At 36.8% G+C, this 60,948-nt stretch overlaps 2 protein-coding genes across 2 annotated transcripts; both read left to right on the top strand.

The window, feature by feature from the left end:
• Window positions 1-1,931: 1,931 nt before the first annotated feature.
• On the top strand, window positions 1,932-12,158 carry gjc4b (gap junction protein gamma 4b). Its single transcript, XM_084122523.1, has 3 exons — window positions 1,932-2,154; window positions 9,565-10,723; window positions 10,933-12,158. The coding sequence occupies exons 2-3, from the start codon at window positions 9,595-9,597 to the stop codon at window positions 10,944-10,946; spliced, it is 1,143 nt and encodes a 380-aa protein (XP_083978649.1). The 5' UTR covers window positions 1,932-2,154; window positions 9,565-9,594; the 3' UTR covers window positions 10,947-12,158.
• Window positions 12,159-13,262: 1,104 nt separating this feature from the next.
• Window positions 13,263-22,607, top strand: LOC311088880 (lactase/phlorizin hydrolase-like; the record flags this gene model as incomplete). Its single annotated transcript, XM_084123257.1, has 17 exons — window positions 13,263-13,848; window positions 14,397-14,467; window positions 14,560-14,643; window positions 14,828-14,927; window positions 15,012-15,096; window positions 15,180-15,870; window positions 15,954-16,599; window positions 17,009-18,562; window positions 19,156-19,424; window positions 19,538-19,828; window positions 19,926-20,124; window positions 20,243-20,445; window positions 20,531-20,637; window positions 20,727-20,858; window positions 21,470-21,693; window positions 21,790-22,038; window positions 22,107-22,607. 17 exons carry the CDS (start codon window positions 13,263-13,265, stop codon window positions 22,319-22,321), a joined length of 5,706 nt encoding a protein of 1,901 aa, XP_083979383.1. The 3' UTR covers window positions 22,322-22,607.
• Window positions 22,608-60,948: the final 38,341 nt, after the last annotated feature.

Genomic DNA, 60,948 nt, shown 5'->3' with positions numbered 1-60,948 from the left:
ACAGGGATTCACTGACAATGAAATGTATTAAATAAATATAAAAAAATCAACCAAAAATGGATTAAATAGCTCTTAGAATAGGACTTTAGTCCCTTCCCAATCCAAACTTGTTTGTAAGGATTGACAGTAAATGTCTTGCTTGTACATAACATGCATTGAGAAAATGAATAGTGGGATGAGTAAGTTGTTCCATAATCATTGTCATCACATAACAAACTGACGGAAAAAGTATCACATTGAAACAGGAATGATTGATTGTCTAGATTTATCTTTTCAGTTTTGTTTATTGTCAGTGCCAAAGTGAAGAAGGAAGCAAAAATGTAAAATTACATCAACGGTAAAACTTAAGAGGAAAAAGGAAGAATGACATAAAATACTGCATGCAATCTCGTAAAAAAAAAAAAAAAAATAAAAAAAAAACACTTATTAACAATGGTTCATTGAAATAAACATACCAAGCAACAGAAAATTTGTCAAACAATTTGGGTTTTTCAATGACTAATTTTTAAACACTGACACAGTTAAGACCTGTAAAATATATAGTCATACTGGCTATGTTGACACACCCTTGTAATGTGATTAAGACAGTACTGCGATTGATGGGATAAAATAAAAATTTTGTATTCATTAACTCACCCTTGCATCATTCCAAACCTGTTTGACTTCCTTTCTTCTATGAAACACAAAAAAAGATATTTGCCCAAGTCATGTAAACATTTTAATCAAGGTAGTTCCTTAATTTGATTATCAAAAATAATCTGAATACTCAACACACTCTTATGGCAATTTGTAACTATTTTACGTTTCGGCAAATTCGTGGCTAATTCGCACAATGTTATTTGTACGATCTGTTAAAAATACAAAACTGCCACCTCATAAAAGTCAAGTTTTGTCACTTTACGTTTTATGATATAGGCCTACATACATTTTCATGCTAAATAAATAGGCTAATAAAATCGTTAGTTTAAACAAACAAAACACTTATAACTGATATTAGCATAATGATCAATCTTACAACATTAATATTGAAAGTATCAATACTTCAGTATCAATTCATGGATATGACTTTATGATTAGAATAAAATTCCCTCATGAACCAGGAACTGAAAAAAAAAGAAAAATTATATTGCCAAACAAATTTCTGTCACTGTAATGTACGGAGCCCCTAAAGGGAAACTTTCCATTTACTTGCAAAACATTTGCGTTCTCCCGAGAAACTTTGCGTTCGCTTTTGAGCTCTTTCCGAGCAAACGCAGTTTCTCTGCAGAACGCAAAGTTTTGCGGTGGAACGCAAAACGCAATAAGTGAGAACACAAAAGCATCGACAGAAGCTGCGTCCGAAATAAGTAGGTACTTACTTATAAGTAATTACTTCATGACCGCTAAAAAAAGTATGTTCTATTCTACACTCCTTTATAGTGTGTAAATGTTATCTAGACGTAGGCTACTGCATTCACCGTGTTGTCATTATCATGTGACCAACCAGCGTTAGTTACATTGCGTCACTGCCATTCATAAATCCTCTCCCATGGCCCCATGGGATAGTAAAATGTCCATTGTATGCACACTTCAGAATCTCTGCGGAAGAAGTAGGTCATGCGTATTTTTTGCCTACTCTTTTATTATACTGTTTTTCACTTACTATATAGTAGGGAAGTATGTGATTTCGGATGCAGCCAAATATTTTTTCCTCCATCTCATATTTTTTTTTCCTTCACCATACCCAGTTAGGGGCTCTGCAGTAATTGTGGAATTTGTTAATTGTATTTATTTATTTTTTTACATTTATCCAAATATGTGATGGGATGCAAATCAAGGATGTGATAGTGGGTGTGAGATATAAAAAATCAAAAAAAAAAAATCGTGGAAAGCATAATCAGACAAATTTCATACTCAAATCTTGAAAGGGGGTGGGGTGCCCAGACGAAGGCGGGACCAGCGCATTTTTTCGGGGGCCTTTGTCCTACTCTATATGAACCCCGACGACGGCGTGAGGGGAGGACTCACATCCAGCCATACTCCGAATGGGTTAATAAAGAGTGTGGCTTTTTCGTCAAAGATAGCTGAGATGTGGTGATATTTCATGCTCTCCTACAAACTCTTTCGAAGGACGTAACATTAGCTGAGGAAAAGTGTGGAAATCTACTCAACGAGGTATGTTTTTTCCCCCGCTTTTCAATTGACTGAAATTCGACAGTGGCTCGGCCAACGGATTTTTGGTGACATCTTGCCCACACACAGCAAAATAACTAGTTATCTGATTTATCGGTTGCTTTGTGAGAAGTTTATACGCGTATTTTTCAAATAACAAGACAATTAGTGTTTAACTAGTGCCTTTAAGTTGTTTTATAAGGAACTGTCGCGTCTTTCTTGCGTCAGGCGGAGAACAATAGTAAACTTAAGCACAGCTGGATGGGATTTTTCTTGGAAATGTGGATGGATAACAAACAAACCTTTCGTAACTGTACGATGAAATATCTCTGTGGTCGATATTAAGTCGGCATCACGTTCTTCTGTAAGTGGCGTTGAACCGCCACGCTGTTTTTTTAGGGATGTTGGATTTTTTTGTACTTGCTTCGAGAGGAGAAAAAGATTCACCTCAGGTAAAGCGCGCCACCATTCGCGCGTTCACATCGACACGTTGCGTTGGACGAGATACAAATATTTCGAACAATTTTCTCAGTAGAATCCTCAAAACAATATGCTAAGTATTTAATGATGTCTTATCGGTCGATTTTTATCAAATAAAAGACAAGATACAGATTATTTTGCATCTTGCTCTTGCCCCTTAACCGATAGGCTACACTGAAATAGTTGTAACTCAATAGTTGTTGTAGCCTACTACTTTTTCATGGCATAAATTAAACTACAAACTTTAAAAACTATCTTTAGACTATATTTTTTATGCAAATGTATTTGCTTAAATCATTTCTTTCCTGAAAGTGAATGGTTATTTAAAGTTTAAATGCAATTTATGACGTAGGCTAATTGTTTAATAAGTTAGCCTACTTTTATGTTGTTAGGTTTAAATCTACTCATTTGTTGATCTTAAAGGTTAAATTACTGATTAGAAAAAAAATTAAAATATTGGTTTTATATATCAAACCGTTTATGGACCGATCTTTTTATGGACATAGGTTTACACTGGCCTTTAATTATATACTTCTCTGCTAACCCTATCATATAAGGACAGTTAAAGTGTTTGTTTTAAAACTTTGTTTATTTGATCAAGAATATTACACTAAAAGCCACGGTTTAAAAGCCAAAGTTACCCTTCATCCTGCCACATTGCTTTATAAGCTCATGTTCTGTGAATTTCTTTTGGTGTTGGGGAAGTGATGTGATTTATTTTGAAACTGAAAAAGACAAGCATGGGAGAAATTCATTTTACACCGAATGCATGTTTGTGGCTATCATTTGATCATTTCATTTTCAAGGGCCAGGTAAGTCTGGCTGCTTCAAAGTGCTTTTAAGTGTCTTTGAAACTGAGATGTTGTTTTTAAGTACCAGCCTCCTGTCCTTCCACCAGAGCTGAAGGAATCTGGATGGGAACGATAACTTCTTTCTCAGATGTCTCCACAAAGCCACTCTGTTCTCTCTCGAAGTTAATGTCTGACGTGGTAATGGTTGCTCTGTGTGGAGTTGCTTGACTGAAGAGGAGGTCAGGGTTAGGTTTGAGGTATTGCTGAGGGTCTCCCAATCTTTTAACAACTTAAAGGGATGGTTCTCCCATTAACGTCATTCCAAAGATATAGCTATGGGACTTGGGACACAGAAGTTTTTTTTTTTTTTTTTTTTTCTAAGTTCAGTGTGAAATGACTAAAATCAGTGTGGGCCAATGTTGTTAATTCTTCAAAATAATATCTTTTGTTCCAAAGAAGTACAGATTTGGAATGACTTAAGTTAATTACTAGGGCTGCCCACTAATGGTCGACTAAATGTTAGTCGATGAGAGTAGGCTTAAGGCAGGCTCACACTACTAGTGGTGGAACATATCACAAAAATCATGGTACGGATCATTTATGATTTTTGAGCCACGGATTGGATCATTTATCAGACCAGCAAAATTGTATATATATATAAATATAAATATGGATGGGTATCGATTCAGATGTTACAATTCAATTTCGATTCGCAAGCTCTCAATTCGATTCGATTTGACTTTCAATGAATATATATTTAAAGGGGGGGTGAAACACTCAGTTTCAGTCAATCTCATGTTAATCTTGAGTACCTATAGAGTAGTATTGCATCCTTCATATCTCCAAAAAGTCTTTAGTTTTATTATATTTATAAAAGAAAGATAGGCTGTACCGAGTCTTTCCGGAAAAAAACGAGCGGCTGGAGGCGTGCCGTGTGCTTACGCGCCGATAGCTAACAACACACAGACATTTGAAGGAGTTTTACTCACCGCCTGCGGTTCCAACGCACGACCGTGAACCTTTATCGTTGGGACTGCTCCATCATCCTTAAGCATTATATCTGCAAATCCGGCAAATACTTCCTTAAAGCCGAGCACAGCGCTTTGATGTGCGTACTGCTTTCGCTCTCTCGCTCTGGTCTACAGGTGCACGCGCGCCCTTCCGGGAGAAGTGCCCTTAGGACCCGTATAAGGAAATTCCGCCCCATCTGACGTCACACATGCCCATACTCGAAAAAAACTTTCCGAAACTTGTGACAAACCGGAAGGAGTATTTTTGGCACGGAAATACTCCATCAAACGTACAACTTAATTTTTGAAACTTTGTCCATGTTTAGCATGGGAATCCAACTCTTTAACAGTGTAAAAAACTCAGTATGCATGAAATAGCAACTTGCATATCATTTTTACCTGTGCCCTTCCTGTCTAACAGGTAGGACATATACAGAAATTGAATAAAGTTATCAAACAGTCTGTGCTGCATTAATTAATAATCTGTGCTGGGTAACTTTCAGCCTAACTGATAAAGTTCACACATTATTTAAAACAAGTGAACGGTCAGTAATAAAATAAGAACAAATACACACATTACAAGCAGAGATGAATACTAAATAACAAAGTTACAAAGTCTATAGTATTCAGGTACAGAAATCAATAATTAAGCCCAAGTGTAAAATAACACTATTTGTTCACTATAGAAATTAACTATAGTTTCATATGTCAAAGCTGTCTGAAGCGTGCCTCTCAAGCTCTCTCTCTGCGCGCGCAGCGAGTGTGTGCGACTGTGCGCACAGATCACGTGCGAGTACCGATTTTCGACGCTTCTACATTTAAAATAGTTTGAATGTGTAAATTGGCAAGACATAACATGTCCAAATTATAAACTTTCACTCTATGATGGTCAAATTTAGCAGTTAATCCGCGAATCACATGCGTGCAGAACCGTGGGGCCTGGTCCGTACGGATCAACTGCGATCCTTTCCACCCCTACACACTACACATCTTTCGGCTGGATTTTGCTGTCACAGACAGATTTCCAAGGTCTGTGACAAAACCCTTGAATCGTGGCCAAATCAGTATGAGACAATATGATAAACTGCTCTAATGATATCATGCACCTTCATGTACATGAATGCAAGGCAACAATTTGATCATAATTATTTTATACTAAATGGCACCATCGGGATTGTGTTGTGTAGTATGAGCGTTGTTAAGACAAGACGACGACAGATGACAAGAAATCCTGTTGTGTAGTTTTGAGCACCGTTTCATGTAGATCCTTTCTGCTGCTTCTTTGCCTGTTTTGATCTGGAGATGCTGTACTCATTCAGGAGATCAGTAATAGCGCCCCCTACTTTATAACAGTGATAACACAGAGAGCTGTAAAATCTCGTCAATGGCAGGGAAGCGTTTTCTCATAAGACACACTATCTTGTCAATGGCTGATCTGTACTGCGACTCTTGTTCGGCTCACGTTGAATTGAGAAGACGCCATCAGTTTTTAACTGGAGTGTCTGTTCTCTAACTGAAGTAAATTATTTTTATTACTATAAAAAATCTAAATGACGGAGAGCGTTGCCGCCGCAGTGGGCATGTGATGTGACCAGTGTTTCGGCTGAACACCGATGACACAGACTATCACAGCAAGCCTATCCCACACTTACTGCATGACATTAACTTAATGTGCATTTCTCTCTAAATGCACGTCCATCTGTGGAGATGACAAGCCAGCATCATCAACTTCATCTTTGCAGCCGGCACTTACTCAGAAATCACTAGTTTATTAATGAATTGTTAATGTTCAGACAGTTGTTGTTTTTTTCAACATTCATAATCATTAGTTTTGCTGCAAGCTTTTTGCGTGCGCTTGAGCTTAATTTACATTTTAAATGCTCATTATCATGGTTTAGTATTTCTTACAATGTTACATATAATATTTTTTCTCAGCCATTTTTATGAAACCATTTTCCGATGTCACTCCCTAAGTATATATTTAAGTAATTAAATGAATAATATAAACGCCCAACTAATGGCTTAAATGAGCAGTAGTCATCTAGAAAAGTTGAGTCAGGGACTGCCTGAATACAGTTTTTTTTTTTTTTTTTTTTTTTTTTTTACTACTTGTACAGCCTTTTAAGTTCTGCTAGTCTTTAGAAAAACCTTACCATACCGATTGTGTACTTTTGTTTCAAAATTATATACACATTTTTATATCAGATATATTAAAGTCATTGTCTAATGTTTATGTGGCATGTAAAATTGCATGCACTCTGTTGTAAGATCACACCTTTATAAGATCTCAAAACTAGGTGTGTTATGAGTGTAGTGTGTAGAGCCTTTTTGGGGCCCTGCTAAAGTGTAATTTGAGGGCCAACTGAGCACCAGCTGTGGAATGTTCAAAACGACAACCACACGGTTGTTGTTCTGCTGGCAATTGGATATGACCCCTTTGTACTTAGTACAAATTACAGTGATTTGATGCCTTTAAATGGCACTCTTAATCTCTGTTCTCTACCACAACAGCGTGGCCCTCACTTATGCAACTGTCTCTAATAAACCCTTGGAAAGAAGTTGTGGCTATTGGCAACATGTGGTTATTGGCCACCAGTTCCTATAAATTGTTAGTATTTTTTTATTTTTTTTTATGTTTTTGAGGTGGGGTGGGGTCGTCTTGGAGACATTTCTATAGTGCAGCATTGTAAAGTATAACAAGTAAAATCTATAAATGTATAAACTTATAAATTATGTAGTGCTTAATTTTTAAAATCCACATCCAGTAATCAAGAACAATGTTGTAGAAAATCAATGACCAATAATGGTGAGAACCCCAGAGTGTCTTAACAGATGTTTTGGTAAATTCACAAACAAGTGGAAAAATCAAGTCACCGCCATGCCTGAAGCGTCTTTTGTTTACTTGATGTAGCCGGTGAGGATTGCACAGTTTGATTAGACCTGTGGATGACCCCATCCTCTCTTAAAGTAGCTCTACTCCAGTTTGTGACCAAACCATTTTCAACTGGTTGCCTGTTTCGAATTTACATTGTTAGAGCTGCCAATTCCACAGGCCTTTGGTTGTCCAAAATGGGAAAAGCAATTTCTTTCTGAGTCTGAGGTCTACATAAGACCCATGCTTTATTTCAGTGGTTCCCAAACAGGGGTACACATACCCCTGGGGAAACATGAGGTGACAAACAAAATGCTGAGTTTTGGCATTCATTTAATTCTACCCCAGCCTAAAATAACATTAACACCAAAGCATGTATTTCTAACAGAAAAAATGCAGCATCTAGTGTAAAAACGGGAAAATTGTAAAAATTGCCTCATCTTTTGCAGTCGACACTGACTGCATCCATCCAAGCAGCGTGCATTTGGTAGGTTGCGTGCAAAGTTTAGTTTAATTTAAAAGTATCACTTTGTTTTTACCATTATTTTTTATTTCAAATATCTCATAACAGTATGCCATTGTAATTGCGTTCAGGGCACCTCTGAGGCAGCATTATACTGTGTAAATGAGTCTAAATGCAGCTTGTGCCAGTGCAAAGATGGCTTTTGTTGATACTGATTGAAATTTGATTCAATTTATTGCTTTATTATATTAATAATTTAGTGGAATTTTCAGAATTTGACAAAACATGACATGCATTTACTAGGGTCTTTTATAAAGGTTAAAAATGTACCTCAAAATCAATTTAAGGGGGCAAATATCGTCTCTTAATGGAAAAGGTGTGACTGCAGTCTAAAGCCCCTTTCACACAGCGCGTTGATCCCGGGAAATTGCTGTAAAATTGCTAGTGCCTTCTGTGTGAATGCAAACACGTCCCGGGATTGATTGCCAGGATGTGGACCTAGTAACATTGCCGGGAACAGTCCTGGAACGCGCCCTGTGTGAACAAAAGCCAGGACCAATGCCGTAAGAGGTGTCGTAGCGATGACGCGCGTGCCATCGCGCGACTCTGTTGTTCTTTGAAGAAAGTTTGTGTTCGTCATTAACAAAGAACAAACAAAAAAATGTCTGCAAACTGGAATGAAGCAGAGACCAGGGAGCTCCTTACTATCCGCGCTGAAGCTAAGATGGTTCGCCAGCTTTGTGGAACGGTACGCGATGCGTTAATGTACATGTTTTCGACGCGTAAGTTACACGTCACATCCCAACATCACATGTCTTTACGGTATGTGTGTGAACGCACTCACAGATTCAGGAAAATCACTGGCATTATGAATGAACCAAAATCAAACGATCCCGGGACAAATCCCGGGACACATTATCCGTGTATTTTCCGGAATCTCTGTGTGAGAGGGGCTCAAGTGGAAATGCCTCAGAGGGTTTGCCAATCTAAAAAGTTTGGGAACCACCGCTGTATTTGCTGACAAGTAGGTGTTACACACTAGAGGTCAGTTAACACTAAGGTGGTAAATACCTCCTTCAAATGATATATTTAAAGTATGTTTTACTTTACTTTAGTTTTTTTGCCTTTTTTAAATCCATGTTATTCAAATTTAATTAAGGTTAATTTGTTTTATTTTGGAGTTAATTGAAGGCCTGTATACAAAGTGAGGTGAATTTTAGCATCAAACTTTAAATGTTTTATCACATTTAATCTTAAATGTTTCTTCATTTAAGAGCAAAAGTTCATTGTTATAATTATAGTTATTAAAATGCCTCTTTTTTTATTAAATGGTTTAAATGTAGTTATTAAATTATTTAATGTTAAGTGAGTTTTTTGTATTTTTTAATTTACTTAGTCTTAGTGGACTTGGTGTTTCTGTGAAAGAGCTTGTTAGAAAAGTAACATTTTAGCTCCATCTAGAGGATCTAGCTGGTTAATCCAGGCTCATGTGCTCACGTGAACTTTCAACTTTTCCTGATGGAGGAAGGCACCTTTAACAGACTTCATTGTCTCTAGAATCCTTGGGAAATTATACATTTGCTTTGTTCCTGATGTTTACCATTTAATTCATTCTTACTATTGAATTAGCACTTAATTTCCTCTCATTAGTGATACAGCTTTTGTCAGTCATGTTATAGGAAGGTATGCTATTTTCATGACATGTTTATCATTGGATGTAATGTATAATTTTTTTTTAAAGTTCTAGTTTTGATGCTGTTTTCAATTACTAAGAGTTAATGTCTTGTTCTCATGCAGGACTGAGACAGCCGTTCTTCTCGGAGCACCATGAGCTGGAGCTTTCTTACACGGCTGTTGGATGAAATCTCCAACCACTCCACCTTTGTGGGCAAGATCTGGCTTACGTTATTCATCATCTTCCGCATTGTGTTGACTGTTGTGGGCGGCGAATCAATATACTACGATGAACAGAGCAAATTCACGTGTAACACCCAGCAACCTGGTTGCGAGAACGTCTGCTATGATGCATTTGCACCGCTCTCTCATGTCCGGTTCTGGATTTTTCAGATCATTCTAATCACAACTCCTACTATTATGTACCTGGGCTTTGCTATGCACAAGATCGCTCGCATGCATGATGACGAGTACAGGCCGAGGAACAGGAAACGCATGCCCATGATCAACCGCGGAGCCAACCGTGATTATGAGGAGGCTGAGGACAATGGCGAGGAAGACCCCATGATGACGGAGGAGATCCTGCCAGAGAAAGAGAAAGCGGCAGAGAAACCATCCCCTAAACACGATGGACGACGGAGAATAAAGCGCGATGGGCTCATGAAGGTGTACATCCTGCAGCTTTTGGCACGGATTGTTTTTGAGATGGGCTTTCTCTTCGGCCAGTATATCCTGTATGGTTTTGAGGTCGCCCCCTCGTACGTGTGCACTCGCAGCCCCTGTCCGCACACGGTGGACTGCTTTGTGTCACGTCCCACGGAAAAAACGATCTTCCTGCTGATCATGTATGCCGTGAGCTGTCTCTGCTTGTCTCTCACGGTGCTGGAGATTCTTCATTTGGGCCTCAGTGGAATCCGTGATGCTTTCCGGCGACGCGCGCGCCAACAAAGCGTTTCACGCCAACGTGGTGCCATATGCAGACAGGTGCCCACTGCCCCACCAGGGTACCACACTGCCCTGAAAAAAGACAAGCTGTCCATGGGAATCAAACCGGAGTATAACTTGGACTCTTGTCGAGAGTCTTTTGGTGATGAGTCGTCATCGCGAGAAATGGACCGCCTGCGTAAACACCTGAAACTGGCCCAGCAGCATCTAGATATGGCCTATCAGAACGGTGAGAACAGTCCTTTACGCAGCAGCAGCCCAGAGTCCAACGGCACCGCTGTCGAGCAAAACAGACTCAACTTCGCTCAGGAGAAGCAAGGGAGCACATGTGAAAAAGGTAAGACAGAAAAGTGAATTTTATTTTTTCACAATAGCTTACTGTTATAGTTTGTATTTTTAATTTGTTGAAAAGAAATATAATTTATATATAATTTTTTTTTTTTTTTAAGAAAAGTCTGCAAATGGAGATTAATGTTGTTATATACTTAGAATTAAGATGTGTACGTGTTTTAATTCTATTTTGTCTTATATCTCTCTCTCTCATAGGGATCCGTGCTTGATTGAGACTCAGAGACTATCAACTGCTTTCCTGTTCAACGAAGCGGCCCAACTGGGGTTGGAATTGCTCATCTTGGAAAGTGAAAAGAGTCTGTATGTGTGTATTGTGTATTTTTTTGTTTGGCTGCTGAACATTGTGTGAAGCATCGTGAGACTGAGTGGAACCTGTGTCTGTATGCACACTGGTGAATCTGTGATAATGTGTTGTGCAGTATTATGGCAAGTGAACGTCGAGTCAAAAATCTCAGAAGCAGCATCTCACCAGCCAGTTATACTTGACATCAGCCAGTCTGCCTGATACTCTTATCTCTCCCTCTTTTCTTCTTTTTTTTTTTTTCATAGGAAAAAGAAATCAGTGGTTCTTCCATTTGTTTACCACACTTCTAATGAAGTGCCAAGGGTTACATCTCAAAAATGCCTTAAACTGGAGTTTACATATTACCTTTGCCATTCCAAAAAGAGATGGATGAGCCAGTATAAAGCCACGTCAGAAATGTAGTGTAGTTATTTAGAATAGTGCTGTGTTTTGAGTAGTGGACCACAATTAGTGTATGTCTGTAATGAACAAAATGGAAACCTGGAAAATGCTTGAATACTTGTGAATCAATTATTGATCTACAAAGATGCTTTTGATATTTTATTTGCATATTGTGTGCTTTAGATGTAAATGAATAGTATTTTGATAGCCCTCTTATCTTGAGGAAGCTTCTCCGTAGACTATCATTTCAGTTTTTCACATTTTGTAAGGCTTTAAGTTAATTTGGTTTTCTTTGGCTTTTGTTTAATTTGACCAACTGTTAGAGAGGCAAACTCAGTTTTCAGAGATTATCTTTACACATTTGAAAGCACTAATAAAGAGCGTTTCATTTCATTGGTTTTCACTTTCATCCTTTCTCTGAATAGTTTCTGTTCAGATTAGTGTATCTCTTTGCCTCCTTTTATGCAAATGCAAACCGTAAGTTGGTCCAAATGCAGTTTACAGTGAATAGCAATAAGGAAAGCCATAAAGCCTAAAGTTTTATACATGGTACCAATGCAATGTCATCTTGAATCTTGGAGTATAATCGACCCATGTCTGTTAACAGCCAGGTTTTCCATCTTTTGATACTTTTTCCCAGCATCTCAATTTTTTACATTTTTCTAATGTTTTTGTAAGGTTTTGTAAAAATGTATTTTGTAATATGCCAAAATAAACCTTTGGTCTAAAAACTGCATTCATGTGTCATTGTTAATTTTTTCTGTGCTTCTTATATAGTTAGATATAGATATAGATTAGGGGTGTAACGATACCCTAATTTCACGATTCGATACATATCACGATACTGAACTCACGATACGGTATTATTGCGATACTCCAAGACACATAATAAAAGGTTAAGAAAAAATGTACTGTTGATTAAATGCTAAATTTGATATAACATTGTGGGTGTAAATGAATAGGCTTGGACAATGGTGACACCAGAATAAATATATGCATGATTCTGAACCTGAAAATACAGAATTATTTTATTTTAGACGAATATGCTTGATCTCTGTCACTGGCTAGATATATTTAAAATAATGTAGGCCATTTTTTACTGGTAACATAAGACTTAACATAAGCATTATCAGGACCCACTAATATTCCCCCATTATTATACATTATATTCAACATAATATATTGTAGTTTAATGTAGTACTGACTCTGAAAACTACTTTTTTTTTTCTCACAGGGTAATTTTTATTTTGTGTGAACTATCCACGATACATGTTGCATTTTTGTATTGTGATATATTGTGACAATATATTGTTACACCCCTAATATAGATAGATAAACATATATAGATACAGATAGATACAGATATATATGTGTGTGTATATGTCCCATTAATCCGTCCACTAGCCATCTGTAAACCTCTTCATGTCACTCTAGTACAAAGTACTTGGACATCGATTTTGCCAGATAAGAATTGGTATGTCTTTGCCCACACTGAATATATTGCTCTTTTTTTTGTGATTACCCTAATGTTTTGATAGGCATTGTCACAATTACTCACAGTTTTGCACGAATGGAAAGGAGAAATTTATTTTAAAGATTGATGTAGAAGTGAGGGTTTTCAAGACTTATTTTAAATGTTCTTAGTACCCCAGTGTTTCTTTAGAAATAACCTTACAGTATTATCACACCTATCTTAGTCCAGAGTCTATGTGATAACTTAATGACTGCCATAAGTTGGATTAGGGTTGAATTGCATGATTATAATACTGAATGCCTCACTATTAGATTAGCAGAGGTGGTTATAAAGAACTCTTCTCCACTTGTAATGCTGTCTGTCACGATGAAGGTCCTGGTAGGATTTCTTTCTCTAGGTTGGTTGGCTGTTTTTTGGAGCTGCAGCAATGCAGAGCAACAGGAATTCATGTTGCTCGCAGGCCCTCTGACCACCGGACAAACTTTGGGGTCTTCAGATGAAGACAATACGTTTAACTGCGGAGGTCCACTTCCACAACAATCCAGAGACTATTTTCTGTATCTTCAGAGCAGAGGGGTGACCCACTTTAAAGTTCCCCTTTCCTGGTCACACATCCTTCCCACAGGAGACTCCAACCAGCCACATGAGGACACTGTGACATGCTACAAGACACTAGTGCAGCAGCTGACTGAACTGGGCATCAAACCTCTGCTGGTTCTCCACCACTCTGCGGTACCAGAAGTCTTCAGAGCCAGATATGGAGGCTGGGAGAATCCACTACTGGTGCAGATGTTTGAGCAGTATGCAGGATTTGTGTTCAAAACATTTAGGGATCTTGTGGACACATTTGTCACGTTCAGTCACCTGCATGAGGTACATAATGAAGTGCAACTTGAAAATGCTCTCCAGTCCCATGCAAACGTTTACAATGTCTATCATCAAATGTCTAAAGGTAAGATTTGAGTTTATTAATTTGTTTAACATGTAGGCCTATTAAAAGTCCAATTTACACAACTCAATAAAACCACACTATTATGAAAGCTTGAAAAGTTACTTAGGGCAAGTTTTTTCCTCAAGTCTCCAATCAGGTTGTCACATTCATCTTGAATGTAGTTTTATACAAATTATTACTGATGATTTCTGTAAAACAATATAATATTTGTTATTTTTGTACGGTGCATACAAAAGTAGCATAGCATGCATATATAGCAAGTGCAAAATTGTTTTATAGTTTAATGTAGCTGAAAACCACTAAATAGCTCATTTTATGGTCCATTGTGACAGCTTACCCTGCAGCATGTGCATGGTCAGTGGAAATATGTTGGAAATGTTCAAAAGCTTTTTGTAGGCAAGACTTTCAAAATAAGCTTTATATTATTTTAATCATATTCACTGGAACAAAAGTGTAACAACTAACCTCTGTCTCCATATTACATAGTTCTTTCTAATAGTGCAATGATGGTCACTCATAGTGATGTGTTTTTTGTTTTTGTTTTTTAGCACTTCATTTGTCTCTTGGGATCAGAGCCAATGATGCTAACTTGATTTCTCAAGCGGGGTCAAAAATCATGGTAAAAGTTCAAGGCAGATTATCATATATATAGTTACATGTAATAGTTAATATCATGTAATTTATCACATACTTCTCTTATCTCACCATAAGGCATATGTGGATTTCCTCACTGTACACGTGCAGTACAACTGCAAATATCAGACAGCTCTTACCGAGGAATTGAGGAAGTTACAGGTATGTGATTTATATGGCTCTTGAAGGATTATATAATCATCTTAGCAATAGATCAGCCCAGTAAATAGCCATCAGATTTCATTAGACTTCATAACTCAACTGGTTTTTAATATTCAAATACCACTTAAATTGCCTGACGTGACAGAAAACATTTCAGGTCACCAAAATGACACTCTTGTTTCAGATTGGCAGTGGTCAAAAGTCCATTCTTATGTATCAGTTGACAGTCAAGGACTGTGATGGAAATGAAAATAATTTCCAGCCACTTACTACAATTCTTGGAGGTAAATGTTAGCTTATTTCTTTAAGTTATGTGTCCAAAGTCTAAAAATACCATGTGGTAACCTAGTATTATTTATTGATGTCAGTTTTTCAGAACAAAGATCTTCACATCATAGGCTGTGACATCACACAGCTTTTTGAGAAGCTAGATCAGGAAGAAACACTCAAAAGGTAAAGCTGAGACCAAAAAGGTACATATATGCAGTATATAATGACTATTTTTTTTAAGTGAAAATAAGAATGTTCTCATCCAGTTTGCAGGAGGAAAATACTAAAACTGTTGTCCATCAGAAATCAGCTTCTGCATTCTCATACCAGAAGGTCTGGGAGAAATTCAGAAGTCAAACCGAAGCTGAGCGCGATCAGTTCCTGAGTGGCTCATTCCAGGCTGATTTTGAATGGTCCGTCTCCAGTGAGAGTTTCAAAGTGGAGGGTGGATGGGCTGAACACGGAAAGGGTGAGACCATATGGGACCGTTTTAGCCAAGAGGGTCACGTCTTTGGCAACCAGACCACTGATTTGGCCTGTGATAGTTATCACAAGGTGGACTATGATGTGTATCTGCTTAGGGGCATGATGGCACCTAATTATCAGTTCTCAATTTCCTGGGCTCGCATTTTCCCCACTGGACGCAGAGAAAGTTTGGTTGAAAAGGGGGCTGCTTATTATGACAAGATGATTAACACCCTTCTACAATCAGGCATCAAGCCCACTGTTACCCTGCATCATTGGGACCTTCCTCAAACTCTGCAGGACTCAGGAGGCTGGATTAATGACTCTATTGTGGAAGCTTTCAAAGAATTTTCTGACTTTTGCTTCTCTCGTTATGGAGACAGAGTCAAAACATGGATCACATTCGGCAGCCCCTGGGTAGTGAGCAACCTGGGGTATGGAACAGGGCAACATCCCCCAAGTATGAATGACCCAATAATAGCCTCTTACAAGGTGTGTCTGTCAATCTGAGAAAGAACCATCTATTTCATGGTTTTAGAAAGTGTATATTGACAATGCTTTGCTTGTTTTCACAGGTGACGCATAACATTCTGAAATCTCATGCTGAAGCCTGGCATATTTATAATGATAAATACAGGAAACTGCATGGTGGAAAAGTGGGCATTGCTCTTCACTCTGATTGGGCAGAGCCGTTGTATCCCTCAAGTGATCAGGATATAGCAGCAGCTGAGCGTTATCTAAACTTCATGCTGGGCTGGTTTGCTCATCCCATATTTGTAGATGGAGACTATCCAGCCGTGCTAAAGGAACAAATTGAGAAAAAGAAAAATGTCTGTGGTAAAGAGCTGGCAAGACTCCCTGTCTTCACTGAGGCTGAGAAACAAAGAATCCGAGGCACAGCTGATTTCTTCGGACTTAACCACCACACTTCCCGACTGATTAGTGAGAGCTTGAATAGCTGTGATGCTGGACCAAATCATGTTGGGGACTTTCAGGCTCATATTGACCCCACATGGCCCTCCACAGCTTCTGACCAGATCCAGTCAGTTCCGTGGGGGCTTCGGCGGTTATTGAACTACATCTTTTTAGAGTACACATCCATAACAAAGGTGCCCATCTATATCACAGGAAATGGAATGCCAACTGATTATAATGGTGATGTGTTCAATGACACTCAGCGTGTCGACTATCTCAAAGCTTATATAAATGAAGCTATGAAAGGTCAGTATTTTGAGAGAACTGGTCAGTGTTTAAAATGAAGACCATGTTAGTCTTTTTAGAGATAACAAGTCAGTCTGTGTGAAATCAGAGGTTAGTGCATGGCCTAAAACCAAGGTCTGTAAGATATTTATTGAAGAAGAAGATTTTGATCTGGAAATAATGAATTCTTCAGGGGGCTGAAAATATGGAAATGTTTGAATCTGCAATAATTTTACCAACAACAAAGCAGCAAGCTATGAACAAACATGGGGGGATTTGTTCATAGCCTTTTCGGATTTGACACAGACTGACCTTAAAGCAATCCTCTACCAATTTAACAAAACCTTTGCCAAACCTTAACATCAGACTATATACAGTATTACAAGATCACTATCTAAAGCCCATTAACTACTTCTTTCTGTCTAAACAGTTGTGCATTTGGATGATGTTGTCGTCCAGAGGTTTACAGTCCAGTCTCTTATGGATGGTTTTGAGGGTCCTCAAGGCTACAGTCAACGATTTGGATTGCACTATGTGAACTTTGATGATCCTGACAGGCCAAGAACCCCCAAAGAATCAGCATATTACTATTCAAAGGTGATTGAGAGTAACGGATTTGCTGAGACTGCAGCAAGCCCTAAGATGCAAATCTATGGAACTAAAATTGAGAGCACAAGACTCCCTAGTCAGCCGCCATCTGAAGTTCCTTCAAAATCCAAGGTCATTTGGGGAAAGTTCTCCCCTCAGACCAAGTTTGAGAGACAGCTTTATCACTATGGAACATTTTCAGAGGGATTCCATTGGGGTGTCTCATCTTCAGCATACCAGGTTGAAGGTGGCTGGAATGCAGATGGAAAAGGACCAAGTGTTTGGGATAATTTTACTCAAACTGGTAATATCCCAAACAATGACAATGGTAATGTTGCATGTGACAGCTACAATAAAATAGACGAGGATCTACACATGTTGAGAGCCCTAAAAGTGAAGACTTATAGATTCTCCTTGTCATGGTCTCGAATTTTTCCCAGTGGTTATAAATCTTCTCTTAACCAGAAGGGGGTGGACTACTATAACAGGCTCATAGACCGTCTTATAGCAAACAATATCACACCCATGGTGACTCTCTACCATTGGGACCTGCCACAGGCTTTACAGAACATCAACGGTTGGGACAACCCTGAATTGATTAACATATTCAATGAATATTGTGACTTCTGTTATGCGACATTTGGAAACAGGGTGAAGTTTTGGATCACATTTAATGAACCCCAGACAATTGCATGGTCGGGATATGGACTAGGTCAGATTCCACCTAACGTGAGGCAACCCGGAGATGCTCCATACAGGGTTGCACACAACCTCCTAAAAGCTCATGCACAAGCGTATCATACCTATGATGAGAAATACAGGGCATCTCAAGGAGGTCTGGTATCAATTAGTCTAAATGCTGAATGGGCAGAACCCCAAGATGTCAACATTCCTCGAGAGGTGGTGGCAGCTGATCGAGCCCTTCAGTTCCAACTAGGCTGGTTTGCACATCCTATATATAAAAATGGTGACTACCCTGACGCCATGAAGTGGCAGGTTGGCAACAAGAGTGAACTTCAAGGCTTGACAGAATCCCGCTTGCCTTCTTTCTCTGACAAAGACAAAGCCTTTATCCAAGGAACAGCTGATGTATTATGCATTAACACATACACAACCAAAGTCGTGCGCCATGTGACCAGCAGACTTAATATTGTGTCTTATGAGACTGATCAGGATGTTGAGAAGGACAATGCAGATGGCTCTGAAAATACAGCTGTTGATGAGCAGAAGGCGGTTGCTTGGGGACTCAGGAGACTTCTTAACTGGTTAAAGGAAGAGTATGGAGACCCTGAGATTTATGTAACGGAAAATGGTGTGGCTACAGGCACTGCCATCACGGTTGATGATACTGATCGAATATTCTTCCTGAAGACCTATGTTGATGAGGCTCTTAAAGGTATGTTAACAATGGTTATCTTTCTCTAACAGTGCATACATATGTATTTTTTTGCATGTAAAGTAATCTACTTACAAAACTTTTGAAATGTATTCTAAATTTTGAACCAAATACATATGGGAAAATAAAATGAATGTAAAAAAAAAATATATTGTAAGAATATTTTATATTCTATTTATATTCTAACTTTATTGTATATTTTTTGTTCTTATAAAAAATATTTGTTATTAGAAGTATAAATGGAATAACTGTACAAAAGTATGAATTATGTGCTTGCTTTGTGCAAACATCATGCTTGTTCTAAGGCGAGGTGGTATGAAAAGCCCTTACCTGGGCATATTTTATGCAAATTACTAGATGTGTGAACACACTCTCACATTTAGAATAATCCAGATTCAGCAACATATTAACGAACGAGGGTAAAAACAAAGTTATGTGCATTTGTACCTGTTAATCCTGTGGGAATTTTGCATAAACATTTTCTGCGCTCATAAATATACAAATTGTACAAAATTAATAATGAATGAGGCTTAATGTTTGTAATAGTGATAAATTGTTAATTTGACGCACATTTACATGTATTCACTTTTTAGCGCACAACTTGGATGGAGTACGCATTAAGGGTTACATTGCTAGCTCTCTAATGGACTCCTTTGAGTGGCTGAATGGCTACACTGTTGGGTATGGACTTCACCATGTGAACTTTAAACTTTCAAATCGGCCGAGAACTCCAAAACGCTCAGCTCACCTCTACTTTGATATAATGAGAAATAATGGCTTTCCACTGCCAGTGGAGGAAGAAATGTTATATGGACATTTCCCAGAGGGATTTATATGGAGCACAGCAACAGCTGCATATCAGGTACAATTCAACATTTTTTTTTACATTTTTAAATTCATTACATTTGTATTTTTTTTTATCATATTTTATCAAATGAGGACATTTTTGTTTCATCTTATGCTCTAACACCACAGATAGAGGGTGCCTGGAGAGCAGATGGAAAGGGTCTCAGCATTTGGGACATGTTTGCACACACTGCTTTAAAGATATCGCTGGATGAAAATGGTGACATTGCCTGTGACAGCTACAACAAGATCACTGAGGATATCAATAATCTCAAAACACTGAGGGTCAACCACTACCGGTTTTCTATTTCATGGCCCAGAATTATGCCGGATGGAACAAACAGGAAAATTAATGAAGCTGGACTTAACTACTATCATAGACTAGTAGATGCTCTATTGGCAGCCAATATCAAGCCACAGGTAGACTGTTTTGAAATTATTTGCATGCAAGAAATTGCCTTGGTAACCTAAAAGAATTGAACTCGTTTCTGACAGTCTTATAATCATTTTGATCTAGGTGACTTTGTACCACTGGGATCTCCCACAAGCACTCCAGGATGTTGGTGGCTGGGAGAATGACACTATTGTCGACAGGTTCAGAGACTATGCTGATGTTGTATTTAACAGTCTGGGGGACAAAGTAAAGTTCTGGATCACTATAAATGAACCCTACAATGTTGCAATGGTCGGCCATGGCTATGGAAGTGCAGCACCAGGTATCGTTCGCTTTAAGAACTACACTTTTACTCTTTGCACTATATGACTTATCTTATCAGTTTCAGTGTTAACAGTTAATATGCAACATAAGCTTCTTGATGATCTATTTGTGTCCAGGTATAAGTTTCAGACCGGGCACTGCACCATATATTGTGGCACACAACCTCATCAAGGCTCATGCTGAGGCCTGGCATCTGTATAATGACAAGTATCGTGCAAAACATGGTGGCATTATTGGCATCACCATAAACTCTGACTGGGCTGAACCAAGAAACCCATACAAACAGGAAGATGTGGATGCTGCCGTGCGTGTAATTCAGGTACAGATTTGTAGTTCGACCACATAAACATGTCTGTAGCCATGTGCATTAAATAAACAATAGGCCATTTCTCTTCTCGAAACAGTTCCAGATTGGTTGGTTTGCTCATCCAGTGTTCAATGGAGATTACAGTGATTTAATGAAAGACATAATTCGAGAGAGAAGTTTAGCAGCTGGCCGGCCTCAGTCGAGGTAAGATGTTATCTTGTTTGTGAGTAATTTGAAGCTTTGCATTTAAAAGATTATGTGTTTATAAATGCTTTTACATTTGCATTCAACAGGCTTCCAGAATTTACCCCTGCGGAAGTAGCGAGGATTAAGGGAACTCATGATTATTTTGGATTCAACCACTACACCACTGTCTTAGCCTATAACATGGACTACAAAAACCTCCAGCACTATGATGCAGACAGGTAGCCTTTTAGTTTTAATCCACATTGTCAAACTCTTTCAGGGCCAATTTGTTTAAAACAATCAATCAAAGCAGCTTTACAGAAAATCATGATGTTAATGTTTATAATATCTTAATATCTTCATGCCTTACAGTCACATTTAGCAAAGTAGAGCTGGGCGATACAAGTAATCGAATTTTGTAACGATACAAGCAATCACACTGTTGAGATTTCCTATATACGTATAGCAGTGGTTCTCAATGTGGGGTTCTCAACAAACTTCTAAGGGAGCCTCAAGATGACTAAAAATTATTCAAAATAAGCAAAAACAAGCATGAAAATGATCTAAAACAAGGTGACACATGTACTTCTTATTATTTGGGTTTTTTTATAATCTTTCTTGTTATCCCAAACTTTAAAATATTTCATCGGGTAGAAATTGTGAGTGGGGGTGGGGGGCTTTTAAGTAAAAAAGGTGGAGATCCACTGCTATATAATATATATCAACTAACATGAGTACACTGTATGTATGCAAATAAAGTTGGACATACTTATACATCCAACAAGTTGAGAGAGATAATATAGTTACATTGTGCAATGAAATGAAAATATGTATTTGTCATCTATTCCAGGGGAGCAGGAACTGAAACGGATCGTACATGGCTGGATTCTGGATCCTTCTGGTTGAAAGTAACTCCTGTGGGATTTCGAAAAATTCTGAATTTTATTAAGGAGGAATATGGAAACCCTACAATTTACATTACAGAGAATGGCGTATCAGAACGAGGACCAGTGAATCTGAACGACATCCACCGTATCCACTATTATGATAACTATATCAATCAGGCCCTGAAAGGTAGAGATTTACACAGGACAGTATTAAACAATAGATTTATGTGGTGCTTTTCCATGCATTTTTAATATTATTGTTTGTTTTCATTTCATTCTTTAGCATATTTGCTGGATGGCGTGGACATCCGTGGCTACTCTGCTTGGACACTAATGGACAATCTAGAATGGGCGACGGGTTTTGATGATAAATTTGGCTTTTTCTATGTAAATCGATCAGATCCCACTTTACCACGTATTCCTAAGAAATCTGTCTGGAACTATGCTACAATAATCAACTGCAATGGCTTCATAAGTCCAGGAGAAAGTCCCCATGAATGCCAGGTCCATGAACCTGAAGGTGAGGTCCCAGGTACTATCCATCTGTCTGTCTGTCTCTCTGTCTGTTTATCTATTAACTGAGTCTTTTCTTGTTTACAGAGACTATTCCTCCTGGTGGGGAACTGTCAGTCAGTTTCTTGGGTATAGAAGTGTCAGGTCCTAATGCTGAACTGGCTCTCAATGTCCTCTTCAGTCTCACCATTATTGCCGCAGTCGCTGTTGTCCTCTTGGTTTTCGGACTTGTCAAGGCATCCAAGAAACAAAAACGTCCAGTAGAGGAACACATTGACCTTGTAAAAGAAAATAAGTTCTGAACATAATATCTGCTATACCAATTATCTTAATATATATATACTTTTTTATTTGGTTAAATTTACATTTTGTGTAAAGATAATTATGTAAAAATTAAAAAAAATATCGATTAACTTTATTTAATGCAAACTGCAAATCTGAGTCAATTATATCCTTTACTTTACATTGAATATATCACAATTGTGACACAAGTGACTGTATTTTGAAGTATATGTATTATTACATGTCTTTATTGGATTGCATTAAAAAGTTGTCACTGCACATGCATGCTGATTTTACAGAAGAAGTCAAAGGAATAAACTAATTCAGTTGTTGTATAAGTATATATTTTGTACCATACATATCACAGTGTAAACAACAATGCACTTATGCCCATTGAGCATTTACTGCTGCTATCAGAGGAAAATACATTACAGACCATTAATGATCCTGAAGTGTAATTTCACATGATAAGCATATGCACAGAGATGCACAAAATCTTAAACATAACAGAGGGGGAATTTGTTTAACTGGCTGCCAGAACAAAATACTGCCATATAATAATAAAGATTTGAACTGCAATAACTTAAAGTAAACTCACACACTTGCTCTTTATCTCAGCAACAATAATTGATTGTCAATTATTACCCTGATTACTTTTTGTCTACTGATATGCATACTTTTAGTGACCCCTGTGGAGAGTTTTATGAAAGCCTTGCAAACACACACACACACCAAGATAACATGTATAATCAAAAGGAGAAAGCAAACAGATTTGATATCTTTGCTTAGTCAGATAACGCAGCATAATTGCTGACTCATATGATCAATGCAGTTTGAAGACAAAGTTCACTGATTCAACTGATTTATTTTCCTATTGCTGTGACTGGTTAAATTTATCAACATTATGCCCATGTACAGAGAGTGTGTTTAGAGGGAGGTCTGATTTTCAGGATTTTATTTTTATTTATTTTTTTCAAATACCACATTTACAGATATAGACAGAACTAATCAGCCACATAAACTCAGTGTTAGAAACGTCAATGATGCACATTTTGCTGTTCACTATATCCTGAGATAATACATAATAATAATAAAAAATAAATAAAATAAAAACAGATACATGAACACTTCACAGGCATTTATATTCTTGTTGTTTTTTGTTGTTGTTATATTAAGTTTTGTGGGCAATACAGCATGCAGAATTGTTTTTCTCAAAGTAGGCAGGGCTCCTCAAAAAAAAAAAAATAATAATAATTGGATAAGAAATGGATGATAATTGCAATGATACAAACAAAACAACACAAATTTCAGATCAAATACTGTGTGAACCATTCATCTTTAGACTGTCCAACAGCGACACCAGTGGATCGAGGGAGGCAGTGTCTCGTTTTCCTGTGATGTGCTGATCTGTGGTCATGGCATCATATCACTGCATTATATATGGCATATTCTATACCGAAAATCTTTATATTTTTATTAAATGTAAACATGTATAATTTGTATAATTTATTAGAGCTCAACATATTAATATTAATAAATCAAATAATCTTCTCTGGATCTCTGTAAACAAGATTATGCATATCTGTTTATGCATTTTTTTATCATTAAATTCTAATATAGCCATTATCATCATTATTTAATTTTGTACACAAACCAAGGCAGTCAATTGCCTAATATCAAGAAGGTTTTTTTTTTTTTTTTTTTTTTTCTCTAATTTGTTCTTACAAATTAGTGCCAGGCTAAAAATAAAGCATAGGCTGACAGATGAAAGCATGTTGTGAGTTTCTGAAGTAACTGAACTACAGAATCGTGAAATGCCGTATCAGGTCTCTGTTAGACAGACGTTTGTGGATCGTTTTATTTAGGTTTCAAAATAACTTTATGTACTTTTCAATAGTAGATATCTCTGTTCCTCTTCTCTTCCTCTCACTAATACTGTTTTATGTTCATGAATAAACACTTTACCTGGTCGCGAAAGCCCTTAAATTGTTTTCTTTACTTGAAACATTTAAATTAATTTGAAATGGCCCCGGTAAGTTTTGTTCATTTGTTTTTTTTTTGTTTTTTTTTTATTTTTTATTTATTTTGTTTTTTTACTGCTTTTGTTTTGTAGCTGTATTTATAATCTCAGGTATGCTTTATATTGTATTGTTATTGCTGATTTTGCTCAATCTTTACTGTAGTATATGAGAATATGCTTAACTGTTTAATGCCTTGTATGTTTGTAATTATTTTCATTTAATAATAAAAAAAATAAATAAAAAAAAAACTTTACCTGGTCGCTAGTATCTGTTGTCCACTAGGTGGCGATGTAACACAACTGTCTCACTTCACAAACTTTATCCATTATCTGAGAATCATGTTTGGAGAGAAAGGTACTGCTAATATAGGCTACATTAGTAGTAATATACATAACTATTAATACACATAAATTATATAGTTAAGAAATATTATACTTAATCACTTAATAGAAAAATAGCCTATTGATAATAAATTAATTTTAGTCAGGAACACTCCAAAATTCAAATCACAAAAAGATGGCAGCTTATGTTAAATACAGGGGATTCGCCACATGATACCAGTGGAAAACCGTGACAGAAGAGTATGAACGGCTACTAGAAACCAACAGCACAGAGACTCGCTGATCTCCAGTGATTTAATTCCTGTCAGTGCAAACAGGCCTTTAGATATGACAAATCACAATTGCGACACGAAAGTGGCATCGCAGGACCCTAATCTGTCCTTGCTTTTATTAGTCTTGTTCAAATGACTTTTTGAATATTCTGAATTGTGCTTTTAACTCCCCGCCCAGGAGGTCGTGAATCACGACTCGTGATTGGTCTCTCCAGAGCAACTTCTTTTGGAGGGAAAGATCACGTCAATTAACCACAGGTGGATGATTTGCTGTAAGTGAGCTCCTAATCACCAAATCAACCCATTAAACATGCATGCCAATACTGCATTCCACTCAGGGGCCGTTCAGATGACACCGTTTTCAACTAAAAACAATTTGGCCGTTAATTTACATGACAAATGCAAATCTTTGAAAACTTGTTTTAAAGCGCAAGTTTTTAAAAACTGAACGAACAAACAGTGACATCATGTGCATGTGTATTATGTTCAGTCTATAGGCGTGTGTTTCTTTACAAAAAATGTTTTTTTTTCATGTAAAGATGTTTTTAAAACAATACCGTTCTCACGGATCTGCGAAAACGATAAAAAATAAAATTAAAGCTGCAAGCAGCATTTATCGGGGTTCAAGCAGTTAAGGCCTTTAAGGCATTTAAGCACAAAAGCATCAAAAGTTATTAAGATTTATTTAGCAAGCATGTAACCACTGACATAATAGATGGAAAAGACCATTTACAGCCAATACAGGCAATTTGCCATGGGATATATATGGTTTTAAAGCTTTTTAACAGTTATAGCGCCACCTATGGTCCGATCTCCATAAAATTGTTTACTGTGACCTCAAATTGAACCCATACACATGTGTACTGAGTTTGGTGAAGATATCTCATTTACTTCTTGAGTTATAGCCATTTGAGTAAAATAGGCTCCTCCCACAACGATTTGCCACATTCTAGAATTATTTAATATGATTCTAGCATGATTTACTATCATATACCATGTTCCAGAATGATTTATTAGGATTCTAGCATGATTTACCTTGATACACCTCATTTCAGTATTATTTACTATGATTTACAATGTTTCTAGCATGATTAACCACATTACTAGCAATTATGTGAAGTGTCAGTGCAAATGAGGTGATGAACACTGACAAAATATTATTGTGTTATAATAGTTAGTTATATACGTGATTTTTAGTGTGTGTCCAAGTATGAATGCAAAAGCACATGTAAAAGCTCCAAAACTCTGGAATAGCCTTCCTGATACTGTTCGTTGCTCAGACTCGCTCTCCCAGTTTAAAACTAGATTAAAGTCGCATCTCTTCAGCCAGGCATTCATATAATATTTTTAATCTTACAGTTCAAATTACAATCCGGCCTCTAGTTAATAAACGGCAGAGGAGAACTGGCCCCCGACTGAGCCTGGGTTCTCCCAAGGTTTTTTTTTTCTCCATTGGGTCACCTGATGGAGTTTTAGGACACTATTAGGTCACTTGATGGAGTTTTTCGGTTCCTTGCCACTGTTGCCTTTGGCTTGCTCAGTTGGGGATATTCTGGGGATATCTAATTTGATTTTATCAATAAATTCCACTAGAAACAAACCTTGTTGTATTATTTTAATTTAATACTGTAAAGCTGCTTTGATACAATCTGTATTGTGAAAAGCGCTATACAAATATACTTGACTTGACTTGACTTGACTTAAAATATTTCATTATTGAGTAGAATGGCCAGCAGAGGGCACTAGAAGACCACTTATTGGCTCACTTTCACTTTAAACCAGTTTTCTGCACTAAAGCAAACCAGTTTTTCCATGTTAACTCAATGCATGCTTACACACACACACACAGACACACACACACACACACACACACACACACACACACACACATACACACACAGTTTAGTTAACCATGATTTACCATGATATACCACGTTCTAGTATTATTTACCAGGAGATAAACGACAATCTAGTATTATTTACTTTGATTTACCATGTTTCTAGCCTGATTTATCACATTACTAGCAATTATTTGAAGTGTCAGTGCAAATAAAGTGATTAACACTGACAAAATATGATTGTGTTATAAAAGTTATTGCTATATAAGTGATTTTTTTAGTGTGTATTCAAGTATGAATGCAAGCACATGTTGAAATATTTCATTAATAAGTAGAATGGCCAGCAGAGGGCAGTAGAAGACCACTTATTGGCTCACTTTCACTTTAAACCAGTTTTCTGCACTAAAGCAAACCAGTTTATCCATGTTAACTCAATGCATGCTTACACACACACACACACACACACACACACACACACACACACACACACACACACACACACACAGACACACACACACAGCATAGTTAACCATGATTTACCATGATTTACCACATTACTAGCAATTATTTGAAGTGTCAGTGCAAATAAAGTGATTAACACTGACAAAATATGATTGTGTTATAATAGTTATTGCTATATAAGTGATTTTTAGTGTGTATTCAAGTATAAATGCAAGCACATGTGGAAAAATTTAATTAATAAGTAGAATGGCCAGCAGAGGGCAGTAGAAGACCACTTATTGGCTCACTTTCACTTTAAACCTCATGATTTTGACCAGTTTTCTGCACTAAAGCAAACCAGTGTTTCCATGTTAACTCAATAATGCATACTTGCTACATATGCTACACACAATAATGCTACACACACACACACACACACACACACACACACACACACACACAAATGTTTTAGTGATATTGGTGTCACATTCACCTTCATCACATTCACTATCTGTCGTCATCACCTGCACCTGCTCCTCATCACCCTCCTCATCATCACCTGCTCCTCATCATCATAACCGTCACCTGTTGTCCTTGTCTTGATCTGTGTATTTAAGTTCCCCTCTCATCCATTATCATTGTCGGTTATTGTTTGTGCACTAGCACTCTGTTATGTTTGTTTTCATGTTGGAAAATAAAACCTTTGTTATATTTGTACCACACACACACACACACACACACACACACACACACACACACACACACACACACACACACCATCATTTATCATGATTTACCATGGCTGATACCAATACCAATATGAGAAAATGACTATTTTAAACAGCGGGGGGCAGTAAAATACCACTTATTGGCTTAACATGCCATTAATTCATATCATTTTCACCTTTTTAACTGTTATAGAGGCAAATTTTGTCCGATCTGTCTGAAAATTTTCATGCTTGTTCAGGGTGATATTTCACACGTTCTGACTTGTTTTTAAGAAGGTCTGAGCATTGATTAAAGAGATATAGGCTTTCGGGGACACTTGGTAAAGGCCAGATTTTGAAGTGAACCTATTATAGCTATCCAAATGAAGTAGTTCAACTTTTTCTGACAATTATTGATCTAGTGAGTCCAGAGAATTGTATTGCACTAGTTTTGAACATTATGATATGAAAATTATATGATCAGAGATGGAAAAGACCATTTACAGCCAATACAGGCAGTTTACCATAGGAAATATATGATTTTAAAGCTTTTTAACAGTTATAGCGCCACCTATCGTCCGATCTCCATAGAATTTTTCATGCTTGTTAATGATGTTATGTCACATATGCTGACCACTTTTTGTGAAGTTCTGAGTTTTTATTTAGGATTTATAGGCTTTTTAATGTATTTTGACACGCCCATTTTATAAATGACCCTATTAGAGCCATCCAAATGCAAAAGTTCAACTTTTTTTTGATAGTTTTTGATCTAGAGAGTCCAGAGAATTGTCCTAGACTGGTCTGGTTCCGATCGGGCGAAAAACCTAGGACTAGTTCGCAAAAGTAGGTTTTTAACATGTTTGCGAATATTTAATGAACGGTTTGATTGACAGCAATGGTTCTTGAGGCAAAGTTGTTCAGGATGAGGAGATCTATCAAATGATATGCATATTGTGTGGATATTTGTAACACCACGTGATTACAGAGCCATAAAACTCGTTAGCGCCAACTAGTGGCCGATTTCTTTCAAAATTCTTACAGACCTCTAGGGCCTTGAGTCGAACATGCCCATCGAGTTTCGTTCCGATCGGCCTCCGTTAACCTTGTCTAATAGGTGCTCAAATTTCATTGGCCGATGGCGGCCATGTTTTTTGAGATACGCCAATGTCCTCATACACATACATGGCACCTTGGACCAAGACACTGCATACCAATTTTCAAGTCAATCGGACTAACGGTCAGGTGGTTATAGCCTGTTTTATGTTTTTTTCATGTTATAGCGCCACCATGTGGCCAATCGCCGCGGTTTTTTTACTGTGACCTCAGATTGACCTCTTACACATGTGTACCAAGTTTGGTGAAGATACCTCATTTACTTCTGGAGTTATAGCCATTTTAGTAAAATAGGCCCTGCCCACGACGTACGTTTTGGCGCCCCTTAGCGTCCGTGAATCGAAATTTCAACTTTTTTTCGATAGTTTTTGATATTCAGACTCAAGAGAACATTTCTGCACTGGATTGGTTCCGATCGGGCGAAAAACCTAGGACTAGTTCGCAAAAGTAGGTTTTTGACAAAATTCAAAATGGCGGAAAATCTATCATGGCGGAAATGAAATCGGAGATATACGTTTTGTTCGTCAGGCGTCCAGCTTTCCAATGATATAAGACACTTGAGTCTACGACATACGGTCTAGTAGTTATGAGCAGTTTTGCGCTTTTGGTTGCTATAGCGCCACCTATGGGCCAATCGGGGTCATACTTTTATAGGTTCTCCCCAAATTGAGGACTACCATTTGGCCAAGTTTCAAGGTTCCAGCTCTTACGGTTTGGTCTGCACGATGCGTTTAAGGGGAAAATAATAATAATAATAATAATAATTAAAGCTGCAAGCAGCATTTATCGGGGTTCAAGCAATTAAGGCCTTTAAGACCTTAAAGCACAAAAGCATAAAAAGTTAGTAAGTTTTATTTAGCAAGCATGTAACCACTGACATCATAGATGGAAAAGATCATGTTCTAGCATGATTTATCATGATATACCACATTCTAAAATGATTTACCATAGTTCATCATGATTTATCATGGTTTACCATGATTTACCCTGTTCTAGCATAGTTTACCATGATTTACCATGTTCTAGCATGATATACCACGTTCTAGCATGATATACCACGTTCTGGAATGATTTACTAGGATTCTTACATTATTTACCTTGATACACCACATTCTACTATTATTTACTATGACTTACCATGTTTCTAGCGTGATTTACCATGATTTACCACATTACTAGCAATCATGTGAAGTGTCAGTGCAAATGAAGTGATAAACACTGACAAAATATGATTGTGTTATAATAGTTATTGTTATACAAGTGATTTTTTTTTAGTGTCTACTCTAAATATGAATGAATCCAAAAGCACATGTGAAAAGACTTCATTAATAAGTAGAATGGCCAGCAGAAGCCAGTAGAAGACCACTTATTGGCTCACTTTCACTTTAAACTTCATGATTTGCACCAGTTTTCTGCACTAAATCAAACCAGTCTTTCCATGTTAACTCAATAATGCATGCTTACACACACACACACACACACACACACAAATATGTTTTTTGGATATGTTATTGAGAAAATATATTTAATTGTATAAAAATAGGCATTTCTTTGTGATCTAATAATATAAAACTATGTTACCAGTATAGGGCTGTAAAGATTCCTCGATTATAGTCAAGTACTCGATTTAAAAAAATCCTTGATTGCAATTTACCCCTCGAGTAATTGGCAAAATACTGAAAGTGGTGCATTCCACAGACGAGAATCCAACAACCGCAGAATTACAGTTTTCTAGGACAACGCGATATTTAAACAGGGCTCCAGACTAACTTTTTTTACTAGGAGCGCTGTAGCCCCTGACTGAAAATTTTAGGAGCACAAGCAGAAAATTTAGGGGCACACCTTAAATCAACTTGCAATGCAATTATTCAAATTTCCCCCAAAATAACTACTGACAAATTATTTATTTATTATTTAATAATAAATAGACTTAATGTACAGATATTACAATGTGCAGTTTTATTTTAAGTTCACAGGCACCAGACTAACATCTGAGGGCAGCGGCACCGCAGACACTGAGTTTTACAAAAAAATATCTGGTAGCACTGGGGCTGACAATAAAGCACTAAGCTTAGTTTAGGGTGTAGATGAAATTAACTTTAATTATTATCATTCATAATGTCTTAATATTAATTAAAAAGCAAACCGAGTGAAATAAATTATATTAGGGAGTGAAAATAGCCAATAAGCATCCTACTGTTTACAATGGTAATTTATTTATTTTATTATTTTTAAATATGTGTATAAATAAGAGTTTAAATAAGACCATTTTTGAAGGATGAACAAAAAAAATGTGTTGGTCATCACATTAAAAATAACATTTATATATGATAGTTTTGAAGTGCTGGAAAAAGAGGTAGCCTAACAGTTAGTACTTGTTAGCGTTTGACTATTTCTGTCACATTATGGTTACAGTTACTACATTAAATCCATGGTGAATGTCGCTGATTTGTGGTCTGAAAGCCCAGTGTTTCTCCTGGTTTCCACATCAGCGCTGTTTGATCTGATATCTGATTATGTTATTAATTCTGAAGCATAAAGGAGTAAGTTAGCGCATTTTCGTTCCGCTTTCATTTTGTTTGGATTCGCTGCTCGGCAACGTTGTGGTCGCGCCAGCGCGACCTAAATAAATATTTGGTCGCACCGGCAGGAAAAATGGTCGCAAAATGCGACCAATTGGTCGCAGTCTGGAGCCCACCATTTACAGTCATAATATAGCATAGTGCCATTGTGAAATCACAAAGGCTGTGATTCAGTTAAATAAATATATCCTCTGTTTTTTGTTTGTTTGTTTTTTTCACAGTGAAGACGCTTCAATTACATGAGTGCAGATTAGCCTACATGTTAAAATTACCTCAGCTCCGTCCACAGTAAACGCTGCTCCAAGCAAACTCAGTCTCTGCAGTGCTGTTTGTTTAGGTTTCCAATAACGTGCAAATATGGGAACGCAAGTCGGACGCAGTTTGTGTTTCACAGTTGCACTGTTATCATTTGTGGAGCACATCTGGGTTTCTCAAACTGCTGTTCATCGCGATTTCAAAATAAAAGTTTAAACATTGCGATTTCAAAATATAAGTTTAAACTCTTGCTCTGAGTTTGCATGTTTTGATGTGCACATGTTCTCGTTCAAGAAATTACAGTGACTGTAGCATTTCTATCGTACAGAAGTGGCCAAATATTAAAGGTTAAGTTGACATTTGAATTAATTGTTTGGACAATATTAAACAAGGATTTGATAATGCCAGGCTTAGTGTAACAACAACCAGGCCGCTGGCGCCCTCTGCAGGCATTTGTTATTTATGTACATAAGTTATGTTTATATTAGTTTATATTATTTATTTTACATGGGTATATTTTAAGTGTTCTTCAGTAAAACCAATATAATTACTTACTTTGATACTTTACTTGAACCAATTATTGTGGCTTGTTATTATATATTTGTATTTTAAGTAATTTTAAAGGCTGTTGTTAACTTGAATCTATTTTTTACCACAATTTTTTTTATCCGATTACTTGAATAGAATACTCGATTACTAAAATAATCGATAGCTACAGTCCAGTTATAATAAAAAAGATTGCTGTTTAAAGCATTTGTTTGTTTCCCAATACTGAAAGCTAATGAAAACGTAATGTGTAATCCTACTGCTCCCTCAAGTGGACAAAAGTGGTATTATAGCTTGCATTTTACAATTGAAGTGTTTGAATGAATGAGTGAATGAATGGGAATTTGGTTTTTCACTTATATCTCGGTAACCAGAACGCGAAAAATTCTGAAACTCAGAGCATAGATAGTGCTCGAGGAGCCCTGTTGAATGACACCATCACTTTGTTTTTGGGCGATTAGGGCCGGGAATTATGGCTGTTCAAAGCTAGCCAACGACGGGCCCTTTCCAACGAGCTCTCACACAAGGTTCGGGGTGGTCTGGGTCAGGAGTTACGGCTGTTCAAAGTCGGGGGTCCCGCCGACTAGCGTTCCCCGGGGGTTGCGCTCCCGAGGCCCGCGACGACACGTTTCGATCAAGAGCCTGCAGAGGACCTTACCATCAAAATTTGAGCGCGCAACGACTTTCCGTTTTCGAGTTATGAGTGAATTTGTATTCGGGGGCGTGGCTTAAATGCCCGTTTTACTTTCGTTTTCCATTTCCATATCTCAGTGACACAATTGTCAATCACAATTGTGACACAATACTCCAATAGATGAGTTTTGACAAAATGTCATTGTAAATGTTAAAATAATGATTTTATAAAGTCTAAATATGAATTACATAACATTATTAGGCAGCAGTCTGATTAAATGACAGCAGGGGGCAGTGAAATACCACTTATTGGCTTAATATGACGTTATATCATTTTCACCTTTTTAACTGTTATAGAGGCAAATTTTGTCTGATCTGTCTGAAATTTTTCATGCTTATTAAGAGTAATTTCATGTTCTGACTTGTTTTTAAGAATATAGCATTCATTTAAAAGATATAGGCTTTTGGGACACTTGGTCAAGGCAATTTACCATAGGAAATATATGGTTTTCAAAGCTTTTTAACAGTTATAGCGCCACCTATAGTCCGATCTTCATGACATTTTGCACGCTTGTTAATGATGTTATGTTACATATGCTCACCAATTATTGTGAAGTTCTGAGTTTTCGTTTAGGATTTATAGGCATTTGAGTGTTTTTTTGTCCCTCCCCTTTCCTAAATGACCCTGTTACAGCCAGGCAAATGCAAAAGTTCAACTTTTTTTCGATAATTATTGATCTAGAGAGTCCAGAGAATTGTCCTAGACTGGTCTGGTTCCGATTGGGCGAAAAACCAGGGACTAGTTCGCAAAAGTAGGTTTTTAACATGTTCGCGAATATTTAATGAACGGTTTGATTGACAGCAATGGTTCTAGAGGCAAAGTTGTTCAGCATGAGGAGATCTATGAAATGATATGCATTTTCTGATGAAATTTGTAACACCGCGTGATTACAGAGCCTTAAAACTCGTTAGCGCCAACTAGTGTCCGATTTCTTTCAAAATTCTTACAGACCTCTATGGCCTTGAGCCAAACATGCCTACTGAGTTTCGTTCCGATCGGACTCCATTAACCTTGTCTAATGGGTGGTCAAACTTCATTGGCCGATGGCGGCCATGTTTTTTGAGATACGCCAATGCCCTCATAGACATACATGGCAGCTTGGACAAAGACACTGCATACCAAATTTCAAGTCATTCGGACAAACAGTCCGGTGTTTATATATTTCTTTCATGTTATAGCGCCACCATGTGGCCAATCGACGCGATTTTTTTAGTGTGACCCCAGACTGACCTCCTACACATGTGTATCTAGATTGGTGAAGGCAGCTAATTTACTTCTCGAGTTATAGCCAATTTAGTAAAACAGGCTCCTCCCACAACGTTAATTTTGCGTCTGCTAGCAACCGTGAATGGAAATTTCCACTTTTTTTTCGATAATTATTAATAATCAGACTGTAAAGAACATTTCTGCACTTGTTTGGTTCCGATCGGGCGAAAAACCACAGACTACTTTGCAAAAGTAGGTTTTTGACAAAATTCAAAATGGCGGAAAAATTTGCATACCGGAAATGAAATCGGAGATATACGTTTTGCCCGTCTTGAGCCAAGGATTACAGTGATATAAGACACTTGAGTCTACGACAAACCGTCTAGGAGTAATTAGCGATTTCGTACTTTTGCTTACTATAGCGCCACCTATTGGCCAATCGGGGTCATAATTTGATAACCTCTCCTCGATTTTTGTACTACCATCTGGCAAAGTTTCAAGTCTCCAGCACTTACGGTTTGGGCTGCACGATGCGTTTTACAGGAGAATAATAATAATAAAAATCAGGACAATTACAATAGGGTTTCAGCACTTCGTGCTTGAACCCCTAATAATAAAAATCAGTACAATTACAATAGGGTTTCAGCACTTCGTGCTTGAACCCCTAAAAATAAAAAAACCGCTGTCTCATGCATGCCAGGCCAGTAGTTGGCGACGCTTGACGTTATCGTTTTCAAAAACACGTTGAAACCCGTTTTCAAACGTTTACATTTTCAGGCCCCCACTGTAAGTTAATTATTTTATTTTTTATTTTTTTACAACATAAAACGTCTCTACAGCCTGACAGCTATCACTGAAATAGGCGTCCTGGGAAATCCCACCTGTCTCTGTGACGGCTCTAAACTCTGGAAACGCAAGAATCTGATGGCAGGTCACCTTTATTTATCTGATGGAATTTACAGGTATTGTCTTCCTGCTCATTTTGAATGCTTGGGATTTGCTGAAGTTTTTGACTTTTTGGAGAGAGTGGTCGGTCTTCGTGTCTAAGTTTGGCGGTAGTTGTCAAAATAGCTCAAATGGCATAAAAACAGTTAAGCTTTTAAATTCTCTCATTGCATAGCAGTGGTTCACAGCCTCGGTCCCTGGGACCTATTGCTCTGCAATCTTCCTTATCACTCAGTTCATGGAGCTTATTCCTAACGAGCTGATGATCTGAATCTTTAATTGTTTGGTCCACTCTTCTGGATAAGAAATACTACTTAAAGGTAGGGTAGGCAATTTCGGAGAGGCTAGCAATAGCAAGTTAGCTTTGAAAGCGTGAGATCCCGCCCTCCCTTCAGAGCGTCTCCAAAGCCACATATCCTTCAAAACACATGAACGCACACAGCCAGAGCAGATTCTACAAAGCGTCGATCAAAAATACAGTAACAACAAAAATATTGTTAAAAACTGTTTTTAAATTTAAACATACTTAATTTATTTTATTCCTGTGATGCAAAGCTGAATTTTCAGCTTAATTTCTCCAATCTTCAGTCACATGATCCTTCAGAAATCATTCTAATATGATCATTTGGTGTTCAAGAATCATTTATTATTATGATCAATGTTGAAAACAGTTGTCCTGCTTAATATTTTTGTGGAAACCGTGACGCTTTTTTTTTGGCGGGATTCCTTGATGAATAGAAAGTTCAAAAGAATAGCATTTATTTTAAATGGACATCTTTTTTTGATGTCTCGTAACATTATAATTGCCTTTAGAGTCCTTGCTAAATAAAAGTATTAATTTCTTTTCTTTTTTTTCTTCTTTTTTTAATGTGGTCTTTGGCGTGTAACCTTTGTAGCGCTTTATTTTTTGTTGTGCTCTCCCCCTAAAAGCAGCGCCCGAGCTGGGAGTGTGATACAACAGAGACTCGCTCATTCCCTGTGAGTACGAAGTCTAATCTTAGACAATCGAAATCAGATCTCGTCGAGCGTCATCAGCGAGTCCCCACGGACGGCACTGTCAGCCTTCGGTGACGTTTTTGCAGCCCTGCGCTGTGCAACATAAGAGTTAGTGGATTTGTCTGGGGCATTATTAGCAAGGGCCCAGGTGGCAGTAATGTTGCCTGGGATGCTTTGACGTCAGATAAACCCCTGCTCCGTAAATGACCCCCTAGGACACCTTCTGTCCACAGAAACTAAAAGACAACATGCCCAATGATTTCTGCGGAATTGCAACAATATAGTGCAGTGCGGTGAATGTTTATCCTCTTTCTTTAAGCCACAAGAAAGATGAAACACTTGCTCTGTTGCTTAATCAAATGCTTGCTGCGTATAACTGCACCTTGGTGTCACATTTTCTGAGAAATTGTGATTGCAAAGTGCTCTAAACCAATAATACTCCCAGGAAAGAGAATCGCTCTCCTCTTGTATAAAGAGTGCAGATTGCGTTCCCCTGTACTGCCTGTTTAATGGGTCTGTTCCCACTTGACATGCATAAGCACACATTTTTCAGTAAAGTGAAATCACATGCTATAAAAATATCAAATAAACAGCCATCATATTCACTGTACTTCTGAGCAGTTCTGCATGTTTTTCTGGGCTTTTTCTCTTCGCATTATAATGGCTCTAGATTGGATGCATTTTTCCCAAATTTCAGGGGAATATTTATAAACAAAGTGGATAACCAAACCCTATGGACGTCTCAGCTGTGGCATGTTTTCCCTCTATTTGCAGTTTTGGATGTCTGGCATACTCCCTTTTCCTGGAAACAGCCTGAAATCTTCCCTTTTGTAATGCGAGATCATGAAAACATTATTGTAAAGGAATGGAGCGGGGTGGGACGTGGAATCTGCAGTCCAAACTCGAGGGGCGAATATTTTCACTTCAATAATCTGAACATGATACTAGAAGAATGTTTCCAGCTGAAAGGGTTGCTCGGGCAAAATGCAGCCTTCAAAGTAAGGCTTTTTTTTTCTGCAAAAAAAAAAAAAAGGACCTGTTTCCTTGACATTTGCTGACATTTGCAATAATTTATTAAGAGAGCGATGTCAACATGTTTTACCTAAGGAGGTCTATACCTGAAAAGAGCCGTACAAACTTTCGAATTGTGTTATTTTAGCATTATTTATTATAGTATTTATTAATATTTTCTTGGTTTAGCTTTTGTTTTTATATTTCCAGTTTTCATTTATTTTAGTTTAAGCTTTAATAATTTTGTTGCACTACTGTATTAGAATGATTTCTGAAGGATCATGTGACACTGAAGACTGGAGTAATGATGCTGAAAATTCAGCTTTGCCATCAAAGGAATAAATTATATTCTAAAATAGATTAAAATAGAAAATGGTTCTTTTAAATTCTAATAATATTTCACTATATTGCTAATTTTACTGAATTTTTGATTAAATAAATGAAGCCTTGGTGAGCATAAGGAGAAGTCTTTCTAAAAAAAAAATGAAACTTTTCACTGGTATGCACTTTTTTCATTTTTGTTAGTTATTTCTAAGTAGTTTTAATTTATTTCAGTTGTAGTTTTAGTAATTTTAGAATTTATTCATTTCAGTTAGTGGCCAAGGCAATGTTTCTATTTCTATTTATTTTTAATTACATTTTTGTAAGTTTACATTGTTTTTTCATCTATTTATGTTTTATAGCTTTATTTCATTTACCAAAAACAATTTGTAATAGTTTTCCTTTTAGTTAACCATAACACTGTGGCAAAATGAGCTTTTTGGCCGCAGAATGATGCAGCTAACCAGCCAAATCTAGACTCCTTGGTTTTCCCGTAGTCATCCAGATACAGTACAGCTTTAGTTTGGGTGCCTCTCATGCCAGAACACCTTCTTTAGGCTTTTTATGTCAAATTGCTGCATATCATGAAGAAGAATAACCCATATAATTAAGTGGAAAAAAGTTTCTTGGCTTCATCTTGATGCTTTTTGAATGGTGCTCTCGAAAAGCACTAAATTAGCGTTCATCATCGCCCACGTTCTTTTTCTCCAAGTTCACCGACTCTCATATAACTGCCTGAATTATGCATGCATTCTGATTACCACATCCACCGCAGAATCAGTGTCTCTGCTAGGCATTCATGTATTCCTCAGACGCTCACTTCTACAGATATCTTGAAAGGGCAGGCGCACTCCACCATTCAAGGCTGTGACGATACAGTTATTCAAACATTCCTTCGGCTCACTGTGATGAGGTTGATTCACAATCCCATTTCTTTCATGAATAAACCATACCTTCAAAGCTTCCCTCGTGGCAACCTACGCATGGCCATAAAGTAGAATTGTGGATAATGTCAACCTAAAAGTGCGATTATCACGTCTTAAGTAAAAATAGCCATGTTCCATCATTTTATGGTAAAATGCAACTGTATGTATACAAGAATATTTCTTATCTGCAAAATGTACCCAAAATTTGTGCAGCTTGGACATTCCACATAATATCTTTTTGTGTGTAATGCTAAAAAAAAAAAAGCAACTCTTAGAAACAACTCTTAGAGAAAAAAGGTTCAGTGGGGTTTTATTGAGAATCTATGGAAGCTTGTTTCCACCACAGTATAAAAAATAAAAAAGGTAACTGCAACTTTTTATCTTACAATTCTGACTTTTTTTTCGTACAATTGCGTTATATAAAGTCACAATTGCGAGTTATAAAGTCAGAATTGTGATATATAGTCGCAATTGCGAGAAATAAACTCACGATTGCGACTTTGTCACGCATTCTGACTTTATATCTCACAATTCTGAGAAATAAAGTCTGAATTGTGAGATTTAAAAAAAAGTTAAAAAAAAATCTCACAATCAAATTTAAAGAATCCTATATGCCAAAAAGGTTATATACAAGGAGAAAAGTCTTAAATAATACTTTCATTTTAACAGGTTATTTCAGTTCTTTCTAGCAATAAAGTATGTTTACAAGCTGTTTAATACGGTGGCTGAGAGAGCTCAACGCGCTGCAACTGAAGAAAACACATGCAAATAGAAAAACACCTGCAAATTAAGAAAACATCTTCATCAGTTTCATGTTCATCTTCATCAGTTCATCTTCATCAGTTTCAAAAAATTAAATAATAATAAAAGTAGACAGCTGTAAGCACGTCCCAGCCGGGTCCGTCACTTATTGGGTTCCCCGGAAACATTTCCGTTGTGTTCTGTCCTATTTGCAGCGCGTTTCTGTATTTGTTTGTGTTGTGAACTTTTGCAGCGCATTTCTGCATTTGCTTGTGTTGTGAGTATTTGGAGCACACATGTGTTGTGAAGCTGATTAAGATGTTTTCTTAATTTGCGGGTGTTTTTTCTATTTGCATGTGTTTTCTTCAGTTGCAGCGCGTTGAGCTCTCTCGGCCACCGTAGTTTAAAAATGTATTAAACCAAAATTAATTAATTAAAACGAAATCCATAAAATGATCCCATAATGGGAACCCATGAAGGTTCTGTATATGAAGCACCTGATAGAGTCTACATAGAACCTTTTCTTTTAAGACTGTACAATTACAATTTTTATTTTTGGTCTGAACTATTCCTTTAAGGTTTTTTCTTTCTTCATTTATTTTTGGATTATATTCTGTTCCGTCGGCCAGTTGGCATTGACTCTTGCTCTCTGGCCAATGACCCGGAGAGATGAAGCCGGTGAGTGAGCGATCTGCTCTGCAAATTGCTTGGCTTCATCACAACGGTATTTTTCAGGCTCATCGTTTAGAAATATAGACTTTGACAGTGTCTGCAACAAGAGGGCGGAACAATTTATTTCACGTCAGTGCAGAACCACATGTAAAATGACTCTGAAAAGATCAGCAGTGGATATTCAAGGTTCAGCCCAGACCTTTGGGTATGAGGCCATCTGTAGAGATGGTAATACATTAGACTTATTTATAATAAAGGGTCAAAGGACTGGACTCAGAGGTGCCAATTCATGTGTGAAAATGATTCTTCAAGCTCCTCCCAACCATTCTTTCACAATTTGAGCCTGATGAATCTTGACATTGTCATCCTGGAATATGGCCATGATGTGTTTTCCTACATTGTTTAAGAAATGAAAAGCTACACACTCCATCATTAGGGTTAGAAGAACTGTTGCGTGTTGCCAAACATATAACATAGAAACATAATAATAATCACTGCAATACCAATCATCTATGAACCAATAGACTTTTAAGCATTTATGCTATAGTTAAATCCAAACAGCAGGTTGTTTTTTTTTTTTTTTGGGCAAGGCCGTGTGTGTGTGTGTGTGTGTATATAAATTCCTCCAGTACTACTGCATATAGAGAGTGCTGCAGGGATGACGTCAAAACCCAGAAGACTAATTCGCCAGTGGTTCCCTCAAGGTTTTCCTATGGGTTTTAATAATAAGGTTTTTCAGTTTATGAGTAAAATAAGATCTAGCAATACTTGATGATACTGGATCTTTTGTTCTACAATGTAAACTACTCACACTCACACTCCAAATGTTCTTATCTATTTACTTATTAGAAACATGCATTTTTTTAAAAAAAAATTGATGAACGTTACAGCTTCAATATTCTCGTTTTTGATATGGGTGTGTAGTTATCCCTGCAGCACTCTATTACACAGTATATCTCTGAGATTTATTGTATTTATTATATATGGATGACAAGAAGCTCTAGCAAAACAAAACAAAATCAATAGATTGTTCTTTCTAATTTCTCCATTGCTATTTGTAGGATGCAACACTGTGCTATATAATTTAAATGAGCTCTGAGTTTATTTCAGAATAAACAACAATATACTCTGAACATTATGCCAATCGTCAAAAAGTCTGATGAGACTATTTCTGATTTATTGAGCAGAATTGCATCTCTAAATGTTTTAATTATCGACATCCTAAAAACATTCCTTTTTGTATCTCTCATCTTTCTTCAGGGAAAACTCCATGTATGAAAACAATCGTCACTATTGTGTTTGCTCTGTAATTATGTGCACTCTATTTTTGAAAAGGTTAATCTACCAATATGAACGATTGCTCGCGGGATATCGCACCCTGACTGATTTCTTGTTTTTCAAGAAAAATAGCTGTAACCTTTACACGCTGACGACAAACCTCTTTAGGTTGCTTTATATTGATTCAGCTTTCAAACCAATAGTGAGTAATTTTATGAACGTCAGGGGTGTGCCTGAGTGCAAATATCTGTAACTGTAATTTAGCAAGTGTTTTTCTTTTCTTTTTTTCCTGAAGGTTCATGTTAGCACGCTGTTGGCTTTGTGCTACATTTCTACATCCACCGTTATTACACTGTTGCATTGCATAAAACTTACACACTCTAAACCAGATAACTATAAATAGAGGTTCACTTGTGTTAAAATCCTTCAGATAGTTCATGACCCCATGCTCTATTGTGTAAAAACATGAAACTGCGTGATATAGATTTTATTTCCACTGCCGTATTAATCTTATTCTGTGTCAGTGCATAGTTTTTTGGCCTATTTTTGGCTAGTTCTAATCAACTCAGTCAAAATTGAAAAACTTGGCTTTAGTTTTGGTATGCATAGCCTACTTCTATCACCCATCGGTACCCATCCTTGCATGTAAACAATGTAACTCTTGATTTTTTTTCACGGATATGGTTGACTCCTCAATGCAACTCCGGTGGTGAAATCTTTAAACCACCCCATTTCATTGGGTAAATTATTTTCTAAATATACCAAAATAAGTATGACTTATACACTATATTCCTAGTCTTATGAAGCCATACAATAGCTTTGTGTGGGGAAAAGATGAAATTTAAGTTATTTACTGAAAATCTTCCCAGCTACTGCAGCTTTCAAACCTTATTATCCATTCCATATACTCAAACTAACATGTTGCATTTGGTTACGAGACATTCGACACATGTTTTTGGTGTCAATAGCTATGTTTCTGTCACAAGACTTTGGTTGTGGCTAGGGTCAAAATGCAGTCCTTTATTAGGGTAATCCAGAATCGTAAATCCAAAACAGGCAAAAGATCAAAACACAGGGCAGACAATCCAAACAAAAACAACAAGGCAGAAAACACAGGCAATTAGGATAATCCAATCAAAAAACCATGAACATAGGAAACCAGGATAGTGCTCAGAATTACAGTGTGACAACAAACAAGACTTCGCAGGTGACATGGTGGCAAATAACCCCTGAAATGATGACTTCTGGTGAATATTGTGGAAACTAATTGATACATTTAGATTTCATACTTTCATATTTCATACATTATAGCATATTATAATACAACTTATTAGGCCTATATATTTATAGAATAGCAAAGTAGGCCTAATCAATATACAAGACTGAACCACATAGATGTGAAATGTAAAGATCATGAACCATGGATTTGTGCAGTTTATAATACGTTTTATTTTTAACTAAAACAAATACAACATATAACATTCAAAACTCATCGGCTCAGACTGCATTTGAAGAAAAATAAACACAACAGTTTTCTGTAGCCTTGTGCAAACTTATTCAATAGAATTAGACTTCTAGAATGTTCTTTCCAGTGCAAAAAATAATATTTTTAATTTAATTAGACAACATTTTAAGGAAGTGTAGTGCAAATATCTTTATATAATTATACTTCCATTATAGTTAACTTTCTTTCCAGTGCAAAACAATAAAACACAAAAAAACAGCTAATAAAGAAAATATAAAATATTGCACTCAAATACTGAATTCAAGCAATACAACACCTGAATGTATATTTTTGTGCTCTTTTCTTTTTCGCCGGCTGCTCGGAGGTATAGTCATTTTTACATTTCCCGCTGTTGTCACTTGTCGTCATCGTTGCTACGATACGTGACTCACAATGACTGAAACGACCAATTAAAAGGGCATTCTCTGATGATGTTCCAAGATGTTAAAAACGCTACGCTGATCATAGACAAACAGGGGGAGAAATTAATATCTACCGCATTAATATCTACTTTTTTCTTTTCTTATCATAGCCTACAAATGTCTTCGTTCATATTCTGACATATATTAGAAGCTATGTGTCTGTCATGGATTTGCACTGAATTGATTCTCAAAAATACGGAACAAAGTGCGTTCCGTATCAGTTCAATACGGAACAAGACTTTTATGTGTCAAATACGGGACGATTCCGTATTATACGGAATGGTTGGCAAGGCGGTTACATTTTTAGCGCAATTTTCCAACGGACAAAATTGCGATTGTTAACTCATGATTTCTGTTCTGTCTGTGCGCACCAATCTTGCACTTCTATCTCCTCCTCAACCAGACCACCTAGAGACTTCGGGTTTTCGGCATTATGTTAAGGAAGGTCTAATCTCGGGAACGCACACAAAAAAAAAAAAAAAAAAAAAAAAAACATAAAAAGATTTACTATCTCTTAGTGCTGTGATCCCATGACGTCAGAAAATTGCGCTAAAACACTCACTGAGTTTTTATTACTTGTTTTATCTGATAAGAGGACATGCGAATAAACCATGACAGAGACAAAAAACTTTGCCTCAACAGTGGATGTGATTTGTGGTTGGATAACATCAAATCCCTGTTTTATTACATATATTTTGCGCCGATTTCCTAGGAAGTGACGATTTTGTTCTCTTGAACGCATGGAATGTTTTATGTGATATTTCAACTTTATGCATAGGCCTAAGTTAAATTCACAACTTTGGATGGAATTATAGCTAATGAAATCAAACCTGACACGCTTATTTTTGAATCTGAAAGGTAACACAAATGCAGAGATCTGAGATTATCTGTGACCATTTAAATCGGTTATTTTATAGTGTTTTATGATTTTTTTTTTGTGGTCACTATGAAAAAGAGCTATATGATTCTTCAAATTTCCTGCTTTTTGTTTAACAGAATGAAAACATTAAATGGACTTTGGAGTGACGTGGACGATGGTCCACTTAAGACATTTTACCAACTATAAGTAAGTAAGTTACTTATAGTTAGAATGTTTAAATTTGACTATCTAAATACAACGTAACGCTCTTCCATCATGATTTATCTGATGATAAACACAAAAACATTAATAGTTGATGGCCGTTATTCCTCAGTACATTTTATCAAATTGCACTGATCATGGGTTCTATTTGTGTATCCTTTGAATTCTTAAATGGGTTTAACAGCGGTTGAAACAGACATTTTTATTTATTTATTTTGCTGAATCTGCAAGGTTGCAACTGCAGACTTTTCTTTTTGTAATTACAGTGATTTGATTTAGAGAAAATTGATCTTGCCAAGTTGGAGAAATGGTAGTGTATCAAATTATTCAAGCTAAGCTGGTGTTCAATTTTTCTACTTGGATTTCACTTAGCAACGGACACAAGCATGTGATAAAAGGGCTATTTATACACACACCGGGTTCTGTTACAGCTTGAGCTTGTTTGCCTTGTTGCATGGAAAATACTGGCACAATTATGGGGAAAAAAGAGCACTTCAGAGGATGGAGAGATGTTCAATGATGCGCACCACTTACCCTTAGACAAGAGAGATGCACATTTACAGCAAATTGTTAAATAGTTTTATTCAAAGTTTAACCCAATCCACTTGGATGATTTGAAGTTCACTCAGCCTTTCTGTTTCATGCAATGAATCCGTTTTCATGCTTAGTGGGTTTTTTTTCAGAACTGCATAAACACACTTAACTAGTTGCTTATTAGCATGCATATTACTATGATATTGGCTGTTTATTAGTACTTATAAAGCACATATTAATGCCTTATTCTGCATGACCATATTCTACATCCCTTAATCCTACCCAATGCCTAAACTTAATAAACTATTAATAAGGAGTAATTAGGAGTTTGAGGCAAAAGTCATAGTTAATAGTGAGAACTGGACCCTAATCTAAAGCGTGACCACACACTGAGTAAAATGTGGGAACGTTTATCAAACTATGGTGTAAAATGGTCATAAAAATGACTTAAAATTTGTTGCAACATTAAGTAAAATCACAGACGCCATAACAGATGCTTTGGAGCAATAGCAATAAAAACACAATTTTCCAAAAGTGACAACCGTTAATTGTCATCTTTGCACCAGGACAGACATTGCTAATTAATATGGATATTATATAAGCCATTTCATTGTCCTTTTTAGACAGAAATAATATGCTAGATGGATTTTTTTTTTCTCTAGACGTAGAAATATTACATTTATTTGGTCATTAGCTTCTTCTGTCTTCTGAGGTTCCATCAGAATGACCCTTCATGACAAAAGGATGTCATTAACGCTGACAAAGTGCTCTGGTTTAATCATATGCAAGACTCTGAGCTGAAGAGATTTCTCGCTCTGGCACTAAATATGTAAATAAGATCATTTTGTGTTAATTAGCAAACTCAAAAAAGTGTGACTCAAATAGATTAACATTTGCTCCTTGTTCAGATTTTATGGAGTTGCACTGCCATGTTTAATTCAGCATGGAATGTTAAATACCTAAGATGTTGCAATTGTTAACTTCTAATTTCCAGAAAATTCTCCAAGAAAGGAATAAAGATCTCTCAGGTACTGTAATGCAGCAAAAATGATTGCGAAAGATTAAATTCTCTGTTAACTGGCACATGAGGGACCATTGAAAAGTAAAATCACAAATGAAATCTCTCTAATAATCTCCACTGTTTCTCTCAAACAGCAGTGAGATGAAGGTGGATAGCAAATGAAGACTTTTGCTGAGTTCTCCTTAGATGTTTGTCCTGAGTAAAAGACTAGAAATCTAATGTGTCTCCTGTGTTTCAGAAAAGATCTCAACAATGTCACCAAATGTTGCCAGATTTGCCAGGATACTGTAGTCAACAATCATATGGTAAGATCTTGGTATCAAATGTCAGCCATTGTCACATTTGTTTCTGTTTTTGTTTCTATTTATTTCTATGCACTTATTTCTCTCAACATGGGGACAAGAGAGGTATCAGTCTATAAATGGGAAATTTGATCAAATAAACACAGACTTGATGAGTATACGATGAGACTTCCCTCTATAACATTAAACAATCTTACTGACCCCAAACTTTTGAATGGTAGTAAATATTCAATATGATAAAGACTTTTTGTTTTTGGATTGCTGGTACATATTTTGTATTTCATAAGCATGACCATCTTATTTTTTGGTGAGTGCCAGGTAATGGAGAAAAGCCTTTAAGGGAAACATGACAGGATGTTTGCAACCCATTTTGCTTTCATAATCATAAAATTTATTTCCAAGTGAAACAGGATATGAGAGCAAAAATGTACAATTTATCCATTGGAAATGGATTAGATCATGATAAACAGGTGTTACATAATAAAATGGAGGTGATTGTAGGGGGTCAATGAAAAGTAAGAGGGATTTGTGATGTCAGGGAAAGTCATTTTAGAAGGGAAGCAAGTAATTACGTTTTTGATAAAAGATCACAAAGACAAGTTAATTTAGAATAAAATCCACAATCGAGCTGTGCCCAATAAGAACTTGAACATAGGGGGCAATTTTGATTTCAAGTTGACATAAAGGTAGGCATCTCTTGTAAGGTTTAGTCCTGGTGTGAGATTTTATGGCTACGTTCAGACTGTCAGTCCAAGTCTGATTTTTGTGCATATCCGATTGAAATCCGATCAAATTTAGCAAATGTGAACAGCAAAAAAAGAAAAAAGAAATTACATGAAATGCATTTCGAGCTACATTCATATGTGGTTTGAAAGCATATATTGCATTTCTGGAAATCTGCGTTTTCTGCCACTGGCTCAGAAGACTATGTAGTCCAGCGTGACGGCTACACATTGTCATGTTGTAAATAAGACATCTGTATTGCAAACCCCTCCATGTTGTGGTTGTTGTTGCCGTATGCCTACCAACGCAACTTAATTGCAATTGAAACCAATGCAGATATTTCGGAAAAACAAATTGGATCTGAACAGATGCAAAATGTGGCCAGTCAATAATTTAAGACCAGATTTCAATCGGATAGACAAATAATCGGATTTGGACTGACAGCGTGAACATAGCCTAGGTGTAGTGTCTCTTGGTCCCCGGGGCCTCTGGTCCCTTGATCCCCACTATCTTCAAGCTCTCTTGTTTCAGCTCAGCAGCCTGGAATATGAGAGGATGTGAAGAACATCCCTGCCAGCAACGGACAGTGGAACCTTAAACCCTCGTAGCACGAGCACGACACCGGTTTGAGCTGTGCCTTGAATAATTTATCCCTGTTGCATGAGGCGAAGAATGTGGAAAAACTTGGGGAAATGTCTCTACACTTGAAAAAAAACCTGATTTTAACAGTTTTATTAATAGTAATACCTAATTCACTTCTTTTGTAGGCCAAAGTGGGAGACCTTCTTTAACAAATTTGGTGCCTTATCAACCTTGTAGCTCACAGTAGGTCTGTCTTTAGCGGTTTATAAGTTATCGTTGAAAATCTATTTTCCTATGAAGAAAATGAATGGCGTTTTTATTTCCAGAGCCCGACCCAATCGTCGTTGCAACATTCAGTCACACTGTCAGAAGTTTGTCAAAGGATAAGATTAATCGCAAAAGCAAATAATTGGCAAAAAATGGGTGAGTATGTCGCAGTGAAAACCACAACACTGCAGTATGAAAATATCAATGGTCAATGGGAGATTTTCAAACTGTAATATTACATTTCTTCAAAAATAGATAGAACACCTGAAAATGAAATTATCTACAAAACAAAGTTTGAGTGGAGTGTATAAGTCAAGTAGTTTGGGCTGAATTGAAAAATGCAAAGTTTAATGCTTAGACTGAACAAACCCTAGTGCTGCCTTGCAAGCACTATAATTAGTGGTATATGTGCCAAAAATGATGCTGCACATTTTTATCCCGCCAACTTTTTTTTTATCTCACCTTTGCTTTCTGTACCTTATTTCTGACTTTCTATAACAGTGATTTTATGGACTCGACAGAAAATAACACCCTCTTCACTCCCGATAACGAGGAGCGCTGCTGGCTGTTATTTCAGGCCAGAGAGAGAGAGAGAGAGAGAGAGAGAAAAGTGGCAGATGAGACTCATTCAGACCGACTTGCCACGTTGTAATTTAGCTGTCAGAGGAAATGTCTGCGCTCCTGCAGGACTGTCACAATTCAGATACATCATGTATGTCATGTCAATGTCAGTTAAGAGCAAAACCCGATCGGCTGTTTTGATGGGCCTGCCAAAGTTGAGCGACGGCAATATGCTGTCAGATTTCTGCTATAAAGGGCTGAACTGCCGTCGATTTGATGAACCATTTTCGGAGTAACAAGCTTTTTATTCTTCAGCAAACTTTCCATCAAAGTGACGGGGAGAGTTTGACTAAATCCTGTACTTAAGTCATCATGATGGTGATTCAGACACGCCCCCAAAACAATTAAATATTAATAAAATTATTTAGGGGCTCACAAATGATCAGGCTGCCATGATCTAGTCATCTACACACGTTTAGGCTCATTTTTGGTCTGCTTCACTCAGTCATAAATTAGGAACTAGTTTAACAAAATGTTTGCCGATGAATACGCTGTTGTTCATTAGCCTCCATTCATTTTCCCTTTTAAAGGAACGCTGTAACTTTGTTTACATTTCCTCCATGGTAACACATCATTTACCCAGTTATTCTCTAATGGCTGAATGCAAAAAGGGAAATTGCTTCAACTGAAGTTGATTAAATCCCAGGTGTTCGCAATAACCTGCTACGGATTTTCACAGAGGCACGTAATCCTGTGATAAACTAGTGGTAATAAAATGTTAAGAATGGAAACATCTTGGGGGCACTGGATGCTGCTCCTTTAATGCAATATGTCTGCTGTTGTTTTGTGCTTCGTAATGTTCCCCGGTTAGATGTAATTATTAATAACAGCGCCATTATTGTCAGCACAGCCTGTTCACATTATTCCTGTTTTGTCAACTCTGATGTAAAACTTAAAGCTATTGTGTTTCTCACAATACGTGCCTCATGGTTAAAGGAATTTTTCATGCCTAAATGAATTAAGTATGTCATATACTGATGTCATTTTAACCCTGTATTCATTTCTGATTTCAGTGAAACACCAATAGGAAAAGTGGAATGATCGAACAGCTGTTTTCCATACGTAAGCAGATGCTGATTTATAATGCCAAGCTCAAAAAAAGCATATAAGTGGTTCATGTGTTTCATACAGTATATTCCAGTCCAGTGTTTCATGCACCACTCTTCAGCGATGGAGAATCTAGGCTTCCATGGCTGAATCTTCAGCTTCACGGCAAAATAATCTTAAAATTTGAATGTGAATTTGCAGTCAGAATTTAATGTGATGAGATGTATAGAAGGGTTGTTATCGTTAACTAAAACTAAAACCATGAACAACTTTTTCATTACTTGAAATAAAATAAACATTAACTGAAAATAAAATAAAGTATAAAAAACTTAACCTTATTTTATTTCACTTAAAGTTGAAGTACTTGAATAACTAAAACTAATTAAACAAAAATGTTTTTAAACTTAATAAAAATAAACGTAATAAAAATATATATACAAAATAGTGCTCTCAAATCAATTAATCACATCCAACAAAAGTTTGTAAATATATAATGTGTGTGTGTTATATGTATATATATATATATACTGTATATGTGTATATATATGTGTGTATATATATATATATGTATGTATGTATGTATGTATGTGTATATATATATATGTGTATATATAAATGTATATATGTATATATGTATGTATATATATATATATATATATATATATATACTGTATATGTGTATGTATGTGTGTGTGTGTGTGTGTATGTATATACACACACACACACACACACACACACACACACACACATATATATATACACATATACAGTATATATATGTATGTATGTGTGTGTGTGTGTATGTATATATGTATGTATGTATGTTTTATTTTAGATGCGATTAATCGATTTGACCTCTAATAAAAAACAAAACTAATAAAAATGACAAAAAACCACACCAAATTTACTAAAAGTTTTTAACTAAAATTATAATTAAAACAGAAAAAATATAAAAATAAAAACTAATTCAAAATATTTACAAAAACTATAATAACATCAAATAACACTGGTACATAGAGTATGTGCTGCAAAATAATAGCAAGAAAACACACTTCTGTGGAATAGCACTAGTGTAGTTTCATTCATCACGAGCAAATGACTCTTCTGAACAGGTTGTAAAAAAAGAGTTGGAATCAGTCAACTTCTGACTCACTTACTGAACTGCGAGTTATCATTACTTCTCTCCAAATGAGGCAACAGCTTGAAAAGAAAGTTATTGCATTTCAATGTTCTTTTAACGGTCGATTTCAGTCAAACTAAAGCAATAAGCAAAAATAGAGAAGAGAGAGAGAGAGTAATCCAACCCACACAGTTTCTCTCCTACTGTCTAAATCGTGCCCGAACACATTCCCCCTCCACCGTGAGAGCGCTCAGCATCCCATGTTATCAACGCAAAACTCTGAAAACACTAACTGCCTATCGGCGGCACACAATTACACATTGTGACTTTAGAGCTGTGCTGCAGAATGGAGATGCGCAACACGCTGAGACAAACTGTGTCATTAACAAAGACCAACAGATGGCGGTTCTGGAAAGAGCCCAGATATGAGATACAACAGGCAGAGAAAGGAACTGGTTTGGGCCAGTAATGGCAAATTGCTCTCAATAAAATAGCTGTTGTGCTTTGCGTCTGTGAGATCAACAGATCGAACAAGTCACAAAACATCTTAACATACTCACCAATTTCTACTGAGGCGATTCCAAAGTCTGCCATATTGACACAAGTGCTACTTGGTTGTGTCAAGATAGGAGTATTTCATGCAAAAATGAAATTCGGTCCTTATTTACTCACCCTCATATAGTTTGAAACCAGTATGCAGTAATGTTTTTTTGGTCAAAAATCATTATTTATTAAAAATGTTAACCTCTGCTGCTTTTAAATCAAATATTACTGCTGTGGTGGAGGTTTGATGTCATGATGCAACATGCAATATTTGATTATCATTAAATAACGAGACTGTGTTATGAATGACTCTAATGACTAATGTATTCTGGTCTGTTTATCACACAAAACCATTGTATGACTTTTCAAGGCTATACATATATGCATACAAACATACATACAAACATGCATACATATATAGATATAGATATAGATATAGATATAGACATACTGTAGATATAGCTTGGAATGGCAATTCAGTTTTATTTTGGGGTGAACTGTGTAATGTCTATGCCAAACAGAATTCCACCATTATTAATTCCTCCATTATGTCTGGCCTACTTGTGAGGCAGAAGTTACACATTTCACCTTTAACAGTCTGTATTTCATTCTGTCATGTCCACAGGCCTCAGATCAATGCAGAAAGTCAGGATGAGTTGATGGTTGTTCTTCAAGAGTCTTTGAAATCACAATTATGTGATTTTGGTGAGTTCACCTCTTGAGCTTCTTCCAGCACCTTGACTCATATTACCTTTATTTTGAATTCTGGACAATGAAGAAAGGTGTTCTGATAAAGCATGTCACTAACAATGCCACAGTCATGGGTTTAATTCCCAGGCAACACACATGCTGGTGATTAACGCACCTGCCTAATGCATAAATGTAAATGATGAAGCATATTATTGAATATGTTGCCTGTGTCCTTAAAAACTGTAATGTCTGCATTGTATTGACATGCTTTAAAGTGTTCAAACAAGAACAAAACTTGGAGAAAATTTTGAAAAGAAATGTAGAATGTAGAAAACATTGGCACCAATAGTCTCTATGATATTGTCAGGGTTCTGTCCTGGCAGCTTTGTCTCTTGTATCTTTGTTTTATGTTTCCATGTTTGTTTTGTGCTTGAGCACATGGCTTTGTCTTGGTTTCTGTTGGCCATGTGCTCCCCTTGTCTTGCCTCCTAGTTCCCCCTTGTCGTTCACTAATTGTGTTCACCTCGTCCTTGTTTGTTCCACTCCCTTTATATTGTGCTTCCTTGCTGGATCGGTGTTTTGTGTCCATGTCCAAGACCTTTCTCAAGTATTGTGTCATAGCTAGGTGTGATTGTCCAAAACTCTCTCTCTGTAGCTTCTTGTATACTTGCAATTTTTGCTTTGTGGTTATCTTAGACTAACTTCCCTTTATTTAGCCTTCTTTACTTTTCTTGTTTTACTTGAGCTATTCTAGTTTTTGTTTGGTTCTTAGATTTATAAAGTTAGTCTCTGTTACTGTTCCTTTGCTTTTCTCTTTGATTTATTATTTAGCCTGGGTTTTCACTTATCTAATACCTAGATTTCTCCTGTTGTGGACTTGTTTTACTTTAGTTATTTACTTTAGTGTTTTTGTAAGTTTTCTTCTCTTTTATGTAAAGGTTTAGTGTTTCAGTTATTTAACTACAATGTTTCCCCTGGCTTGTACTTATCTAATGTTTTAGTGGTTTCTCCTGTGTTGTGCGTCTGTGTGTGTTCGAGTCCTGCCCAGCCTGAGACTGCACTTACTCGGCTGCTCAATCCTGTGCCCGAGTCTCCTGTCTAGACCTCTGTTGTGGATTGTGCAACTGTTACACATTGTTCCACCCTATTGTTATTGTTATTGTTATCACCGTTCACCGCTCATCTCTGCTCTTGGGTCCTGTTATTTCCAGTGGTTCCTGACAGATACTTAGGCTGAAGATAATTTTGGGAAACGCAGCCCCAGTCACACTGCAAATCAAAGTTGAAAAAAAGTTGGGAAAACAAATTTTTGGATTTTTTTTTCATTTAAATTGATAGATCTTTTTTTATTTGTACAAGTCACATGATAAATCAAAAATTAAAAAGTTATGTCAACGTTAACGCATGCGATACATTTTTGTCCAGTCAAAGCGTTAAAATATTGAATATAAATTGTATTAAATTATTAATATTTTATTTATTAATATTAAATCATCATCCGTTTTTTCTGTCATACTTTAGCAAGCGTTACATTATATGATCACGCTTTGAATCATGCAAATGCTTTTAAACCATTCAAGTGCAACAAGACAAAAGAGAACACACTGTCTGTTTATTATGGGTTTATGTGAGGTATTTAAAATGTACTGTCTTTATGTTGTTTCTACATAATATGGAGATTAACTAACTGTGAAATTATAAAATATATTAAATAGTTAATTAAATGGTTAATTAGTGTTTTTAATCGCGATTTATCCGAAAAAATGTGTGATTAATCTAGTTAATTTTTTTTAATTGATTGACAGCACTAATTGTGCATTAAAGAACATTTTGTCATTGCTTTGACATTTTTTATTTATATATATATATATCTTTGAATATCTTTGAAATAATACAACTTTTCCAGGTTACATTGAAAATTAAAATGTATGTTTTGCATTAAAGTAAATTAAGCATATTTATATACCCCCCCCCCCCCCCCCCCCGCCTTCTTTTTGTTGCATTGATCGTTTTTTTAATGGTGATTGTCACTTTTAATTAACTTTTCAATTTTTACTCATCAATTTTAAAATGGTCTTTGTTATTACTTAAATTGTATTTAGACAGTACAACAATGCATAAATACTTAACAGTTTAAATAATACATGATTTTTGTTCACATTACAGTAATGAGATATTTTTTCCACACTCAAACATGCCCAAAAGACACATGCTCGTTATGAAATCAATGTGGCGTGGTTCATCCAGGGGGTTTAAATGCTCAGGCATGGTTATGTAAGACATCATAATCCTCTGTTACTATGGTTACCACAGCCCCAACTGACTTTAAGAAAGGTATGCATTCAAACCGTCACTCAAAAAGCTTGTCCTTTTGATGTCAGTAGTCGTTGTCGGTGGATAAACGCAATAGTGTGCGCTTGGCATCCTCTTTGTACCGTGGGAGCATCTTTCAGAGCTGTAGCTAAGCACCCGTCCTTTCCTCTCCAACAATCTTGTGTACATGTATTTTAATGTAATATGCATATTACACCTCAGTGGCGTAAAGTCTACGCCCTGGTGCTCGGATCAGATGTTGTAGTGGGAGGAATCAGATTTTGGGATTTTCTCAGGGGCTTAATGTATGTTTTCAAAGACAACTGTGAACAGTGTAACATCTTTGTATAATCATATATTTTCCTTGCCAGGCTGCTAAGCCAATCTTAATGAAAACCCCAAAACACATTGACAGAAAAAAGTGATTTGCTTTCATTGTGGCAGAAAGTGTCTCACCTTGCTTAAAGCGTTGAACACTGAGAGATGGCTTTGCCTGAGCTGAATAAATAGTTAGTTGTATGGCATTGGCATATCATTATTGTGCCTGTTGACAGAGACAATGAGCTTTGGGGATTGTGAGAGGAACAGCAACGCAGTTTGCAGGGTCTGAGGGGGCAGGAGACAAACTGTGCTGTGATGAAGGTTTGACAGGTGGAGGTCCTCTTATTTCCCTTCAGAGCAAAAGGACTATGCGTTTCTGTGTATGAATGGCACGTCGGGAGAAAAAGAAAGAGCCTGAGGGAAATATAAAAGAGATAAAGAAGAAGGTTGTGACATTGGACAAAATAAATGTGGAGGTCATGTTGGAGAACAAAGGCGATGATGATTTTAGAGCGTTTGAACACAAAAGACCACATTTGTATAGTACATTTACAAAGGTCAGCTGCTTCAGGAATGAGTTTACCATTGTTTTACTGACACAAGGCTTCTGAATGGGTCTAGACTGTAGACTGTATTAAATACACCAATGAGCCAAAACATTATGACCACCGGACTAATATGCTGTTGGTTTTCTGCTTGCTTTCAACAGCGCCGACCCGCCGAAAGCATGCACCCCTGAAGGTGTCCTGTGGATCCGCTGTGGATCAAACTTGTTGGTTTAGCACATCCCACAGATGCTCAATTAGATTGAGATCTGGGAAATGTGGAGGCCAGGGCAACACCTTGAACTCTTCATCATGTTCCTCAAACCATTCCTGAACAATGTGTGCAGTGTGGCAGGATGCATTATCCTGCTGAAAGAGACAACTTCCACCAGGGAACACCACTGTCATGAAGGGGTGTACCTGGTCTGCAACAATGTTTAGGTAGGTGGCACATGTCAAATTTACTTAAGAGATCGTAAAACTAATCCATATGAATTGAGTGGCTGAATTGCAATGGCCAAATTGTCATGGAAAAGTAACTGGGTTAGAGTATAGGCTTGTGGGTTGCTCTGGGTAAGCACTAAGCAGTGGTGAGAATTTAGCAGTGGTCCGAGGAGGGACAAACCCCAAACCGGCGACAGGGTTACTTTTCCATGACAAACCGGCGACAGGGTGTTAGGCACCCAAAGCATAATGATGTGCGAGGGTAACAAAGGCTATCTCGTCTGGCCCAAGCCATAAGAAGATCTACTGTGGCACAAGCCACATCAAATTTTAATGATGGTTATGGGAGGAATGTGTCAACACATAGTAGCTGCAGACCATTCAGAGTGCCAGACCCCTGTCCACTGTCAAAAGCACCTACAATGGGCACATGAGCGTCAGATATGGACATTGGAGCAGTGCAAGAAGGTTGCCTGGTCCAATGAGTCCCATTTTTTTCACATGGACGGCCTTGTTCGTGTGTGCTGTTCTCCACAACACATGGCCGGTCCCAGGGTTTCCCAGCAGAACATTTCCCAGAGCATCACACTCCCTCCAGCGGTCATCCCACAGAGCATCCTGGTGCCATTACTTCAGGTAAACAGCACACACGAACAAGGTCATCCATGTGAAAAAAATGGGACCAGGCAAGCTTCTTGCACTGGATGCTCATGTGCCCATTGTAGGTGCTTTTGACAGTGGACAGGAGTCATTATAGTCACTCTGAATGGTCTGCAGCTACTATGTGTTGACAGATTCCGTCATTAAAATTTGATATGACTTGTGCCACAGTAGATGATATTATGGCTCGGGCCAGACGGGATAGCCTTCATTACCCTCGCGCATCATTGAGCTTTGGGCGCCCAACACCGTCACCGGTTTGGGGTTTGTCCCTCCTCGGACCACTGCTAAATTCTCACCACTGCTTACCCAGAGCAACCCACAAGCCTATACTCTAACCCAGTTACTTTTCCATGACAATTCGGCCTTTGTCAAAGTCACTCAGAATTTTATTCCTGCCCATTTCTCCTGCATCCAACATATTGATTACGAGAATTGATTGTTTGCTTACCATCTAATCTACCTAGACCTCAATATATGTAACCTTGTTAGGAGATGATCATCAATATTTGCTTCACCTGTGACTGGTCATAATGTTTTGGCTCATTAGTGTATATTCTACATGACTATTGGAGTAAAGTATGTCATTGTATGTCTAAAAGCCTATATTCAATCTGATTATCATGGAAAGCGATCATGTCTCTTCAGAAAATTTGGTCTAAACCACTCAATTCATATGGATTAGTTTTACGATCTCTTAAGTGTCAAAGTGGTAGTTCTGTAGCTGTCAATGGAGGGACAGAAATCTAGAAATCTCTCCGATTTCATTAAAAATATCTTAATTTGTGTTCCGAAGATGAATCAAAGTCTTACTGGTTTGGAACGGCTTGAGGGTGAGTAATTTATGACAGAATTTTCATTTTTGGGTGAACTAACCCTCTAATTTGAAAGCGAGAAAAATGTGAGTTATGTGAAAACATAGCAGGATGTCCCAAAAAAAAAAAAAAAAAACACAGAAAAGCTTTTTATTAAAATAAATAAATAAATGTGTAAACGTTTTTTTTAAAGTGCAACTTTTGATGTATGTGCATGCTCGTGCTCTGTCCAACCATTTAAATAAATAAATTAAACTTCTACAAAGATTAAAAAAACCCAAGATTAAGTGCCTTTTGTAACGTTTTTAAATTATTTTTTGTAACGTATTATAGATTACATTTAATAAAGTATTAAGAGTATTTACCACAACATTTTCATCACTTTCCTCTTTGTTCCTTATTTAAATTCTGTTTTTTCTATTTATTGATTAAGAGTCAGACAGATTCGGACAGACACCTCACAAAGATCATGAGCTTGAAATGAGGAAATCCAATTGACGGAGTGTGATTAGCAGAGGAAGAGAGAGAGGCTCAGGAGAGTGGCAGTGTTTGTGGAGAAGGTGCCAGGAGGACATGGAGCCGAGAGCTCCTACGCTGCGCTGTTCTGGGACCTGCTGCGTTTAACGGGATTGGCTGATGGACTGGGGACTGAGCCATTAATCTTTATTCCTTCTTATCCAATTACAGCACCTATAGGCTATAGCGGAGCAAAGCAAAGTGGGAAAAGCAGAGCATTTGTGCCAACTGCCAACTCTCAACATCTAGAGGGGACGTAAAGGTACACTTCACACCAAAATGATAATTTGGTCATTATTTACTCACCCTCAAGTCTTTCCAAATCTGAATGCTGGGTTTTTTTTTTTTTTCAGTGGAACGGAAAAGTAGAAGTTTTTAAAGAATCTTTACGCAACTCTTTTCCATACAACAACAGTTCATAGTAACCACATCCATTATAAACGAAAAAATTCCTAAAAAGTTAGTCCATACAACTATATTTACACTATATTCCAAGTCTTCTGAAGTCATATGATATCTTAGTGTCAGAAACAGATTGAAAAGTTGTTTTCCCCTTTCCTTTGATTTTGTGCATAGGGCACAAAATATATATGCAAAAATAATTCTTATTTAATTTAAATCTAAAGGTCAGATTGAGAGGGGGTCAAATCATGCTGTTTGGAGTAGGCTCCAACAGAAGAGTATAACAGAACCGGCTACACGCTAGTGGACAATATCACTGTAATGGAAAAGAAAAAGATGAAAAAGTCATGAAAAAAATGGCTTTGGTGCAAAAAAATTACAAGTAGGCCTCATGATGTAAAAAGAATACAAATATGTATGTCTTGTCTATGATATGATCCCTATGATCTAGTGAATATGATCTAGTCAGTAATGATTGGTTTGAGGTTATTGGATCATGAGAGGTGGTAGAATGGGAATAGTGGAAAGCAAAGCAGTGTTTAAATCTGCTAGACACAGTAGACAATTAGGCTTAAATGCTGCCATTATCTGTATTGCCCAGCTGTCTTTGCAGAATGATTTCTGGTGGTATCAGATGGTTTTGGATGAGTAATCAGAGATCATGCTGTTTGGAGTAGGCTCCAACAGAAGAGCATTACAGAACCGGCTACACGCTAGTGGACAATATCACTGTAATGGAAAAGAAAACTCTAGTTTCCCTATAGCTTATTCCAATAAGTATCAACATTTAACTTTTTATTGATCATTGATGTTTTTTATCATGGTGCTGTTGCTGCTTTAGTGCAGTTTTACACATTACACATGGTAAAATCACTGTAACGGACAGCCTCAAGTGGCCTATTGCTTTATTTGAGAACAGACGCTAGTCTGAGCATACTAATAAAATCTGCGCAGAACAAACAAACCTGAAGTGGTAATAAGGTTAACAGGATGTGCAGGCACTTTACTTGTTTTTCGCTTCTTTTCTCCATGTATAACATCTTAATTAGGTAATTCAGAAAGGGTGTTATTAGATTATGGGAGCAAAAGCAACATCTTATTTGTGTGGATTGGATGTGTTATGGCCCTGAGTGTTGCATTTACTTGTTTATAGTGAACACAGCATGAATCCTGACATCCTCCTTGCCTAGACGGCATTATTCTTTGTGCACAAATGAGCCATTTTTGTTATCTCCTGAGAGGTTAAATCTCTGTCTCAAGGGATGTGCTCTTTCTGATTCTGACTCTTATAATGAGCAGAAAATCGTCAGTGTCTTTTTTGAAAGGATCCTCCAGGTGTGGAGGGGGGCGATAATTCACTGTTATGAATATTGTGCATTTGTCAGTGCCACTTTATTGCAATTTCCCCCTTTTACCTCAAATACAACATGCAACATCAGCATGAAAGCTTTTTGACATAGAATTTATCCCATTAGGATGTACAGTCATGCAAATTACATTCCAATTTACAAAAACCAGCTTCTCAATCCAGAATCACAAAAACTGCTTTTATATTTATCTTTTGGGCTTTTAGCTTGATTTAAGCCTCATTTTGTACATCTTTGCAAGACTACCCTGCAAATATGTTCTGACGTTCAGCTTTGCTCAATGCATTAACTGACAGATCAATGCCATCGTCGCAATTGCTTGCCCTTTTAAAACATAATGGCTTCTGTGTGTACAGCAGACAGTGATGTGATTTTATATAGACAGGTGTTCGACTATGAGAGGTTCTATCACAAAAGCACAACATTTTAATACATTTATTGTTGTTATGGTTTATTTTACTGTCACTTTATTTTTGCAATGAAATGACAATAAGAATACACTGTATTTCCTTTATTAAAGCAATAAATGAAGGTTATGGCATTATTGTTGTTTTATTTTTCTGTGAAACACAGGGGAAATTCTGAAGAACCATATGCCATGTCTAAATCTTCTCCAAGAAAGACCATAAGTAAAGGTCCAAAGGGCAAGTAAGTGTTTTTTTGTTTTTTGTTTTGTTTAAAGTGCCCCTATTATCCTTTTTCATATTTTACCTTTCATGTAGTGTGTAATATAGATGTTTGTGAATGTAAAAGGTTGGCAAAATTGCAGATAAATTGAGTTATTGTCTCCCAAAAGAAAGAATCGATTCTGAACTGCCTGAAATCAGTAATTCCAGTCTTACTTCCTGCACGAACCTACGTAGGCTTGTAACAAATTTGGGTTACACTTTATTTTAAGGTGTCATTTTTGCAGTGTAATTATATAATTAAGTACTGAGTAATATTAATTAACTGCATGTACTTACTATAGGGTTAGGGTAGGATTAGCATTTGGTTGAGGGTTAGTTACATGTAATTATGGATAATTTACTGTTATTACTATGGTAAGTTAGTGACAATAGTTAGTGGTTGCTTAAAGGTCCTCTTTGTTGTCTTTTAATCAACATTGTACTTCAGAGTCATTAAGACACTTTGAATCACAGGATTCATAAATACATTGAAATACATAAAACATATAGATACTTAAATCAAATCACAATAAATAAGTAAATAAATAAATCCAGAAACCGAACCATATGTACAGACATGCTCTAGCCTAATTCACACAACTGGCTGAACTCGAAAGTATACACAAATTAACTTCTTTATGACAAAAGCATATATGTATATGATATATATATGACATTAAAACATGTAAATAAACATTTGATATGAAAATTAATGAATTTAATAACTAACCTTAACAATAAATGAGAGAGAGACAATAGTTAGTGGTTGCTTAAAGGTCCTCTTTGTTGTCTGAGGATGCATCACAATCGTCACGGCAACTCCACTCTCTCAACTGTCAACCAGAATTCGGAAGATGCAGCTGAGCTGCCCAATGTAAACTCACTACAGTAATAAAACTTATATATATATATATATATATATATATATATATATATATATATATATATATATATATATATATATATATATATATATATAAGTAAACTGAAATAGACATAGGTAATGAAAGAAAGAAAGAAATATATACAAACAATCCAATATCCCTGTGACCCAACTAAATTCAGGGTGGTCACAACATGTAACATAATGTAACAAGGTGAAATAAAGTGTTACCCAAATTTGTATAATGCCCACCTATGGTCTTCATTAGCTGCCCTGTACATATATCTGACCCGCCCTCAAACACTTGAAGTGTTTTGTTGGTGTTGTGCACATGTCGAGAAGCCACTGTT

The sequence above is a fragment of the Abramis brama genome, assembly GCF_963993115.1.
Source record: "Abramis brama genome assembly, chromosome: 8".
NCBI classification, from domain to species: domain Eukaryota; kingdom Metazoa; phylum Chordata; class Actinopteri; order Cypriniformes; family Leuciscidae; genus Abramis; species Abramis brama.
The sequence above is the reverse complement of the archived record's forward strand: the minus strand, read 5'-3'. Positions and strand labels throughout refer to the sequence as shown.

What these genes read in the sequence shown, in the direction of transcription:
- gjc4b (XM_084122523.1), top strand. Translation starts at nt 9,595, where the DNA reads ATGAGCTGGAGCTTTCTTACACGGCTGTTGGATGAAATCTCCAACCAC.